General features: G+C 37.7%; 3 protein-coding genes across 3 annotated transcripts; 2 read left to right on the plus strand and 1 right to left on the minus strand.

Moving 5' to 3' along the window:
* Nucleotides 1-5338: 5338 nt before the first annotated feature.
* On the plus strand, nucleotides 5339-5875 carry LOC110931293 (polyadenylate-binding protein 4-like). Its single transcript, XM_022174692.1, has one exon. It carries the CDS (start codon nucleotides 5339-5341, stop codon nucleotides 5873-5875), a length of 537 nt encoding a protein of 178 aa, XP_022030384.1.
* Nucleotides 5876-7390: 1515 nt separating this feature from the next.
* LOC110931294 lies at nucleotides 7391-8833 on the plus strand. Its single transcript, XM_022174693.1, has one exon. It carries the CDS (start codon nucleotides 7391-7393, stop codon nucleotides 8831-8833), a length of 1443 nt encoding a protein of 480 aa, XP_022030385.1.
* A 20328-nt stretch (nucleotides 8834-29161) lies between these two features.
* Nucleotides 29162-33580, minus strand: LOC110931295. The gene is made up of 4 exons (XM_022174694.1): nucleotides 33232-33580; nucleotides 31902-32338; nucleotides 30971-31395; nucleotides 29162-29804 (listed from the first exon to the last, which is right to left on the minus strand). Exons 1-4 carry the CDS (start codon nucleotides 33578-33580, stop codon nucleotides 29162-29164), a joined length of 1854 nt encoding a protein of 617 aa, XP_022030386.1.
* Nucleotides 33581-72089: the final 38509 nt, after the last annotated feature.

Below are 72089 nucleotides of genomic sequence, written 5' to 3' on the forward strand. Positions count from 1 at the left end.
GCAGCTTTGATGGTTTGTACGTTTGGCATTCAATAGCTTGTACATTATTATACACAGTTTAGTTTTGATTAAACTTTATATTAAAACATAGATTAAAATAAGCACATCACAACCTTTAAAAAATGTGTGAAACACCTAATTGAAGGGGTTATATGCCAATCAAAAAATTTCAAAATACTTTTTTATGCCCAAAGTTTAAAGTATAAAAACTTTGTGCTCAATTTATATAAAAGAAGTTATACCCTTCATATTGTAAAATTAGAAGAAAAAAAATCTTAATAGCCAAACTTCAAATCGCAAAACTTTTCTAAAATAATAATAATAATTACAATATAATATCAAAATTAATATTCTGTATAATAATAATAATAAGTCGAATAACAAGTTATATGAAATAATTAAGGCTAGGTGGTATGGTATGGAGCCTCTAACGACTTCATTGTGCCACCTTAACACCACGTCAACTATGGGCTTTATTCCCCCATGGTATGAAATAAAGTCTTCTTAGAGTATGAACATTAGAGCCTTTATCTCCTTCGATATAAAAACACACATTTATCTAAATTTTGTTAATTCTTTTAAAAACATCTCACGTTTAACTCTTTTTCTGTATCTATTTCTTACTCAAAAACAATTATTTTATTATTTTTTTTCTCTTTTCTACACACTCACAATATAAACATAAAAGGGTTGAATATAAGTCTTTAAATATAAATGTGTACTTTACTTTCTATATATTTTTCTCTATGATTGAGATTCTAATGTAGTGGTGTTTTTGTTGTTTCCTCTATTATTTTCTCGATATTATATAGATTATAGGCTTCAATGTGAATGCTCATAATCATTACTTGATCATTTATTATTTTTTATATATATCAATAGGGTGGTGGTCTATTGGCAAAGACAAACCCTTTAAGCATTTGAGTTTGAAGAGGGGGTGGGGGGTGGGGTATTTGGTTCAAATCCCACATACGACAGAGATTAAAAGAAATTTGTCGTTCAAAAAAATTATTTATCTTATGTTATTTACATTTATAACATTTATATAAATAAATATGTAAAAAAAGACAACAGATTTAAAATAACCATAACATTTAAATTGAAAAAAAAACATTAAACTGAAAAATATCACATTTAAAAAAAATACATAACATTTTAAAACATAATGAACTTCTACTTGTTGAGATATTTTACTCGAATAGTTTCTCTCTTAGGTTTCATGATCATACGGTCCTCCTAGGATACATAAGAGGGGATGGGTTTTTGGAGGAAATTCACGTCAGCCGCTCTTTGTCTACTCATTTGCAATTGGATCTCTTGTTCCTTTAGCAAGACAATTCGAGCAAGTTTCTTGTTTAATTTGGAGAACCCACCTGATCTACCCGATCTACCCTCAGTATTTGTTTTCGTTAGGTAGTGAGGAGTGTTGTGTGTTAAAAATACGGGTGAGTTTTTTTTTTTTTGTGTGTGTGTGTGTGTATGTGGGATGGTTTAAATGAGAACGCTAAATATTGTGAGAACGAATGAAAAAACCGCGAGACCTTGATAAAAAACAATTCAAATTCAAAAGATCTTTTACACTTAACATTATTATTTGAATACAAGGTTAGAAATTTAATTTACAGGTTTATATTTACGTGAATTCGTAAACAAAGAAAATTTACACATGTATAAGTTTGCCATTTACACGTGTGTAAATTTATTATATTTACACATGTGTAAAAAATCTAATAAAAGTTATTTTGAGAGAAAAAATGAATTACTTGATGTAAATTCATTTTTTGATGTTGTTTGTTAATAATTACAATAAGATTTGTTTTAAAAAAATTGGTTTTGATTGGTTTTTTTTTTCATTTGTTCTAACCGTTCTTGCAATATTTAGCATTTTCAAGATAACTTTCCTATATATATATATATATATATATATATAGGGGAAGGTTCATTTAAGAAGAAATTTAATGTGAGAAGAAAAAGAAGAAAGGGCGTACTAGTAAAATGCTATTTCATTTATAACTTATATCATTAATTTTTCTCTCTTTAATTAATTAGTCAACTAATCATTAATTATCCTACATATAATCTACAAAACCTACACATGTCAAAATTTTCCTACATATACCCTACACATTATATAATTTTATCCTACACAGTTGAAATTTATCCTACACACCTCGAAATATATCTTACACAACTCGTAATTTATCCTACACGACTAATAATTTATTCTACACTTCAAATTAAGTTGTTTTTTTAATTTGCAAAAAGTATATATTTTGAAAAGGAGTTACAAATTTAATTTAGTAAGTTTACCAATATACCCTTATATTAAAATTAAATACAAATATTAAATGAAGTAAAATGAAGCATTCTTATTGGTTGAAACTTCTTCTTTTTTCTTCTTACAAAAAAATTCTTCTCATTTGAACCTTCCACTACATATATATATAGGGTTGAGTTCATTTCAGAACGCTAAATAAGTACAAAACTTTCAGAACTCCTAATAAACAATCATTTTATATATAAGTTTTTGTATTTAGCATCTTTTTATCATCTATTATATGTATTTCTTAGATTACATATATGTTAAAAGTAGTTTACATATGTTTAATTGCCAAAATTATATATATGTGTCATAACTAGTTACATATATGTAAAAAAACTAGTTTACATATGTGTAATTACAAAATTACATATAAGAAATGATAAAATTACTCTTAACATGTATGTAATCGTAAAAATACACATAATAAATGATAAAATTATCCTAAACATAAAAATATATAAATAAAAAATTGTGTATTAGGAGTTCTGCAAGTTCTTTATATATATATATATATATATATATATATGATGTTAAATTAATTTTTTTTAAATTAGTAATAAAAGAGTTGTCAAACGATCAAATCAAAGCATGGCCCATAAAATTGATTCGTTATCTTCCGCTATTGCAATATTGTGGCTTCAATAATGCTCGGGGGAGGGGGGTGGGCTATTGTACGAAAATGGCCGAGATGGCTTGGTGATAACACTCCATACCGAGCGGCCTAAGGGTGAACTTATCTATGTGATATTACGTTGTACGCAATATAATTAATGTCCCCAAAGGGATATCCTAGTGATTAAGTAGTTGCAGGTAGTGGTAGAGTGGTTGGGGAAAGACATGGTGTTCCTTGTGACCCAGGTTCGACTCTCACTCTCTCTATTATTTTCTGCGACATCCAGGTGAAGAGCGAATACGGGTGGCGCTGGTTCGTCTTTGATGGGAGACGAGGTTTTAACGATTATTCCACTGGCGTGCGTTCGGGCGGGCGGGTGGAGGTCGGGTTTCCGCGCATCTGGGAGAGCGAAGGGGCTGGCGATGGTCGAGTAGTCGACCTTGGCCACAACGCCCGGTGTCACAATGGTTGACACGTCGTTCCTTACCGTTAAAAAAAGTAGTTGCTCCATAACCAAAACGTTGGAAGTTCAAATGTTGCATGATGTAGATGTTGATGTATTTACTCTATAAAATCTACAAATTACTGTTAAAAAGTATATGATTAATTTTATTACGGAATTAAGTATATAATTGAGCGCAATAAGTACAGGGGAGATGGCATAACATGATAAATCATCGATCGTCAATGAAAGCAATATTTTGTTCGTTATCACAACCTGATCGATCAACGGAATCTCAGGCAAATCATTAGTCAATTTCTTCATTCATTAATTATTGTATGGTAGAACATAGCTTTTTTCGGAGCTTGATGGAGGTGTATGAACACTTAGGCCTAAAGGAGCCGGAGAAGTCTTTTGTTCGTGGTATCATTATCATATAGGTTGCTGGAGTATTTGGAGATCTAGAAATGAAGCCAGATTCTCAAACAAGTCGGTCAGAATGGACAAGATCATTAGTGAAGTGAAGTTGGTTGGGTTTCTTTGGGCTAGGAACAGATCTAAGTGTAAGGATTTATCTTGGGAAATTTGGTGTAAATTTGTAATTATGTAATGTCGTTGTTGTGTTTGGCCTCCCGGTTTTCGGGTTGGTAGCGTTTTTTATAGAAGTTTGCTTTTAAAAAAAAAGAACATAGCTTTTTTCATTGACAAAGTGTAATTAATTCGCCTCAGTTTTGATATGGGTTTGTAATTGCATTTTTTTTATTAAAACGGTAGAAAAATGTTTTTTCTTTTCAAAATTTTATGGCAAGTCTTTTTGGTTCTTTTTTCATAAAATTACGTCTTCTAGAATTCATAAAATTGCGTCTTCTAGAAAAAGTCATATAATATTATTTTTAAAATTTATAAGAAATATATAAAACAATTTTTCGAGAGTGCATATGACAAGTTTGATGTGGTTTTTCCATGGAGTTATATGACAAGTAAGAAAATAGTACATTTAGTGTAACCCTAATTTGTTTTGCCCTGTAAATAGTATCGGTTTCTCATGCTACAATGGTCAAAACACCAGAATTATCGCAGATAATCGACTTATCTGATTACACTTGTTTTCTTCTGTGAAACTCGGATATGTGGGGGACTGCATCGAATTAAGATAAACCAAAAGAAGATCACGTAATATCTGTGACGATTTCTTTTAGTACTTAAGTCTTGAGTTAATCTCTAGGAATCCAACAGTCAGTCGCCGGAGTGCTCGACGAATAGGATCCCAATCGGAATAGCGTGTAAGGGTTCTTTGGCTAGCTGCCGGAGGTTACCTTTTTCTCTATCCTGGTCCGGGTCCGATTCCATTCGCCTCTGGGGCGTGTTTGTAGGTATAGATCTTTTGCATCCAACGGTCGCCGGAGTGCTCGACGAGGAAGTTCCCATCAGAATAGTGAGCGAGGTATATCAACAGATTGTCTGATCTTACCTTTCTCCCTATCCAGATCCGGTTCCAACCCCATTCGCCTCAGGGACTCGTTTGTGATCTGTAATAGCGGTGGTGATCGATGTATAACGGTGGGGGTGTAGGTGATACTGGTGGGGATGAGCCCTGGTCTGAGGTACGATATCGGAAGAATCACAAGAGCAGGGGGGATGGCGTTGAATGGACGTTTTTGGTGCAGAACCTTCCTGATCGGGTAACAAGGATGTAAGGGTTCTTTGGCTAGCTGCCGGAGGTTACCTTTTTCTCTATCCTGGTCCGGGTCCGATTCCATTCGCCTCTGGGGCGTGTTTGTAGGTATAGATCTTTTGCATCCAACGGTCACCGGAGTGCTCGACGAGGAAGTTCCCATCAAAATAGTGAGCGAGGTATATCGACAGATTGTCTGATCTTACCTTTCTCCCTATCCAGATCCGGTTCCAACCCCATTCGCCTCAGGGACTCGTTTATGATCTGTAATAGCGGTGGTGATCGATGTATAACGGTGGGGGTGTAGGTGATACTGGTGGGGATGAGCCCTGGTCTGGGGTACGATATCGGAAGAATCACAAGAGCAGGGGGGATGGCATTGAATGGACGTTTTTGGTGCAGAACCTTCCTGATCGGGTAACAAGGAATATTTTGTTGCAGGCTTTTCAACGACATGGGTATGTGTCAGACGCTTATGTGGCTCGAAAAAGGGATACTAAAGGTAAGTGCTTCGGATTCGTTCGCTTCATGGGGGTGGAAAGTATGAAAGAAACACTAGCTGCTATGAACAAAGTCAGGATTCATGAAGTTAAGCTAGTGGTGTCGTTGGCAAACTACGATAAAAATCACAAAAAATTCAACTATTCGATGAGAGGTGGGGGCCAGAATGAATGGAGACCAAAGGAAGCAAATGCAAATGACCGAAACGTCTCAATGAATATCGGGAATCATGGCATGTCCTCGGGGACCTCTAAGCAGTCGGAATCTGGAATGGGGGGTCTTCGTTTGTCCGGCAAGGAGAGAGTTATGCAGATACGCTAAAAGGTAAGAAGGAGGTGAATAATCAAGGTACGAAGAGAATCAGTGTGGAAGGTAATGGTGCCCTGTACCCACTTCTTTGATTTGGCAGGTCCGTTATTGGACATGCCAAAGATCTAGGGTCGTTGTGTAACATAAGGAAAACATTGGAAAAGGCTGGCCTGAATGATTTTGGTTTGTCTTACGTTGGTGGTCTGAGTGTCATTATCACAATGAGTAGCAAGGAGATAGCCACTTCGGTAATGGAAAATAACTCAGAACTACTATCTTCGTTATTTTCTAATTTTAGCACATGGAACGGGGAGGATATCCCGTTTAGTCGGATAGTATTGTTGAAGATTATTGGGGTACCATTTCAAATCAGGGACAATAAATTGTTTGATCGAATTGGAGGTTTGTTCGGAGACATGGTCCAAGCTTCTAGCTTTTCCTGGCAAGAAGAGGATAATTCCTTTAGCTCGGTGAAGGTTGTAACGTCTCAGAAATCCAGCATTGATGAAGCAGTGTTGGTTGTTTGGAAGAATAAAAGCTGTGTGGCTTGAGTTTCTGAGGTGCAAGAAGGGTGGTCGCCGTTTTTCGTTTCTGAAAAATGGTGTCGTCGGACTCGGAATCAGACTCTGACGCGGATGATATGGAGGATGACACAGAAAATGGTGAGTCATCACCGGTTTCGGAGGCTGTTAAAAGCACTGATGATATCGGCGATAATGTAATTAAAGATGGTAAGGAAAATTCCACTCCGGATCTGGTTCATGAGTTACAGGAAGAATCCCGGCCGGATATGCCGGACTCCGGCGACGGTACTGGTCGACGTGGTGATAACCAAGCGTCATCGGAAGCTCAGAAGTCTCCGGTATGTCAAACGGCTTGTAATAATTGCATGGGAAACGTAGGGGTGCATGGAGATGTGGAGGGGGCGGCACAAGTTTCAAAGTCAAATGCTGAGATGGTTAACCCCATTGACTGTAATAAAGTTGGTGATAACAATGGGCCGCATGTTGATAATTTGGAATGCTCTTGGTAGGGGCCCAATCCGGACCAAGATTATTATGGCCCAACACCTGGGAACCCACTAGGTAAAAGGTCTAGAGAATTAAGAAGCCCACCTTCTCTTGGGTCCACTCAAGGTCCACCTCAAAAGCTTTTTGTACAAAACCAGGGGGATGTGCACACAGAATGGGATCTGAATTTACCTACTGGGAATAATTTGGAAGGTGATAATGATGTACAAGAGTGCAATGAAGAAGATCCTCCAGAAATGGAAGATGGCTCACGATGTGAACAAGCGAATGGAGTGGAAGGGGTCTCGGATAATGCTGATTATCAACAGGTACCGGAAAACATCTCGGATCTGAGGGAGGAAGTGGACGCAACGTTTCAGGTAGGCTCTTTACTGGGCTTTAATTTAAGCGGATATGAAGATGCCACTGAAAAATTGATCGTTGACGAAGGCGTAAACAACCATTATCAATGAATTGTCTTACAATAAATTTAAGGGGGGTTCGAAATCCACGGAAGATGGAGTGGATTCGTGGTCTGAAGACTGCCTATGGGGTTCATTTTTTAGCCATTCAAGAGACCAAGCTTCAAGATTCGGATAGTTTTATGTTTAATAATTTCTGGGGTCGGGCTATATTTAATTCTGCGGTTGTTAATTCACAAGGGAGATCTAGTGGATTGGCTTGTTTATGGTGGCCATCAATATTCAGATGTGATAATGTGATTCGTAATAGACATTTTATTGTAGTTTCGGGGTCTCTGGTTAATTCTAATTGCAGAATGAATTTTATGAATGTTTATGCTCCAAATGAGGCGACTAGGCGGCGTGAACTGTGGTTAGAGATTCTGGAAATTAAAAATTCATTACAAGGGCTGTGGATCCTGATGGGGGATTTTAATGAAGTGAGGAACGATTCTAAAAGAATGAATTCGGAGTTCAATGAAGCGAATGCTGATGCGTTTAATCATTTTATTTTAGCTGCTGGCTTAGAAGAATATAACATGGGAGGGGGAAGGTTCACCTATATATCAGACAATGGTAAAAAAAAATTAAGTAAACTCGACCGGTTTTTGGTGTGTCTTGGTTTGAAGGAGAATTGGCCGAGTGCAACGGTACTGGCTCTGGATAGAGATATGTCTGATCATCGGCCAATAATCCTGTCGACAGTTCAGTCGGATTATGGTCATATTCCATTCAGATTTTTTAATTCCTGGTTCAAGTATCCCGGATTTCTTAATTTTGTGTTGGAGCGATGTAAAGAGTTCACTTTCTCAGGGCCTGCTGATTCGGCTATAGCTATTAAATTAAGGTGGATTAAGAACAATATTAAAGAATGGTTGAAAACGGAAAAAATTAAGAGGGAACATGAGTATGGAGTTAAAAAGAATCGACTGGCGAATATAGAAAGACTTGCAGAAGAGATAATATTGCTAGTGGAGGAGTTAGAAGAAAGAGTGATATGCAGAAATTATGTAGCGGAATATGATAGAATTAAGCATATAGATATTCGACAGAAATCTAGGATGAGGTGGGCTTTGGATGGGGATGAAAATTCTACCTTTTTTCATAATATTATAAATTCGAATATCAGTTCTAATCGTCTCAATGGGCTTATGATAGATGGTATGTGGGTTACGAATCCTCTTTTAGTTAAGGAAGCTTTGTTCAACTTTTTTCACAAGCAGTTCACGGAACCAATGGTTAATAGACCAAAGGTGGTTTGCCTAAACCTGGTTGCAATTTCTGATTCTGAGGCAGACTCATTAATAGCGCCGTTCTCATTAAATGAAGTCAAGGATGCCGTATGGGGATGTGAAGGAGATCGAGCTCCGGGACCGGATGGGTTCAATTTCCAGTTTATAAAGAGATGTTGGTCGGATTTGCAGGAAGACTTCATGAAGTTGTTCAATCAATTCCATGCGGATGGCTCGATAAACAAACGTGTACATCATCATTTATAGCACTGATTCCTAAGATCAAAGATCCTGTCGGGCCATCGGACTTTCGTCCAATCAGTTTAATTGGTATGGTGAATAAAGTTATCTCAAAAGTGCTCGTGAATCGGCTGAAAAGTGTGATGGGTAAGTTGATATCGGAACATCAATCGGCTTTTTTGATTGGAAGAAGCATTATGGATGGTCCACTTATTTTAAACGAAATTTGGAGTTGGTTGAAAAAGTCGAAAAGGAAAGGAATGTTTTTTAAAGTGGATATTAGTAAAGCTTATGACTCGGTCAATTGGGGGTTTCTTGATTCCATTATGGCACAGATGAATTTTCCGCCTCGATGGAGATTGTCGGTTATGGCAACGTTACAGTCGGCAAGAGCATCGGTCCTTGTGAATGGGTCCCCAACTAGGGAGTTCGATTGTTCTCGTGGACTTCGTCAAGGTGACCCCTTATCCCCGTTTCTTTTTGTAATAGTTATGGAAGCTCTATCTGGTTTAATGGTGAAAGCGGTTTCTATGGGCTTGTTTGAAGGCATAAAACTCTCGTATAATGGCCCATCTATATCACATTTGATTTACGCAGATGATGTAATGTTCTTGGGAGAATGGAATTTCTCTAATATCATGAATCTTCGCCGGATTCTCAGATGTTTTTATTTAGCGTCTGGGCTGAGAGTGAATATTCAGAAGTGTAGTGTTTATGGTATTGGCGTGTGTAACCAAGAAGTTGGGAATATGGCTAATGTCCTAAGATGCAAACAAGGTTCGTTTCCGTTCAAACACCATGGATTGATAGTTGGTGCAAACATGAATCTCGCTAGGAACTGGAAATCGGTGGTGGAAGTTTTTAGAAACAGACTCTCATTATGGAAAGCAAAAACGCTATCATACGGGGGAAGGATAACGCTTATTAAATCGGTCCTTAATTCTCTCCCTACGTATTATTTTTCATTATATAAAGCCCCAGTTAAAGTATTGGAGTTGCTGGATAAAATTAGGAGGGTTTTCTTTTGGGGAGGCTCGGAAGAGAAGGCAAAGATGAATTGGGTGGCTTGGGAGAAAACCATCGCATCAGTTGAGTATGGGGGACTGGGATTTGGTTCACTTAGAGATGCAAATTTGGCAATGCTAGCAAAATGGTGGTGGAGGTTCAAGACGGAAAAAAAAGGTCTTTGGAGGAGGATCGTTTGGGCGATACATCACAACTCAAAAGCATGGAGTGACGTTCCTGCAAAAATTAACGTTTCTGGGCCGTGGAAAAATATTGTCAATATCCGGCTCAAATTGGATAATGTGGGTGTGGACCTTAGTCGAGCTGTATCAACGGAAGTCGCTAATGGATCCACAACTGAATTCTGGTTAGATAATTGGATAGGTTCTGGTCCACTTTACAAATACTTTCCGAATTTGTTCAAAATTGAATCAGAAAAGGAGTGTTCGGTGGCGGATCGGTTGTCGATTGACGGCCTTGGTTCAGCCTTTAATTGGAAGTGGTCGAAGCCGGCTCTGAACCTGTCGGAACAAGCGGATCTGCAGCAGCTACAGATAAGTCTCGGGGCGACTTGTATTGTGCCGGACAACGATAAACAAAGGTGGGAATATGACGATTCAGGTCTGTTCAATGTATCCTCTTTAAAAAAAATCATTAGTACATATAATAGGACTCCGCCTAGTAGGGTCTTTGATTGGAATAGTTGGGTACCAAAAAAGGTGGCAATAGTGGCGTGGAGAGCGGGGATGGAGCGACTACCAACTATGTGTGCACTATCAAACCGAAACATCATGATTCACAGCCGAATATGTGCGTTATGTGGTAATTATGAAGAAACGAGTGAACATTTATTCGTTGCTTATCATTTTGCACAAGTCGTTTGGCAATACATAGCAGATTGGTGCAAAATTCCTCCAATAATTGCTTTTTATATTAAAGATCTTCTGGTTCTACACGGATTTAGTCCGGGCTCGAGGAAAAAGAAGAAAGCTCTTTATGCGATTGTTTTGGTAGCTATTTGGTGCATATGGAGGATGAGAAATGAGGTCATTTTTTGAACAAGCTATTCCAAACATGACTAAAGTAATGGATGAATTAAGAGCTATGTGGTATCTGTGGATTAAAAGTCGTTCGAAGGAGGCGGAATTTACTTGGGATAACTGGTGTAGGTGTAGAGTTTTTGGCTGAATTTATTATGTAAATTTGTATGAATTGGTGTACGTTGTAATTTTGGTGTATAGCACCTTGCTATAATGAATAAAATTTTTGTCGGCCGTTCAAAAAAAATGGTGCTGGAATATTTTTTTCTCTTGTGCATTTTGTATATTTTACGTGGATCCTAAAAGTAAGAGACTCTCGCTTTAAATTTGTCATTAGTCAGCACTAAAGTTTGTAATTTACAATTATATATACAGGGTGAGGATTAAATAGTAAGTTTATTTTTGTTAGAAAACAATAGGATTATGACATGTGACAAAATTTAAAATAAAGAGGAAGGGTATTTTAGTCAATCACATCCTTTCTTCTTCCTTCTTCTCCCCAATAACTTCAAAACCCACCATTTTCAAATCCACCATCTTCAACCATTTCTTTACTTTCTATCTTAATAATCACTACATTATAGTGCGATTTTTATCACCAATCAATGATTCAAACACCCGATCAACGTGTTCTTCAGCTTTTTTGAAGAAATCCAATTTAATTTCATACAATATCTCATTTTTTTCATGTGATTTTGAAGCGAATCACTCGATTCGTTCGATTCGATCGCTGATAAATGTTTCTAACATTCAAATTTCGTCAATCGGTGAAGAAATCTGAAGAAATCGGCTTCGATCTATGTAAGATTTTTTTGAATTGCATTTTTACGATCTGGGTTTTTGAATTGAGTCATTGCGTTTTACGATCTTGGCGGAGGTCCGGGGGCAGCGCCCCTGGGAGCAGGGTCCAAGGGGCGGCAGCCCCTGGCGTTTTATGTGTCGATTAAATTGCTTTAATAAAAATGCATCAGAAAATTTAATTTTTCAGAAATTGCCTAATTTCAAAGACAGTAATTCGTAGACAGTTTTTGATTTGCTACTCTCTGGTTCAACAATCCACGGACAGTTTTATGTGTCCATTGCGTTTTAGAAATAAGAGAGTTTTATGTGTTTTCTGGCCGTTGCGTTTTAGAAAAAAAACACATTTTTGAAGTGTTTTTAGTTCATTGCGTTTTAGGTAAACACATTTTTTTGTGTTTTCAGTCCATTGCTTTTTAGAAAATACATTTTCTTTTGTGTTTTTAGGCTATTGCGTTTTAGAAATAAGACATTTTTATGTGTTTTTTGGCTATTGCGTTTTAGATAAACACATTTTTGAAGTGTTTTTAGTCATTGCGTTTTAGGTAAAACACATTTCTATGCTTTTTCAGTCGATTGCGTTTTAGAAAAAAAAGACATTTTTAAGTGTTTTCGGGCCATTGCGTTTTAGAAATAAGACATTTCTTTGTGTTTTTTGTGCATTACGTTTTAGGTAAAACACATTTTTATGTGTTTTCAGTCCATTGCGTTCTAGAAAGTACACCTTCTTTTGTGTTTTTTGACCATTGCGTTTTAGAAGTAAGACATTTCTTTGTGTTTTTTGACCATTGCGTTTTACAAATAAGACATTTCTTTGTGTTTTTTGTGCATTGCGTTTTATAAAATGCCATTTTTTAGGTTTTTTTTCATCGCGTTTTACGCAACTGGGTTTTCGAAAAAAAATCGAAAATATAGCAATAGTATACTCGTTTTAAAGATAAAAAACGCTCGTTTTTTTTGTGCAATTTTTGTAAAAATAAAATAATGTCGTATGAAAAAGTTATTAACGTTTAAAAAATGGGGGGGGGAATTGGAGGATAGAGAAACTTTTGCTTTGGATTGACTATAATGCCCCTAGATAAACCTATGCGCCTCCTTTTTTTCCTTCAATTTCACTCATTTAATCTTAGCCGTTGATTAATTAAATAGATGGTCAAGATTACTTTCTAGGTTTCCTACCCAAATAAACTTCCTATTATATGCTAACCCTATATATATATATATATATATCAGAGGGGGTATATGGTAATTTTTTAAGATTTATTTATAAACAGAAATATATTAACAGAAATATATTAAATTTATAAACAGAAATATAAACAAAAATATATTCAGTAATTTTTTAAGATTTATTTATAAACAGAAATATATTAACAGAAAAATAAACAGAAATATATTAAATTTATAAACAGAAATATATATAAACAGAAATATAATAACAGTTAAATTTTTTTTATCGGAAAAAAGTAAAAATATTACAGTAAAAAGTAAATAAAGAGGGTAATAAAAAATTTCTTACAGTGGGTTTCAAGAAAATGGCTCCTGATTATGAAGGCAAAAGCTTGAGCAAACCTTGAGATTTATGCACAGCGGATTGAACAAGGGGTAACAAAAGGTAAAAAAAAAAGACTCTTCTTTTTAACAGAAATATATTAAATTTATGAACAGAAATATATTAACAGAAATATAAACAGAAATATATTAAATTTATAAACAGAAATATATTAACAGAAATATAAACAGAAATATAAACAGAAATATATTTAGTAATTTTTTAAGATTTATTTATAAACAGAAATATATTAACAGAAATATAAACAGAAATATATTAAATTTATAAACAGAAATATAATAACAGTTAAATTTTCTTTATCAGAAAAAAGTAAAAATATTACAGTAAAAAGTAAATAAAGAGGGTAATAAAAAATTTCTTACAGCGGGTTTCAAGAAAATGGCTCCTGATTATGAAGGCAAAAGCTTGAGCAAACCTTGAGATTTATGCACAGCGGATTGAACAAGGGGTAACAAAAGGTAAAAAAGACTCTATTTTTTTTAGAATATAATATGAAGAACAATGAACGAAACTAAGGAGCTAGGAGGTTAGGCTAAGGAGTGACGGAGAGGATTTTAGTGTGCCATAAGGAGGAATGAGAATGCAAGAAATTTCTATTGAATTCTGGGATGATTTTTACAAGTGCATTCTATGCCTTATATAGGCAAAAAGAAAAGCTATCTACAAACAAAATATTGTACATATTGCTCTAATGTCAGAAAAATAAACGGATACAAATAAAAGAAAGAAGAAGACGATAGGCACTATCTTCAATAATGGATTCTTTTTCAGATGCATGTGTTGTGCAGCAATTTGTCTAGAAATGTTGTGTACACCTGTCTCTTCAGGTCCATGCTTTAATCATTTCTTTTTAGAAATCTCTGTGTGTTGAGTCTATGGACTGTGGGCTTCCAGGGTCTGAGTCTGGTTCCTGGTCATCTTCAATATTGATTATGTGATCAATTTTAAGAGATTCTCCTTCTCCCACAAATGGTAGTAACATACTCCATTTGGATGATGTGTAAATCTGAACATAATGCCCTTCACCTGATAATTTAAAGTCTAACCATTTCAAACTCTTGGGAATTTCTGGGGTTTTTTGATGTGTTTTGATAAAATTGTTTAAGGCTTCTGTATTTTCTTTACTCCCATCCTTTAACCATGGTAACTTACCAAAGTCTATATTGTAGTTTACAAATTTGTCTCTTAAGGAGCATTTATAATCCTCAGTATCTCTGATAAAAATCCTTTTTCTAGCTGGCCTATATGTATAAGCATCTGTATATGGGAGAGAAGAGAATATCTTCCAGGAGATTGTAGGACATAATGCTCTGATAGCAATATTGCCTGCTACGATTACCATCTTTTCACCCATTTTGTTTAAAAGATTTGTTGTTCTAACATCTGTCTTTATCTCTATGTAATCAATCATATCATTATGGTAAAATTGAAGGATTTGATCATCTGTTAATTTTGTAGGTGAGTGGATTTGGATTAACAGCAATCCAGTCCCTCTGCCTTCTTGATCTGTTCTTTCAACAATTTTAAAGCCTTGTTTTTCACCATCTTTTGTAAATGCCAAATCTACTAGCTGTTTTTGTGATTCATACAGAATTATTGGGAACTTTGAGCAAACTTTTTGTGAAACCAACGTTCTGAATTCTGGAAACTTGTCTGTAACTTGTTGAACGCATGCCCACCATGGTGTATCAATCATTCTTGCTTTGAATGAATCATAGCTTCTGTTTAAGACTGTGTTTGTTTCTTTTTCTTGAAGTTTTTGTAACACCTGTTTATATTTTGTTTCGAGAATACTAACTTTTTGTTTTAACAGACTATTTTCAATCTTTTCTTGTATAGAGTGTGTATTTTTTCCTTGTTGTACAAGTTGATCTTGTAACTCAGTGATCAGCTCTTCTTGATTTTTAATTATTTGTTCTGGCTTAATTTTAGCCATGTCTGCAAATGTTTGAACCTCTTCAGGTTCTATGTAAAAGCCACTTACCCCAAAATGTTTTGTTGCTGTTTCTATAGCTTTTTGAAAATCTGTAAAGCCTTTGTAAATTGGATTGGGGCATTGGATGTGTTTAGCCACAGTCTCCCATTTATTAAAAATACCAATTTTAGTGCCTCGAAATATGACATAATGGGTAAACTTATGCCTCTGTGGTTTCTCAGGTGTTTTACTGCTTTGTTCATAAAAATAAATGCTTAATGCATTTAACACCTGGACTTTAAAGGTTGAGGCCTGAGGCATAGTTTGAATATGCCACAGGTTATCTAGTAAACACTGTTGTTTTTCTGTTAACTGCATCCCAATAATTGGACGAAACTTTGTATTGGGATCATCACATCTTTGCAATGCATAATTACCAAAGGTGATAACCGCATTTTGTGTATTCTGTGATTGAGAGCTTGCCCTTTGTGTAAAATGCCTATTTTTTGGAGGACGAACATTTGTAGCCTTTGATTGACTCGGGTTGTAAAACTGTGTAATATTGTTGAGATCTGTTAGTGTTGCAGGCAGTTGTCTAAAATTCTGTGTTCTTGCTGCTTGTATTGACTGGCTCATGAGTTTCTCTGTTTTCTCTTCTTCGGATGATGTATTCATTGGAGAGGATTTTGTAGGCTGTGTAGGATGTACAAGTATTGCCTTTCCTTTATCTTTTTTCCTGTCCATCTAAAAGCAACAATCTGTTAATATTACGAGATAACATATCGGCTATCCCATTATTTTTCCCTTTAATATGTTTAAAATTTATTTGATATCCACTTCCTTGGATAATATTTTGTAAATTAACCCATCGGGTCCTGTTTATCTTTTTACTTTGATCATTCTTTATAAATTTTACAATAGCCTCACAATCAATCAGTTCTTACTGTAAATTCTTTGTGAAGAAAGAGTTTGAATTTTTCTAATGCATATATCAATGCCTGTATTTCAAAATCGTTACTGGTCCAACTTGTTTTGTTTTGGAAATTACAGCTTGCATAAGCACAAATTTTCTCTTTTTGCTTAGGACTATATTTATATATATGTATATATATATATATATATATATATATATATATATATATATATATAAGGTGGGGGATGGCTACAAAGTCATATTTTTCTAAAAAGTGTAGGAAGTGATATGGTTATAACATGTGTCATCTAGAGAATTTTAATGAAAGGGTACAATAGTAATTCACTAAATAAGTTATTTTTGAAAAAGATAAATCTAAAACAACAAAATGAGACTTTTAAGGAAACCTTATATCTTATTTATGGAATTGTATCAGTTACGCAGAATCAAACATGCATCATTCTCTTATCCTTCAGATGATTTTTTTTTACATATTGCGGATCAAAAATGTTGGTGTCTAATGCAATGATTGATTGTGATAATGATAAATGCATCCTGATTTAGTTGTTCGACATGCCAGTATTATTAAGTTGTTTTTTTTTTTTTGCATGTGCATGTATTATTGACGTTGTGTTTTATTTGTTTTATAGTTTCTTCACACGTAACACACCAGTTTATCATTCTTGAACAATTTCTTGACGTTGTGTTTTACCAGTAATAGGATGCATCTTTGTATGTATTGACGTTGTGTTTTACAGGTTATTGGTTTCTTCGCAATGTGTTTTATCAGTATGTTTTTTATTGACTGTTTCTTTAGTGTGTTTTTCTTCACAATGTGTTTTTCTTCACAGATTCGTCGCAGTGTGTTTTATCAGTGTGTTTTTCTTCATACTTTCATCGCAGTGTGTTTTTCTTCACATGTTTCTTGTTTTTATTCGCATGTTTCTTCTTAGTGTGTTTTATCAGTTTCTGGTCCTATTCGATTTTTTTTTTCGCAGTTTCTTCAGAATGTGTTTTATCACTAATATAAAACACAATACTTGATAAATAAACAAAACTGAACTCTGATTCTCGTCCCTAAATAAAAACAAATCAAACTCCAATTTAGTAGATTTCAGATTTTAAACACAATCAAATCTTTTATATTTAACTTCATCCATGATTTTAGGAGATTTTGTTTAATGAGGAGAGAGAATGTGGTGCAAGAAAGAAGGAATGATCGTTGTTTCTTTTTTTTTAAACATACTCAATTACCAAAATGCCCTCAATCAATTAAATCAATCATTAAATAAAATTCTTATATTATAAAAATGCCACTCATCTAATCTCAACCATTAAAACTACTCATCCAATGGCCCAAAATACTCCCTACACTTTGTAGGAAAAACACACTTTGTATAGTAACCCCACTATATATATATATATACACACACACATACACCCTATATAGGCTATATATATATAGGGAGCCACTAAAATAGAAACCACCCCCAGTTGTAAGAACCGCGAGAACTACTTTCAACCAATCAGATTATGCCAACATGAAGGTAATTTTGGTCATTTAAGCCAAATGTCAAATCTCTTCTCTCTCACCATTTATTGCCACCAGAAAATTTAAATTCTCTCACTTTTCTCTCTCTTCAAAATATAACCACTCACCTTCACCTTGACTCTTCTCTTTTCAGCCATTCATACCCTCTTTCCTCCCAAAATCCCTAAAATCTCATCTCATCAAAAATCCCACTGCCTCTTATCTCCCTCTCTCTCGATTAGATAATCAACATCACACACAAACTTGTTTCACCTTCTCCAATAAAATCTCAAACCTCCTGGTCCTCTCTTCTTCGATCTCTCTAGTCATCGGCGGCAGGATCCGAGCTCCAGCGACTCCTCCTGCCGACGTCGCTCGCCCACACAATCAATCATCACCCCCTACACCTCTGCTACTCCAGCGACAAAGATCAGAAAACGAGAGAGAGAGAGAGAGAGAGAGAGAGCGCAGCCGCCGGCGGAGTTCGTGGCGGTAACAGAGCCGCAGCGGCGGTGGTGCTTGTGTCCTTCCGACAAACTTCCGGTGATACTCTCACCCGCCTCCTTCTTCCTTCCCAGACGACAACAAACTCCCCCTGAAACCCTTGATTTTTCCGGCACTGGTGGCGGCGACGATGTTGATGATGACACGAGCACAAGAGTTTTGAAGACGATGATGTTTTGAAGATGTTTTGGAGGTGGCCGACGGCGGCACTGGTTCGTTTGAAGACCATGATGATGTTTTGAAGACGATGATGTTTTGAAGATGATGTTTTGAAGATGAAGGTGGAGGTGGCCGACGATATTGATGATGACCCGAGGGTGGAGATGATGAGGATCTGTTCAATCGTTTCCCCCAATTTGGATCCTAGGGTTTCGGCCAATCCCAATCTGGTTCGTTTCTTGCTGCCGTTTCTAATCTAATTTCTGTTATGATACAATCGTTTCCCCCTTTGTGTTCTGATGCAAAGATTTTCGTAAAAGATCTTAGTCTAATTTCTAGAGAGAGAGAATTAGGTGTTTGTGTGTGTTTCTATTCGAAAGAGGCGTTCTTATTATTATTTTTATTAATCAAGGTGTTGGTTTTTTTAGATCTGTTTGATTGTTCGATCGTTAGGTTGTTGATTTCCACCAAATTTCTTTGTTAGGGTTTCGATAAATCGGAGATCTGAGTTGTTTCGTGTGGCCGAGATTCACGTGAATTCGATGGAAGATTTCAAGCCGATCAAATCAACCGTTGAGGGTTCTATGGAAAGCGGAGTTACTATTGAAGCTCGGTTTAAAGACTTTTGCAAGGTTTTATTTATTTTTATTTATAAAGTTTCATTAAAATTGTTTGTATTATTTTTTGGCTTAGTGAATCTTGCTATTGGGTTAATAATTTGTGTGGTTTAACTTGATTTGTAGTGTTTTTATTGCTAAAGTTTGATGTTTTTTCCGTCTGGTTTGTCACCGGGGGTAAATTAACAATGGATGATGGTGAATGAGATGAGGGGTGGGTAAAAAGTTTTTGCAAAACAAAAAAGTGAAAACCATAAACTTTTTAACGTAAAATGTAAATTTTTTAACGTAAAGCGTAAACCTTTTTACGTAAAAGGTAAACTTTTTCAAGTAAAACTTAAAATGTAAACTTTTTCACGTAAAAACGTAAAACGTAAATTTTTTCACGTAAAAACGTAAGTTTTGTACGCGGGACGTAAAACGTAAACCTTTTTAACGTAAAACGTAAAAAGTTTAAACCGTAAACTTTTTAACGTAAAACATAAAGTGTAAAAAGTTTAACATAAAACGTAAAACGTAAAATGTAAAACGTAAAAAGTTTTACGTAAAACATAAAAAGTTTAACGTAAAACGTATAAAGTTTTAGGTAAAACGTAAAAATTTTAACGTAAAACGTAAAACTTAAAAAAGTTTTACGTAAAACGTAAACAGTTTAACGTAAAACGTAAAAATTTTAACGTAAAACGTAAAAAGTTTTACGTAAAACGTAAAAAATTTAAAAAGTTTAACGTAAAACGTTAAAACGTAAACTTTTTAACGTAAAACTTTTTCTACGTAAGTTGTAAAATGTAAAAAACCGTGTGATAAAACGGCGCCTAAACAAGGGCCGTGAATATGGCGCATAAAAACGCCGTGGAAAAACGGGACGTAAAAAACGCCACGTTAAAACGGGACGTAAAAAATGGCGCGTTAAAAAAACGATGCTTGAAAAAGCCGAGCGTAAAAAACGGCGTGCAAAATCGACCCCGTTAAAAAGTGATGCGTGAAAAACCCGGGCGCAAAAACGGCGTGCAAAAACCGACGGGCAAAAAAATTGTCTTGTTAAAAAAATCTGAAATTAAAAATGCTTTTAATAAAAAAATTCTTTTTAAAAAATAAAAAGTTATATAATAAAACAAAAAAATAATAAAAAAATAAAGACTAAAAGACAAAAAGAATAATTTTACTAAACTACCCTTTTGAATTAAAATATTAAAGATATAATAAGACAAAATTTATTTAATATTAATATTAGTTACTTTTAATCTCATCCATCCATCTTGTTGATCTAATGGTTAGGAACTTGATCTCACGGTTCTTACAACTAGAGGTGGTTTTCATTTTAGCGGTCCCATATATATATATATTTATATATTGATTTTGAGGGATGATAAATAGTAATTTTATTTTTATGATAATATATAGTTTTTTATTATTTTATTATTTAATATAATATAATAGTTTATTATTATATTTACTTTTAGTAACATACTTTTTTTTAACATATATTTCCTTTCCTTTTTTTAATAATTTTTTTTTCTTTTTATAAAAATATATTAATTTATCGATTAATTTGATACTTCTTTAATAAGTTACGTTTATAACTTTTTTTCTAAAAACTTGAGTACGTAGTTGTGCTTGATTTCTTTCCCTGACATTCCGTTACAAGTTTTGTTAAAAGGAGGTTGTACTCAAAATAAAGTATTTATTTGGTATCATAAAACGGTACGATGATAAACTAAATCGTTCTAATGGTTTGACTTTCTAAACAACATGCTTTATTTTCAAATCACATTTGTTTTAAATTATCATTTGCTCGTTTTCGCCGTAACGTGCGATATAAAAAAACTAGTTACAGTTTAATATGTTAGGTTGCTTGTTGTGGGTTAACTAAGGCTCCGTTATTGGTGCCACGTAGGCCATTCACGCCCGCTACACCGCACCCTTTGTTAACCGTGGTAGTGAATGGAGATTTTGTTAATGAGTTACAGGGCCGTCTTCGAAAATGCTCCAAAATGTTTGGACCCTGAGCGAGTATAAAAAATGGGCCCCTATAATATAAAGTCAATAACTCAATTTTGTAAAGAAAATATAAATATATTTGAATTAGTACATATTTACACACACACTGTGGGATCAAACTCGCACGTTGCATCAAACAAGAACTTTGTTTATTTTGATGCACTCGTTATAGCGAATGAAAGTTAAAGTCCAAAAAATACAGTTGTAACATACCCAAAACGTGTTCATTTCATCACTTTTTGTATAAAAAAACATTTCAAATATTGTTTGTTAAATTTAAGTTTTGAAAAAAAAAAAGTAAATTAAGTTTTAAACTAGAAAAGAAAACATAAAATTGAGATAGAAAAAAAAAACAGAAAAAATAAGAAAATAAGAAAACTGGAAAACACAAAAGGGAATTAAAGAAGCTTATAGGGAATCGAACTTGAGACATGTAACTAAACAATTTCCATGCGCATTAAAGGCCGGCAAGCCAAGCTACACTTTGTTAAACAATTTAGAAACTAAAGGTTTATATATACACTTTAATATATATATTTATAAAAAAACCTTTCGGGCCCCGGGAAAGTTTGGGCCTTGTGTCGTCGTCCACCCTGCACACCCTTCCGGCCAGCCATGATGAGTCAACTATGTTAATAGGAAGAAAAGGTAATGATGGTGAGGCCCACCCCTATCTAAATCAATAACATGGCTTGTTTTATTTATTATTTTTTGTTTTTATTTTATTGTTATTAGGTGTTTAGTTAATCCACACTACATTGTTAACAAGTATTTTAGTTAATGGTCAAGGTTCTTAGACTATAGGGTGTGGGGGTCATGGTTGAGACATGATTTGCCACCTAGGAACATGAATAGAAGGCTATACAATCCCCTTGATTGATCCACCATGGTTTGCATGGATTAAACCATGAGAACCATGGTCCTCCTTTCTATTTTTCAACAAATCATTTCCTTTTTCTTTAGGCAAAAGATACATTGAAATAAATAAGGGGCTAGTGGTTTGGGTCATGACCACACCCTTAAGGTAGTGGTTTTGGATGATGGATTTGAGATGGGTTAGATGACACTAACATGGAGGGTCATGGTAGTCATGAGAATCATGACCACACCCTATAGGCTTATGTGATACTAACGTGACGGTGATGTGGAAATGAGTTTAGTTAACCCACAAGATATAGTCTTATTGAGTTTTTTAATATATACAACTAAAAATGGTCAAGATATCCCCTTTGTTTATGGTGTTGTAGTTACCAAATGAGAAACCTTGGTCGAAAATTGCGGTCACGACACGCACAAGTTTTAAATATTTCATAATCAATTCATTTACAATGAAAGCACATGTTCATAATATTTTTAAGTGGATAATGGTCAATCATTTGTGTGTTTGTGTATTAGTGTTTATGGTATGAATTTCCTGTACATTAAACCGAAAAACTAAGTCAAAAAGAAGGTTTTAGCTCATGATGAGTGATTCACATCAAAAGATGATGTAGTGGTAATGTAAAAACAAAGAAAAATGGGATATTTGGACGCTCTTTAGTTGTCATTTTCATTACTTTTTGGCTGATTTTTGGTGCAAAATTAGGGATAGAAATTGCTCATTTATGTCACTAACTAATTTAGCAAAAGCTATATATTTGCCTTTTATAAACTCAGCTCTACGTAAAATAAATATTCATATATAAATCTAAAAGTTACTTCCATTTGCTTATAAGATGATGACCTTACATGTAGACATGTAAGCTAAGTAATTAGTAATTCTGAACTTTTTTAAATTTACAAAAACCTATAACTCAAAATGAGAAAACAGAAAGTATATTAGTGTTTAACACACTCAAGAAAGGTAAATGTAAAAGAGATGCACTAAAAGGGTGAATACTGATACATTTTAAAACTTTAGGAATAAATATTCCTAATACACATAGCGGATCTAGAAATTTTTTCATAGGGGTACGAAATATTTTTAAAGATTTTAGTCCCTTAGCTATATAACAAAATCGGTTCATACTTGGTCAGATCAGATTGGATCATATAAAACAAAAGAACATCAAACTAAAATTTATGTAATTATCAAAAAACACGTCGAACGTCATTACAAACGTATTTAAAATTGTACCCTACAAGTTTTCATCTTTTGAAATACATCCAAAACACCATCTAGAGATGCTAAACACTCCATCAGTTCATTACATTCTTACTCATGGTTCTTATCACATATAAATTGCTCCATAAGTTCATAAAACAACACTAAATACTTAAACAAAATAAACAATCATGTTCAACCATAGTCAATAGTTTTCAATTTTATTTTCAAGCATTTAAGCCCTAGTATTAAATGTTAATTACTTGTAACTAATCATTTAAACAAACAAAGTAATAAATAAAACAACAAAATCATTTAACTACAAGTTTAAAACAACCAAAAATATAAAAAGATTAAACCCTTATACATCTATATTTTCTCCTAATCATCACATAAAACAACAACACAAAATCAATAAAGAAACCATACTAGTTCTATATTGGAATTTTTGCATAATATGGGTTGGTCTTGCCGAAATTTGTTTTTTTCCGGCCAAAAAAGTCGTTCTGTCATGAGCAGTGGCGTCAACTCGCAGGGAGTTTGTTTGTTTGTTTTTTTTTTTTTTTTTTTTGGGGGGGGGGGGGGTGGTTGGAATTGGAATGTGTACATGGGTTTGGGTTACTTTATTTATTTTAAATTTCTTTGGGTTAGGTTTGGGCTTGGGTTAATAAAAATAGATTGTAGATTGGGCTTTGATTGGGTTAAGTAATTAAGTGAATGTGTGGTTAAAGAATAATTATATAAATTGTATTATATACTTATATATTAAATAATAATCAGGATTTATTTTTTTTTAATAAATTCATAATAATTTTTTCTAAGTAGGGCGGTTAAAAATTTTCAAGGGTTGCGGGTGGAAATTTCCAATGGACGCGGTCAGGATTTTCGACAACAAATAACACTAAAAATTATTTTTTGAAGCGGTGCGCCCGCCCACCCATAACTTGGGGTGGGTACGCCCGTGCTAATACATTTGTTATTTTGTTTACATTTATTTCAAGTAAAAGGTAAAACTACAAGAAGTCAAGAGCATTAGTTACCCTATTTACAGAAAAAGGGTTATTGGATTTTATCACCCCTAACTATTGGCTATTTGCCGCTGCCACCCCCAACTATCACTTTGACGCCCGTCACCCCCAACTTAACACTTAGTGTTTTCTGTCACCGTGTCGTTAACTGATCACTAGCTTTTGATCTTGGTACTATCCTTTTGGGGGTGTCATAGGGATCTTAGGAAGGTTTTAGGAATCTTAGGACACCCCAAAAGTATAGTAAATAGATCAAAAGTTAGTGATTAGTTAACGACGTGGTGACAGAACACACTAAATGTTAAGTTGGGTGTGACGAGCGTCAAAGTGATAGTTGAAGGTGGTAGCGACCAATAGCCAATAGTTGAGGGTGATAAAATCCAATAACCCACAGAAAAATTAGCAAACCACAGTGTTAACAATCCCTCCTTTGTCCCCCATTGTCCCGCGTATTACCCGGTATTAAACATAAAAATAAATACTAGGTCGATATTTTGAAAAGAAAAAGAATAGTTTAAGCATGATCATTTGTTCAATAGATAAATTGTTAATATAACTTTTTTTTCGCATTTAGATCAAGTTGCTATTATATACACCCTCTAATTACTAATACACCTTTGCTCTTAGATAAATTGTTAATATAACTTTTTTTTCTTATTTTGCATTTAGATCAAGTTGCTATTATATACACCCTCTAATTCACATACTTACAGGTAGGAGCCGTGTGGAAGCGGTACTTTTCCTCTCACAAAAGGGATATAATTAATAATTAGAGGGTTGCATTTAGATCAACTCTTTTGTTTTTGTTTTTATTTTCAAAACAGGTGGGGTCGTGTGAAACCGGTACTTTCCTTTCACAAAAGGGGGTATAATTAGGGGTCGTATTATTGGCACACCTTGGGGATTAAATCGACATCCTCAATATGCATCGTATAGGCTTACACGATACGATGCGTATTGAGGTGGGTTCAAACTTCTATGTCAGTCAAAGGTTGATAATGTCCCCTTATCAAAAAGTAATACGCATCGTATACGCCTATATGATGCGTATTGAAGGTGTCGATTTAATTTTTTTAATTTTGCAAGGTAGCTTCCTGTCACGTGGTAGCTTTCTGTCACGCGAACGAAGAAGCAGCACTTTGGACATTTGTTGGTCTTCAAACATCTAGGAAACATTATTTGAGAATACCCCTGAATTTATCGAAGCTGTAGAATGAGATCCTCCACTGTTGGGTTATCATCTTTCAACCCCATTTCCCTAAATTTATCGATTCTATTTTTCAACAGGGATGTAATGCAATGATTCCTCTCAATTGAATAGACAGACAATTGCTTCATAGGACTCACTTGAATCGTCTCAAATGTAATAACAGTACGTTTAGCATCCGCTCCTGCTTGAATTGAAGAAAGCAAAGGATAACGAAGATGAACATTGTATTTATCAAGAAAGTATTGAACAACCGAGATAACAGCTCCAGTTTCATCAGCTGCATTTGGAACAAGAAGTCCAACAATTCGTTCATTATCTGTTGTTGTCTCAACAATATGAATGCACGCAACGAATATCTATAATCCAATCAACGCACATTATGTGTTTCAAATCAAGGGTCCCATCATTACAACCACTTGTTTGAAAATGTTCAGGAGAGTTGAAAAAACTGCAATTGGAATTGATCTTGGAACAGCATACTCTTGTTAGCATATGACACATGATAAAAGCGCTTATCTAGACAATCTGGGATTATGTTCCGCAAATTGGGAACAACATATTTGCTTCAAGATTTACGTCTGATGTCCAAGTTTGATCACATTTGACTCCATCTGCGGCAATCCAATGACTTTCTTCCCACGTGTCTGCACCGTGATCTTCATATTCTTGGTTCAATACCAACTCATCTTTAGTAGTGTTTGTTTGAGAACCTAATTCAGATACACAACGAATCTCCAATTCCAAATCAGTAAGCAAATACACAACGGTTCTCCAATTCCAGATCAGTAATGTAAGGAGAAGCGTTGAGATAACGGACATCCATCAAGCTCAAAAAGAAAACTTGTGTTTCCTATAGTCACAAACGATTGCGGTTTGTATTTCCCATAGCCACCGTTTCCATAGTAAAAAACGGTTGTGGTTTGCACATTCAATCTTCATTGCTTCATTAAAATTAACAAGGCGGTCTCTTTGCACCGTGATCTTCATATTCTTGACTCAATACCAACTCATCTTTAGTAGTGTTTGTTTGAGAACCTGATTCAGATACATAAATCTTGAAGCAAATATGTGGTTCCCAATTGGTTACAGAAACCACTAGCAGAAGAACCCGACACATCTTCATGTTACGGAGAATGTTCTAGAAATTGAAGGAAAACGAAAAATGGTTCCTGAAATTTCGTCTTCTATGATAATTCGAAACATTCCGAATAACTACACAAAGATTTGTTGCATACTGATTATTGAAAATATTTGTTGAAATCGAAGAAAAGAGTAAAAAAGATTAATTGAGGCGTGCATTGTTTAAATCTGAATCAGTTGGTATGTGTTCATATCAGCGTTGTTTATCACCCTGTCACATAGGAAGCCCGACAAACAGTCTTGCAATTATATCGTGTCAACATGTTTCAGTTTGCACACATTCTCACTCAACGAATGTTAGGGTTTCGTTTCTTCATGCTTCAACTCCGTAGTAAAAAAAGGTTGTGGTTTTCACATTCAATCTTCATTGCTTCATTAAAATTAACAATGCGGTCTCGATTGATAGCTTCCGTTTAATTACATTCATACGACACATGATAAAAGCGCGTCTTTAGACAATCTAGGATTATTTTCTAACTAAACCCTTGAATCTCAATCTGTCACACCCCAACCGATGGAGGAAACATCGGGGCGTGGCACTGAGCGAAACAGATTGTCCAGAAGTTTCCATAACAACTACAATTACCAATTATTTAAAACATCACGTCCCATACCATGACATAAAAAGTAACATAATTATTACAGGCAAAATCAAGACAAATTGTTCTGTTTCGACAACTCAAAATTTAGATAAAGACAATTCATTTATTTGTTTCTAGACCTTTCCTAGCCTCGATTTCACAGCAAGCCAAGCATTTAAACATCTTAAGCACCTGCCACATAGGTTAAAGTAAAATTCAATACACATAGTGTAACACTTGTTGTATATTCTTATTATTTCATCATGGAAATACACATATTTTATACAAAAAAAAAACATATTTTTGGTTTTTACAAAGTTAAGTTAATAGTAACATAAAATACTAACTTGTTTAAAAACATGACATTTAACAAAGTTTCAACAACAACATCTACGTCTAGCTTGATTAGATAATCGCGGAAGCATTCAAAATATATGTTCGGTTCTTGAATTCCATTGCTTGATCAACATCCATGACCACGAGCCGTACCTAAGGTCAAAACCATCCAAAATATTAGTTTTGACAACATTAGAATGTATGAAATCAAGTTCCAACATGAAAATATATAAAAAAATATAATAATTTTCCTGCTTTGATTCTGCCGCGTGTCGCGGGGGAATTCCTGGAACCTTTCGCGTGTCGCGACGGCTCCCGCGTATCGCGGGGGTCTAAAAGGATTCTTCCGCATGGCGCGGGGGAACCCTTTTTCCAGCAGGTGCAGGTTTAAAACCTGCATTTTTACCCAGCTCCGGAAATTCACTATTTTCCAGCTTTAAAAGGTCATAACTTATTGCTCGGTAGTCCGTTTTTACCGATTCTTTTTCCTATGAGTCCGTAGTAAAATCACGGATCTAACCATGTAAATTTCACATCACGGAAACCGAGATGCCAATGACTTGTCCCTAATTTCCTTGTTTCGTTTACCCAACCCATTAACAAAGGTTGCATTATACCACCCCCAAAGCTTAGGACTATTACCATGCTTCTACAATTATCGAGTATGAGCATTTGCTTCCCTCCCGAGGGTCGTTTGTGCTATAATCTTCATGCTTATTTTCACGACTTTAACCATGCTTTCCGAAATCATTCAACAAGTGAATGTTTCGAACTATTATCCCTCTATAAGGGCTCATGTTTTTGACATGTTTTACTTGTCTAATTCACTTTGTCACTTCTGTGACATAGTGAGTTTTTCCTTGTTTACAAATTTCGATATAACAACATGAAGCTTACCATAAATGAAATTTAGCGAGACTATAGATTACGTACCTTCAAAGCGCACCCTTTAAGCGTGTATCACCCCCGGCTTGTCCACTTGATGACCCGGATTCTTTACCTAAAGAGTTCCATTCGCAACCAAATTTAGAACTCTTTCATACTCATTAACGGACAATATATTACTGAAATCAAATCTGCGTTTTGTCCGATTATTAACACTTTGATCTTCACTTAGGCGTTTCTACAAACACCTAGTGATCAGATTTCTACATAATCATTACTAGGTTCTTGACATGTTATTTACATCTAAATTCACTTCAATTTAACCAATTTACACTCTTTTATCATTCAAATTGCTGAATTTCATCATACAAATTCAGTTTTCCACTAGAATAGAAATCATAATCCTAGTGTTTGTCTAGTCTCTACAATTTCATAAATCACCTACAATGGTGACTATAAATTCTTCAAGTATCTTGCAATGATTTTCACAAGAAATCATCTAGGGATTAACCCTAGACATCATATTACTTCAGATTCATTCATGTATCACATATTTAGGCTCAATTTCAGTTTCTTCCATTTAACCTAGAATTCAAGATGAAAAAAAATACCAAAATTTTACATACCTCTTGATCTCTACGACGAGGTGATCACTAATTTATGTTCAAGACTTGATTTAGAGTAGATTTGAGGCTTCAATTTAGAGATTTTATGTGAAAACTAGGGTTTGAAGAAACCTCTGGTCGCCCCTGCCTTCTGTTCGATCCAAGCACACACACCAGTGTGTGTTTGGGTGTAATTATTCACTATTTTAGTAATTAGGTTTCAAGTTTGGCAAGATTGGTCCCTAAACCTTATTTGATTTACAATCTAAGTGATTTAACTTTGTTATATGCCACCTCAAGTCTTGTATTTAACTAGGTTATAAATTCCTAGTTAATTGATTATATAATTTACAATTCTAATACAAGGTTTTATATTTTCGGGTTGTTACAAGTCCACCCCCCTTAAAGAGGGTTTCGTCCTCGAAACCGGGTTACGTACCAAATAATGTGGGGTAGAGTCGTTGCATCTCCTCCTCGGATTCCCATGTGGTATCCGAGCCCTTTCTATGTTCCCACTTGACTTTTACTTGGTTGATCTCCTTGTTTCTTAAGGTTTTCACCTTACGATCCAAAATCGCAATAGGCTTTACCACGTAGTTTAGTTTATCATCCACCTCAATGTCGTCGTAGTGGATATAAGTTGTCTCATCCGCTAGACATTTCCGAAGATGTGACACATGAAATGTGCTATGTATTCCGCTTAGCTCCTCCGGCAGTTCAAGGCGGTAAGCTACCTTTCCTACCCGTTCAACAATCGAAAACGGCCCGATGAATCTTGGGCTCAACTTTCCTCTCTTTCTGAACCGAATAACCCCCTTCCATGGGGATACTTTAAGCATGACTTTGTCTCCAACCCGGAACTCAATCGGTCTCCTCCTCTTATCTGCATACGATTTTTGTCTATCTTGTGCCACTTTCAAGTGTGCCCGAACCACATCAATCTTTTCATTAGTGGCTCGAATTATATCTTGGCGGGCGAGTTCACGTGGACCCACTTCACCCCAACATACCGGGGTCCGGCATTTCCTACCGTAGAGCATTTCAAACGGTGTCATTCCAATACTTGCATGGTAGCTGTTATTATACGAAAACTCGACTAATGGTAGATAGGCGTCCCAATTGCCCCCAAAGTCGATTATACATCCCGAAGCATGTCTTCCAACGTTTGTATTGTTCTTTCACTTTGTCCATCTGTCTGTGGATGGTATGCAGTGCTGATGAACAATTTGGTCCCCATCTGCTCTTGGAAATCTCGCCAGAAGTTTGAAGTGAACCGGGCATCTCTATCAGACACGATGGATACCGGTACTCCATGGCGCGCTACGATCTCATTGGTGTAAACTTCATACATCTTTTCGGACGCATACGTTTCACGTATCGGAATAAAATGAGCACTCTTAGTTAATCGGTCAACAAATACACATATAGTATCAAATCTGCGGCTCGTCCTTGGTAGTTTGGTTAGTAGGTCCGTCGTAATGTGTTCCCATTTCCAAACCGGGATTTCTAATGGTTGAAGTTTGTCGTATGGTTTTTGGTGCTCCGCCTTGACTTGTAGACATGTCAAGCATTTCTCCACGTATTTAGCAACATCTCTTTTCATTCCGGGCCACCAATAGTTTTGTTTTAGGTCGTTATACATCTTGGTCGCTCCTGGATGAATGGAATAACGGGACTTGTGAGCTTCATCGAGCAGAAGCTTTTTAACTCCACAGGTGTTAGGGACCCAAATTCTATTGAAGCGTGTTTTTAAACCATGATTACCTTCTTCGAGATCCTTAACTTGGCCAACAATCCTTTCCTTTCTCCAGTTTTCCGTCTTTACTGCTTCATTTTGTGCTCCTCGAATTTGTTCAAGTAAACCCGAGGTCACAATAAGCTGCAATGATTGCACTCGTATCGGAGCACAATCCGCCTTTCGGCTCAACGCATCCACCACCACATTAGCTTTTCCGGGGTGGTAGTGTATCTCACAGTCATAATCCTTGACCGTTTCCAACCACCTCCTTTGTCTCATGTTTAATTCCTTCTGGTCGAAGAAATATTTCAAACTTTTATGGTCGGTAAAGATTTTACATTTTACTCCATATAAGTAATGCCTCCAGATTTTTAAAGCAAATACCACTGCCGCCAACTCCAAGTCGTGGGCCGGGTATTTCTTTTCATGGATCTTCAATTGCCTCGAGGCATAGGCGATTACCTTGCCTCGTTGCATCAAAACACATCCGAGCCCTGAATACGACGCATCCGAATAAACCACCATATCGTCAACTCCTTCCGGTAATGTTAGCACCGGAGCTTGAGTTGACTTTTCTTTGAGCGTTTGGAAAGCCTCCTCCTGTTCGACACCCCATACGAACTTTTCCTCCTTACGAGTCAATTTAGTCAAAGGTAAAGCAATTTTGGAGAAATCTTGTATGAATCTCCAATAATATCCCGCGAGCCCTAAAAAGCTTCGGATTTCTGAAGGATTCCTTGGAGTGTTCCATTTCGACACAGCTTCTACTTTTGACGGATCCACTAATACTCCATCCGCACTAATGATATGCCCAAGAAACTGCACCTCTCGTAGCCAGAAGGTGCACTTTGTGAATTTTGCATAGAGCTTTTCTCGTCTGAGTGTCTCTAACACTTCTTGCAAATGATGCACATGCTCAGCTTCATTCTTTGAATATACTAAAATGTCATCGATAAATACAATTACCGACTTATCCAGCATGGGTCTGCAAACCCGGTTCATGAGGTCCATGAAAGCCGCGGGTGCATTTGTCAACCCAAAGGGCATTACAAGGAACTCATAACGCCCGTACCGCGTCCGGAAGGCTGTTTTTGGTACATCTTCTTCCCTGACTTTCAGTTGGTGATAACCAGATCTGAGATCAATCTTTGAGAACCAACTTGCTCCTTGTAGTTGGTCAAACAAGTCATCAATTCTTGGAAGTGGGTATCGATTCTTCACCGTGAGTTTGTTTAACTTTCGGTAATCGATAACATACGCATACTGCCATCCTTCTTTTTCACGAATAGAACTGGTGCGCCCCACGGGGATACACTTGGTCGGATGAACCATTTATCGAGTAATTCTTGGATTTGTGACATCAATTCTTGTAGCTCGGACGGAGCGAGTCGATACGGTGCCTTGGCCACGGGTTTTGCGCCCGGAATCAATACGATTCCGAACTCTACATCCCGTTCTGGTGGTATTCCCGGGAGTTCTTCCGGGAACACATCTTCATAATCACGTACCACCGGCACATCTCCAATTTTGAGGGGCTCTTTTTCTGATTCGCTTGCGTATACCATATAAGCCTTGCATCCGTGTTTCATAAGTTTATGGGCTTCTAGCATTGAGCATAGCACCGGGTTACTTCCTTTTTCACCGTATATCGTAACTTGCTTTCCGCTAGGAGTCGTCAGTTTAATTTCCTTTCGGAAACAAACCACCTTCGCATGGTATCGGGATAACCAATCCATCCCCACGATCACTTGGAATTCCCCCATCGACATCGGAATCAAGTCTATTGTGTATTCTTCGTCATCAATGCTCATTTTACAGTTTTCACATACGTCATAAACAATAAAGCTCTTGTTATTACCTAGCTCTACTTCTAAAGGCATAGGTAATTTTGTTAGAACAAATGAAGGATGCCGAATAAATCCATATGAAATAAAGGATTTATTCGCACCCGTATCAAATAACACACGTGCGGGAATCGAGTTTATAGTAAATATACCTGAGACCACGTCAGGTTCGACTTTTGCTTCTGCAGCGGTCAATTGGAAAGATCTTGCTTTTGCTTTCGGGGCTTCACTTTTCGAGTCTTGCCCATCTTTCTTTCCAACCAGTTCTGGGCATTCCGATCTTTTGTGACCCGGTCGGTAGCAATTGTAACAGACAGTCACTTTCTCCGGGCATGATATAGCCATATGTCCCGTTTTTCGGCATATGGGACAAGGCTTATCCTTGAACCGGCATTCGCCTTTGTGACCTTTCCCGCTAATTTTACAACTTGGCGACCCACCTTTCGTATCTGATTTCTTCGCGGTTTCATTTGTTCATGCTTTCTTGGTAGGGCTTGGATTTACCTCTTGCGCCCTCCGTTCACCCCGTTCAATGCTCTTTTTCAATTCGATCTCCCTTTCCCGAGCTGCATTAATGATCTCGGTAAGGGTCTCATATTTGAAGGGGTTATGAACTCTCTATATTCTGTACTCAACATGTTGTGGTAGTAATATATCTTCTGTTCTTCATTCGTCACCAAATCATCACAGATCTTCATCTTATCCATAAACATCCCCGTGATCTTGTCTATGGACTCACCCTTGTGCCTGAGTTGCATGAATTCTTCCTTGATTCTATTAATGACCGCTTTGGGACTATGATGTTTAAGAAACAGTGTCTTAAACTCCTCCCATGTCATGGCCTTAGCCGCTTCGCTTCCAATCTCTTTCTTTTTGTTATCCCACCAATCTTTCGCTTGGCCCCTTAATTGACCCGTACCATAGGCTACGTAGTCATTTTCATCACAATGAGTTCTCTCGAATACTCCCTCGATATCACTGAGCCACCGTTGGCATACTATTGGGTCCACTTCCCCATTATATACTGGCGGTTTGCATGCCATGAATTCCTTGTATGAACAAGGCTTTCGTCCTCCAGACTTTTCTTTTGTTAAATTAGCGTCGTCTTCCAATTTCTTGATTCTCTCGTCCACTATTGATAGAACCGTGTTTTGAATCTTATCAATAAAACCAGACAAACTATTTTCGATTTCCTTTCCAACCTCCTCGGCAATCACTTCTCTTATTTGTTCGGTGACTCTAGGCACCGCATTACCTCCGTCCGCCATCTTTAATACTGAAATGTTTACATCAACCGTTAAACATTTCATTTATAACATATGTTTTACATGTTTTGGTTTAATCAAGTTCATGACTTGATTCAACCATTCTTGTTTCATGCATTTCTCTTGTTTGAGTGAGCTCACACACTCTTTTCGTGCATATTTGTTCGTGTTTCATTTCTATATTCTCTAAATCTTCTTAAAACAACTAACTCTTACCGGATGTTTGATCAAGCTTGAACCGAACACATCTTGTTAGTAACCTGAAGCTCTGATTACCAAACTGTAACACTTGTTGTATATTCTTATTATTTCATCATGGAAATACACATATTTTATACAAAAAAAAAACATATTTTTGGTTTTTACAAAGTTAAGTTAATAAGTAACATAACATACTAACTTGTTTAAAAACATGACATTTAACAAAGTTTCAACAACAACATCTACGTCTAGCTTGATTAGATAATCGCGGAAGCATTCAAAATATGTGTTCGGTTCTTGAATTCCATTGCTTGATCAACATCCATGACCACGAGCCGTACCTAAGGTCAAAACCATCCAAAATATTAGTTTTGACAACATTAGAATGTATGAAATCAAGTTCCAACATGAAAATATATAAAAAATATAATAATTTTCCTGCTTTGATTCTGCCGCGTGTCGCGGGGGAATTCCTGGAACCTTTCGCGTGTCGCGACGGCTCCCGCGTATCGCGGGGGTCTAAAAGGATTCTTCCGCGTGGCGCGGGGGAACCCTTTTTCTAGCAGGTGCAGGTTTAAAACCTGCATTTTTACCCAGCTCTGGAAATTCACTATTTTCAAGCTTTAAAAGGTCATAACTTATTGCTCGGTAGTCCGTTTTTACCGATTCTTTTTCCTATGAGTCCGTAGTAAAATCACGGATCTAACCATGTAAATTTCACATCACGGAAACCGAGATGCCAATGAATTGTCCCTGATTTCCTTGTTTCGTTTACCCAACCCATTAACAAAGGTTGCATTATACCACCCCCAAAGCTTAGGGCTATTACCATGCTTCTACAATTATCGAGTATGAGCATTTGCTTCCCTCCCGAGGGTCGCTTGTGCTATAATTATCATGCTTATTTTCACGACTTTAACCATGCTTTCCGGAATCATTCAACAAGTGAATGTTCCAAACTATTGTCCCTCTATAAGGGCTCATGTTTTTGACCTGTTTTACTTGTCTAATTCACTTTGTCACTTCTGTGACATAGTGAGTTTTTCCTTGTTTACAAATTTCGATATAACAACATGAATCTTACCATAAATAAAATTTAACGAGACTATAGATTACGTACCTTCAAAGCGCACCCTTTAAGCGTGTATCACCCCCGGCTTGTCCACTTGACGACCCGGATTCTTTACCTAAAGAGTTCCATTCGCAACCAAATTTAGAACTCTTTCATACTCATTAACGGACAATATATTACTGAAATCAAATCTGCGTTTTGTCCGATTATTAACATTTTGATCTTCACTTAGGCGTTTCTACAAACACCTAGTGATCAGATTTCTACATAATCATTACTAGGTTCTTGACATGTTATTTACATCTAAATTCACTTCATTTTAAGCAATTTACACTCTTTTATCATTCAAATTGCTGAATTTCATCATACAAATTCAGTTTTCCAATAGAATAGAAATCATAATCCTAGTGTTTGTCTAGTCTCTACAATTTCATAAATCACCTACAATGGTGACTATAAATTCTTCAAGTATCATGCAATGATTTTCACAAGAAATCATCTAGGGTTTAACCCTAGACATCATATTACTTCAAATTCATTCATGTATCACATATTTAGGCTCAACTTCAGTTTCTTCCATTTAACCTAGAATTCAAGATGAAACAAAATACCAAAATTTTACATACCTCTTGATCTCTACGACGAGGTGATCACTAATTTATGTTCAAGACTTGATTTAGAGTAGATTTGAGGCTTCAATTCAGAGATTTTATGTGAAAACTAGGGTTTGAAGAAACCTCTGGTCGCCCCTGCCTTCTGTTCGATCCAAGCACACACCAGTGTGTGTTTGGGTGTAATTATTCACTATTTTAGTAATTAGGTTTCAAGTTTGGCAAGATTGGTCCCTAAACCTTATTTAATTTATAATCTAATTGATTTAACTTTGTTATATGCCACCTCAAGTCTTGTATTTAACTAGGTTATAAATTCCTAGTTAATTGATTATATAATTTACAATTCTAATACAAGGTTTTATATTTTTGGGTTGTTACACATAGTGTAAAGGTGAGCATACAAGTTTGATAGATATAATAGAGTTTGAAATCGATTACGCATAACCAGCACGTACACAGTGTGAAATGAAGCACGTAAGTTATCGACATGATCCTATCAATACCAATGACTGCGGGTTGACTGCGCAAGGCAGTTTGTAATACATATTCACCACTATGAACCATGCAATTAATTGTCGTTAACAACCCCTGAGTGAACAGGTGCTGAGTCCAAACTATAGAACTATCGTTGCTAAGGCAGGTAGACAGCAATCCATGTGTAAACATAACAAACAAGCATTCATTAAGTCACGTATAACATGCGGTAACGGTTAGCGTTAAACTATTGCGTAGTGTGTTCGATGTGATATAGAGTAAGTAACGTATGTAACACCCAAAAGTGCGTAAAGCAAAAAGGGTTCGAGTATACTCACAGCGATGATGGATTGAAGGGAGCGCTAGATTGAGTTTAGCCTGATCAGAACGATAGCATAAATGATAAGCGGCGCGTAAAAAGGTGTAAAGTGTCAATGGATCGGACGGTAATCCGATCGGATGGCAATCCGATCGGATGGCCAGTCGATCGGGTGATAATCTGTTTGGATGGTCATCCGATCGGGTGACCATGCGATTGGATTGTTACCTCGTTTGGGATGGATGTGTTTGTGTATGATGGCTTGTCTTTTGAAGTTTTCGTTGTAGCATTTTAAAAATAGAGAAGTATCTCTACCTTTTAGGTCAGTCGATTGAACGGCCGTTCGATCGGACGACGATCCGATTGGCGAGGCTTCTCAGTTTGAGAACAAGTTCACCGCAGGACGGTCACTCGATCGGATGGCTATCTGATCGGGTGGCAATCCGTACGCATTGAACATGTTGAGAATTGTTTAAGTGTTGAAGTCAAAACATCACATGGTCGAGTGGTAATCCGATCGAACGGCAATCCGATCGGAAGACAATCCGTTCGATGTTCAAACCTCAAAAGTTGAAATAACAGTTAAGTGCGGAACCCAAGGTGCAAGCCGATCGGGTGGCAATCCGATCGGACGGCAATCCGATCGGATGGCAATCCGTCGCAGTTGACCTGATCGTCATTATACTTGGTTGTTTTGATAGTTTGCGGTTTTCTCGAGACTGTTCGACAACGTGTCAAACAATAGAAACCTCGTCAAGACTTAGTGACCCGATCGGATATGAACCACCCTAGTCCGACCAGTTAACTGCTCGAGATGGTGTTTCATATTTAACCCAAAATCAGTAATCTCTCGGATAGAATCCGGATCTTGAACCAACACATCAACAAGAAGGAGTAAAAGATTAGAACAAGCTCCGATTCTATCGGTTTTGAGTGCATTGAGTGTAAAAGAGTTGAAAGAAAGTTAGAAAACCATCTTTCAATCTTTTTCACCTTGAATATGTTCAGATCTATGCAAGATCTTTGTTTATTCATGTGGAAATCGTTCATATCTAAGTTCTTCTTGGTGGATTAAAGCCAAAACATGAAGTTCTTATGAACACCATGATGACATCATCCTAGAACACCTCAAATCTAGTGATTTCACGGTTAAAAGTTAAGATTCAAAAGAAAGAAAGGTGTAGGAGTGCGTGTAGATCAAGAAAGTACAAGATTTAGGTTGAAAACTTACAAGAATCGCGAGAAATCGAAAGAAAAGTGGGCTGGAGCGAGCTGGTCAAGTGAGAGTTGTCAACATCAAGTGATGTTGACATATAAGGGGTATTTATAGGGTTTACATAAAAGGAAAGTGGGGAAAATGGCTGGTCGATCGGGTGGCAACTCGATCGGGTGGCAGCCCGATCGGGTGACAACTCGATCGGTTGGCCACTCGATTCGAGTGATTGGCGCGTCGAGTCTTGCGGTTTCGATTCACGTGTTGAGCGTTGCGAGGCGATAGAGTTTCCCATTAAATTACTTTTAATCCCAACTACTATATCTAACATACAATCATCATAATCATCTTGCGTTTAGCGTTTGCGATTCGATTGCGATTGAGTTGCGATTGCGTTTTGATTGATCACCACAATATAAACATAAATAAACATGCAAAAGTAACACATAAGTAACACACACATAAAACAATATCCAGAACGCATAATTTGAGTTGCGAGTGTGATTAAGATGCGATAAGCGATAAAACATGCGATAGACATTGATTAAACCTCGATTATTAACAAGCACTCCACATAATACAACTAACATAAAAGCATAAAAAGACTATCTACAAGTCAAGAAGTCAAAATAGGAATTGAGCAGGGAGCGACAGATCACAATTAACAATCTTTTCTTCCTTTGACTTCAATCTTTGACTTTGACTTTGACTTTCGAAACACGGGGTGTTACAGCCTCCCCTACTTAAGGGAATTTCGTCCCGAAATTAGGCCGAAGCCGTAACAAACAACTGCGGGTACTTTGCCTTCATGTCGCTTTCGAGTTCCCAAGTGAACTCGGTGCCTCGTTTGCCTTCCCATCGAACCTTCACAATGGGAATGCGCGAGCGTCTGAGCTGCTTGGTTTGGTGATCCATGATCTCGACATGCTTCTCTACGAAGTGTAGTGTTTCGTTTACTTGAAGATCTTCAAGAGGTACATACAGATCATGCTCAGCCAGACACTTTCTGAGGTTTGACACATGGAAAGTCAGGTGGACGTTGCTAAGTTCCTCCGGTAGTTCGAGTCTGTAGGCCACTTTTCCGATTCTTTCCAGAATCTTAAAGGGTCCAACATATCGAGGCGCGAGTTTCCCTTTCTTGCCGAATCTGACCACACCCTTCCAAGGTGATACCTTTAGGAGTAGATGGTCGCCAACGTCAAAATCAAGGGGCTTGCGTCGTCTATCGGCGTAACTTTTCTGACGACTCCGAGCTTTCAGCAGATTGTCTCGAATTTGGAGGATTTTGTCAATCGTTTCTTGCAATAGCTCAGGACCGGTTAATTGCGAGTGCCCGATCTTGTGCCACCCAATAGGCGATCGACATTTTCTTCCGTATGATGCCTCAAATGGTGCCATTTGAATGCTGGAATGATAACTGTTATTGTACGAGAATTCGACTAAAGGTAAGTATGCGTCCCAACTACCACCGAAATCTATGACACACGAACGGAGCATGTCTTCAAGGGTACAGATCGTTCTTTCAGTATGACGGTCGGTTTGGGGATGAAAAGCGATACTTAGATTAAGCGTAGTACCGAGAGCCGTTTGAAATGTTTCCCAAAGACGCGAGGTAAACCGAGCATCACGGTCAGAGATAATGTCGCGAGGCGTCCCATGTCGACAAATGATCTCATCGGTGTAGATTCAGGCTAATCTTTCTACCTTATAATCTTCTCGTATTGGCAGAAAATGAGCAGATTTGGTCAAACGGTCAACGACAACCCAGATGCTGTCGTGACTTGATGGCGTGCGCGGAAGTTTCGTTATGAAGTCCATAGCTATGCTTTCCCACTTCCACATAGGGATCGCGGGTTGTTCAAGCAAGCCAGAGGGCCTTTGGTGCTCAGCCTTGACTTTCGAGCAAGTCAGGCTCTTCGAAACATAGAGAGCGATATCTCTCGTCTTGCCCGGCCACCAGTACTTGTAGTGAAGGTCCTGGTACATTTTATCGGCACCGGGATGAATAGAATATCAGGATTTGTGGGCTCCGTCCATCCAAATCTGTCATAAATCGGTCCGCTTAGGGATCCAAATTCGGTCCAGATAGTGGAATATCCCATTTGACTTATTCACAAGATGGGCTCCATCGTGATAGATCCTTTCCTTCTTCAAAGTGTGTTCGGTAAAACAAGCATGTTGGGCTTCGCGAATGAGGGTTTCGAGATGATGCTGGGCTTGAACATTACGAGCGCTATGCAAATAGCTTCGTCGGCTTAGAGCATCGGCAATGACATTTGCCTTGCCTGGATGATAATGAATCTCACAGTCGTAATCATTGAGAAGTTCTACCCATCGGCGTTGACGCATATTAAGTTCTTTCTGGCTGAAGATGTGTTGTAGGCTCCTATGATCTGTGAAGATCGTACACTTGGTACCATACAGGTAGTGTCGCCAAATCTTCAACGCAAAAACAACTGCGCCGAGCTCGAGGTCGTGGGTTGTATAGTTCTTCTCGTGGATCTTGAGCTGACGAGATGCGTAGGCGATAACCTTGTCTCGTTGCATGAGAACACAACCAAGGCCAAGGTTCGAGGCTTCACAATAGACGATTAAGTCGTCGTTTCTATCAGGTAAAGCAAGGACGGGAGCATGGCAAAGCATATTCTTGAGGGTTTGGAAAGCAGACTCTTGTTCAGTTCCCCAAACAAAGGATCTCTCTTTATGCGTGAGAGAGGTAAGCGACATGGCGATTTTAGAGAACCATTCGATAAATCGATGATAATAGCCCGCTAGTCCGAGAAAAGAACGGACTTCAGACAGGTTCTTCGGTGTAACCGAACTCTTAACAACTTCAATCTCCGCGGGGTTGACATGAATACCTTGACTATTGACAATATGACCAAGGAATTGAACCTCCTCCAGCCAAAATTCGCACTTGGAGAACTTGGCATAGAGTCGATTCCCTTGGAGCAGTTCGAGAACCAAACGTAGATGTTGCGCGTGTTCGGTTTTCGAGTTGTAATAGATCAGGATATCATTGATGAACACGATGACGAAGCGGTCAAGAAATGGTTTACACACGCAATTCATCAGATCCATGAAAACCGCGGATGCGTTGGTTAAACCAAAAGGCATAACAATAAACTCATAATGGTCGTAACAAGTGCGAAAAGCGGTTTTGGGTATATCCTCCTCTTGGATGCCTAACTGGTGATAGCCTGAGCGTAGATCGATCTTCGAGAAACACGTAGCACTTTGTAGCTGGTCAAATAAATCATCAATTCGAGGCAGGGGATAGCGATTCTTGATAGTCAACTAATTCAATTCCCGATAGTCGATGCACATCCGAAACAACCCATCCTTCTTTTTGACGAAAAGGACTGGTGCGCCCCATGGAGAGGTGCTCGGGCGAATGAAACCTTTATCAAGTAATTCCTGGAGCTGACTCGAGAGTTCACGCATTTTGGACGGAGCGGGTCGATAAGGAGCTTTAGCAATAGGGTTGGCTCCAGGAATGAGGTCGATACGAAACTCGATATCACGACTTGGCGGAAGGCCGGGAAGATCCTCAGGAAAAACGTTAGGAAATTCTCGAACCACTGGAACATCATTCACACCAGATCTTCCTTTCTTTTCCTTCTCTGCTACTACAATATTAGCCAAGAAAGCTTTGTATTCCTTGTGGAGATACTTGCTAGCTTGGACACATGACATAAGCTTGAGACCTTTCGAAGCTGTTTCACCATAAACACATAGTTGGTCACCATTAGCAAGCGAGAATCGAATCATCTTATCAAAGCACACAACTTCAACATGGTTTTCACGAAGAAAGTCCATGCCTACTATGAGGTCAAAACTTCCGAGCTGCATCGGAATGAGATCAATCGGAAAGACGTGATTGTTCAGCTCGAGAGTACAATCACGAACAACAGAAATGACGGCGACAGTTCTTCCGGTGGCAACTTCAACAGCGAACGTCGAAGGGAGATGGGAGCGCTTACGATTAAGGAGCTTTTCGAACTCAAACGATACATAACAGTTATCGGCACCAGTATTAAACAAACACGAAGCATAAATACCATTCACGAGAAACGTACCATTAACCACATTGTTGTCAGCCTGGGCCTGGCGCACATTGATGTTGAAAGTTCTGGCACGGGCGGCTTGTTGTTGTTGCTGCTGAGGCTGTTGCTGCTGCTGAGGCTCTTGTTTCACAACTCGGTTTGGGCACATGTTCGCGAAGTGGTTGGGACCACCACACGCGAAGCAGACTCTAGCATTGATCGCGGGTTCCTGAGCCGCTTGCTGGCCTTGAGGAGCGGGAAGTAGAACTTGATGAGCAGTAGCTTGAGCTGGTGCTTGTCGAGGACCTGTATGGCAGTTGGTGGTGAAGTGGTCGTACATGTTGCAATGCACACAAAATCGGCAGGCGATTCCCACTGGATGATGATAGGTACATTTCGGGTAAGCATGGTGAGGACCAGTGTAAGCATGCTTTACGGGCGGTGCTTGGGTAACTGGTGCTTGAGCTGATCGGTGTTGAGGTTGCTGCGGAGCTGGTACGGTTTGGAGCGGGGCAGCAGTAGTGACAACATAGTTCTTGTTGCTGGAGTTGCTGTTGTTGTTCTTCCTCTTGCGACGAGAGGACTTTGAAGACTTGGGAGCGGCGGCTGTTTCAGCGGTTGGTGCGGCGGTAGCTTGATGCAGGTTCTTGGAAGCTTTATCCCAGAAGCCAGACTTGACTCGCTTGTCGTTGATCTCAGCGGCAAGAAGGTAAGTTTCCTCGATTGTTGCTGGCTTTGAAGCATGCACAAAATCTGCAACACAATCCGGCAGAGCTCGGATGTACTTCTTGATTGTCATATCAGCAGTCTTGACTTGATCAGGACAGATAATACTGAGCTGCTTGAAGCGAGCGGTTAAAGCAACGTTGTCACCATCCTTCTCCTTTATGTGCCAGAATTCATCTTCCAGCTTTTGGCGCTCATGGGGAGGGCAAAACTCTTCAAACATGGACGTTCTTCAACTCGTCCTATGACAGACCATAAGTTGCGTCGTTTTCGTGTTTGTTTCTCTCGGCCGTCCACCAGTCTAAAGCGCGGGACTGGAAGAAGCTGGTAGCATTCAGAGTGCGAAGATTGTCAGGACAACCGCTCTGGCGCAGGGTGCCCTCAATTGAATCGAACCATTGAAACAAAGTCGTAGGGCCATCTTCGCCAGTGAATTCTTTCGGTCCGCAAGCTTTAAACTGCTTGAAGCTGAAAGCAGCTTTTAGGGTTTCAGTCCTGGACTCCTCAGACGATTTGCTCACATTCTTGTATAGTTCACTCACGATCTGAGGAACAACCTTCGCCATTTGCTTAGCGACGAGAGCAGCAAGGAGTTTGTCTTTCTGGCTCTGGTGAGCAGCGCGCGAGTGACGGGATCCAGATGACGACATTGTGTGCAACAGACATCGCCATAGGACTAAGACACAAAATAATCGAATCTCACCTCACACGCCTAATACTACTAAAGCTCAGGAACATAGTCACGTAACTCATAAACACATAGACACATAATCACAGATCCACATAAGCACAGAAGCACATAAGCACGGAAAGCACAGAAGCATAGAAACACAGAAGCACAAGAGGCAGTCAGAATACAGAAACCTATCATTCAAAGTCCGCGAGCTTCGAGAATAGCGATTGCGATTAGCGAGCAACATAGCGTATAGTGATTCCCAAGCAATTTCTTAGCGTATTGAGATAGATGTGTAGTGCGGGTCGTGTGTGTTGATCAAAGCGAGAGCGAAAAGCGAACAAATCACCAAAAATCGAAAACACATAAACAGATAAAGTCACATAAAACACATAAAATCTACATAAAAAGCGTTGAAATATCAGAGTCGGCAGTTGCGAGCTCAGAATCGAAAACACATAAAATCGAGAATGGATTGTCTGCGACTTGTTAGACGTTGACTATCCAAAGTGGTTCGACTATTCACAAGGACTTTCAGTACACACTTTGTCCTTCGGGACTGTGCTCTCGCCTCGAATTTGGGCGATCGGCACGCATCCTTAAAGCTATAGTGCAACTGCAAGTCGTCGGAGTTCGTCGAGACTTTGGTGAGAGTTTTGTAAAACCAAAAATAGAGATCGGAACAAGTCGTCAAGGTTCGGGTTTCACCCCTGACTTAACAACTTCGTTCTTGTTTTAATAAAAAAGGAAGAATTGTGCGTCAAAGTAAGGATTTCACTCCTGATTCAACGCGAATTCTCCCGTTTATAGATAGAAATGCCGGTCAAACAAGGAATTTAGTCGAGAGTTTGCGGTTTTCACACCTAATCTCGACCTAATCGCTCGTTCATTTTTGAAATAGTAAGTAAGCTCGTACATAACCCCTACAGGGCATGCACAAGTTGGTCTGTTGGCACCTAAATATATACTAGGTCGTTTCTAAGACATCGACCCAGACTAGGTCGAGTCTTGCCTAATTCCTTATAGTTATGGCTCTGATACCAATCTGTCACACCCCAACCGATGGCGGAAACATCGGGTCGTGGCACTGAGCGAAACAGATTGTCCAGAAGTTTCCATAACAACTACAATTACCAATTACTTAAAACATCACGTCCCATACCATGAGATAAAAAGTAACATAATTATTACAGGCAAAATCAAGACAAATTGTTCTGTTTCGACAACTCAAAATTTAGATAAAGACAATTCATTTATTTGTTTCTAGACCTTTCCTAGCCTCGATTTCACAGCAAGCCAAGCATTTAAACATCTTAAGCACCTGCCACATAGGTTAATGTAAAATTCAATACACATAGTGTAAAGGTGAGCATACAAGTTTGATAGATATAATAGAGTTTGAAATCGATTACGCATAACCAGCACGTACACAGTGTGAAATGAAGCACGTAAGTTATCGACATGATCCTATCAATACCAATGACTGCGGGTTGACTGCACAAGGCAGTTTGTAATACATATTCACCGCTATGAACCATGTAATCAATTGTCCTTAACAACCCCTGAGTGAACAGGTGCTGAGTCCAAACTATAGAACTATCGTTGCTAAGGCAGGTAGACAGCAATTCATGTGTAAACATAACAAACAAGCATTCATTAAGTCACATATAACATGCGGTAACGGTTAGCGTTAAAGTATTGCGTAGTGTGTTCGATGTGATTTAGAATAAGTAACGTATGTAACACCCAAAAGTGCGTAAAGCAAAAAGGGTTCGAGTATACTCACAGCGATGATGGATTGAAGGGAGCGCTAGAGTGAGTTTAGCCTGATCAGAACGAAAACATAAACGATAAGCGGCGCGTAAAAAGGTGTAAAGTGTCAATGGATCGGACGGTAATTCGATCGGAAGGCAATCCGATCGGATGGCCAGTCGATCGGGTGACAATCCGTTCGGATGGTCATCCGATCGGGTGACCACGCGATTGGATTGTTACCTCGTTTGGGATGGATGTGTTTGTGTATGATGGCTTGTCTTTTGAAGTTTTCGTTGTAGCATTTTAAAAATAGAGAAGTATCTCTACCTTTCAGGTCGGTCGATCAAACGGCTGTTCGATCGGACGACGATCCGATTGGCGAGGCTTCTCAGTTTGAGAACAAGTTCACTGCAGGACGGTCACTCGATCGGATGGCTATCCGATCGGGTGGCAATCCGTACGCATTGAACATGTTGAAAATTGTTTAAGTGTTGAAGCCAAAACATCACATGGTCGGGTGGTAATCCGATCGGACGACATTCCGTTCGATGTTCAAACCTCAAAAGTTGAAATAACCGTTAAGTGCGGGACCCAAGGTGCAAGCCGATCGGGTGGCTATCCGGGCGGGTGGCAATCAGATCGGACCGTAATCCGATCGGACCGCAATCCGATCGGACGGCAATCCGTCCCAGTTGACCTGATCGTCTTTATACTTGTTTGTTTTGATAGTTTGCGGTTTTCTCGAGACTATTCGACAACGTGTCAAACAACAGAAACCTCGTCAAGACTTAGTGACCCGATCGGATAGGAACCACCCTAGTCCGACCAGTTAACTTCTCGAGACGGTGTTTCATGTTTAACCCGGAATCAATAATCTCTTGGATAGAATCCGGATCTTGAACCAACACATCAATAAGAAGGAGTAGAAGATTAGAACAAGTTCCGATTCTATCGGTTTTGAGTGCATTGAGTGTAAAAGAGTTGAAAGAAAGTTAGAAAACCATCTTTCAATCCTTTTCACCTTGAATATGTTCAGATCTATGCAAGATCTTTGTTTATTCAAGTGGAAATTGTTCAGATCTAAGTTGCTCTTGGTGGATTGAAGCTAAAACATGAAGTTCTTATAAACACCATGATGACATCATCCTAGAACACCTCAAATCTAGTGATTTCACGGTTAAAAGTTAAGATTCAAAAGATAGAAAGGTGTAGGAGTGCGTGTAGATCAAGAAAGTACAAGATTTAGGTTGAAAACTTACAAGAATCGCGAGAAATCGGAAGAAAAGTGGGCTGCAGTGAGCTGGTCGAGTGAGAGCTGTCAACATCAAGTGATGTTGACATATAAGGGGTATTTATAGGGTTTCCATAAAAGGAAAGTGGGGAAAATGGCGGGTCAATCGGGTGGCAACTCGATCGGGTGGCAGCCCGATCAGGTGGCAACTCGATCGGTTGGCCACTCGATTCGAGTGATTGGCGCGATGAGTCTTGCGGCTTCGATTCACGTGTTGAGCGTTGCGATGTGATAGAGTTTCCCATTAAATTACTTTTAATCCCAACTACTATATCTAACATACAATCATCATAATCAACTTGCGTTTAGCATTTGCGATTCGATTGCGATTGAGTTGCGATTGCGTTTCGATTGATCACCACAATATAAACATAAATAAACATGCACAAGTAACACATAAGTAACACGCACACGTAAAACAATATCCAGAACGCATAATTCGAGTTTCGAGTGCGATTGCGATGCGATAAGCGATAAAACATGCGATAGATATTGATTAAACCTCGATTATTAACAAGTACTCCACATAATACAACTAACGTAAAAGCATAAAAAGATTATCTACAAGTCAAGAAGTCAAAACAGGAATTGAGCAAGGAGTGACAGATCACAATTAGCAATCTTTTCTTCCTTTGACTTCAATCTTTGACTTTGACTTTGACTTTCGAAACACGGGGTGTGACACAATGCTTCTCTAAAAATATTTGTTTCTTTTGCTAGTGTTTCCCATTGTCACAAACGATTGCGGTTTGTATTTCGCATAGCCACCGTTTCCGTAGTAAAAAAACGGTTGCAGTTTGCACATTCAATTTTCATTGCTTCATTAAAATTAACAAGGTTGTCTCGGTTGCATATTTTAGAGAGACCTTTAAGTACGGATCCTACAGCTGCATTTGGAACAAGAAGTCCAACAATCTGTTCATTATCTGTTGTTGTCTAAACAATAAGAATGCACGCAACGAATTCGACAACTGTGACAGCTCATTAAAAGTATAAATCACCTTCAATCCTGTCCTAGTCAAATCACACACTATAAAGTTTAAAATTATCGTGTGTTGTAGTTTGGAAAGATGACCGAATAGAGATCTGAATAACAAACTGTGGAGAACTTGTTGGTGTTATCCTTTAACATATGCTAAAATACTCTAAAATACGAAAAAAAAACTCTAAAATACAAAACAAAACTCCAAAATACGCAAAAATACCCTAAAATACGCTAAAATACGATAAAATACGCTAAAATACGATAAAATACACAAAAATATGCTAAAATACGCTGCAATATGTTAATATACGTCATATTACAAAAAAAATACATGGAAATACATTAAAATACGCCGAAATACGTAAAAATACCCTAAAATAGGTTAAAATAAGCTAAAATACGTTAGAATACGTTCAAATACGTCAAAATACTATAAAATACGCAACAATATGTTAGAATACGTCAAGATAGGCAAAAATACGTCAAAATACGCGACTAATGATATTTCCACATGCGTATACATATAACACGACATTATGCAGTACAAGTGGATTTCAAACAAAACTGTACGTAATCATAGAATATGGTATTCGCACGCAACCGAACGTCACCGAAATGACGTATGTTGAAGGTATACGTCATAAAACGACAAAATATGTGAAAGTTCGGCAAAAAACAACAAGTATACGCGTCGAACCGAGGGAAACAAGATAAAACTAAATTTGAAATTATGCCATATACGATCTTATAGGCCTATGTTGTATCGTATATCGGCTTAATACGCATCGTATAGACCTATACGATGCGTATTAAACTTCGAATTTTCTCAAAAATACCCCTGAATTTATCAGAAAACAGGGGTATTTCAGTAATTTCATCGATTAATACGCATCATATAGGCCTATACGATGCGTATTAAACTATAAATTTCTCAACAATGCGTTTCAAATCAAGTGTCCCATCATTACAACCACTTGTTTTCAACGGGGATGTAATGCAATGATTCCTCTCAATTGAATAGACAGACACTTGCTTCATAGGACTCACTTGAATCGTCTCGGATGTACTGAACAACCGAAATAACAGCTTCGGTTTCATCAGCTGCATCGTTTACCGTGGAATGCATCCTTATTTCTATAAACCGCACAAACAAGCATGCCTTGAACGAGTCTAGAACCTCGTAATCCTCAACCGGTTTTGAAACCAGACGGAATCTATGAAGAAATTGTTCGATTTCACGGTGAGTGGAGAAATTAGCGACGGAGAAACTGTTCGACACAGACATGCATCAGGAAAGAAGCATATAAAGAACCTTCAAAAGTTAGAGAATATACAAACTTCAAAAGTTAAATAGATTTTATTAGCTATTATACCTCTTTAATAGCAAGATAAGAAGGATGAGATATCGGTAGTTAGCTCGAAGAAGTTTCTCTTGATCATTCAACACGTGTGATCCAGAGGTCGGTCTCGAGTGGGCATAAGGTATGCAGATAGATAATCAGGTGTTCCAATAGAATTCCCCTGTTAACAATGTCCTGTTAATTGTTTTATTTTTTCTACTTTTAGAAAGGTTTGACCACCTCACCACTGTAATAAAACGGAACATAATCCCAGATTGCCTAGAGAAGCGCTTTTGTCATGTGTCATATGTTGGACGGAATATATGGATGGAAAGCCCACATAGTTTGTTTTTTTATAATTTTACAGACGATTTAGAAAAACAGAGAATACGTTACGAGATTCTTTGAGAATTAGAAAAGGAGAAAATATGGATCGACAAGGGTGCTGGTCTTTTCTCCCACGCGTAATCCAGTGGTCGGTCTCGGGTGGGCATGTCACACCCCAACCGATGGCGGAAACATCGGGTCGTGGCACTGAGCGAAATAGATTGTCCAGAAGTTTCCATAACAACTACAATTACCAATTATTTAAAACATCACGTCCCATACCATGAGATAAAAAGTAACATAATTATTACAGGCAAAATCAAGACAAATTGTTATGTTTCAACAACTCAAAATTTAGATAAAGACAATTCATTTATTTGTTTCTAGACCTTTCCTAGTCTCGATTTCACAGCAAGCCAAGCATTTAAACATCTTAAGCACCTGCCACATAGGTTAATGTAAAATTCAATACACATAGTGTAAAGTTGAGCATACAAGTTTGATAGATATAATAGAGTTTGAAATCGATTACGCATAGCCAGCACGTACACAGTGTGAAATGAAGCACGTAAGTTATCGACATGATCCTATCAATACCAATGACTGCGGGTTGACTGCACAAGGCAGTTTGTAATACATATTCACCACTATGAACCATGTAATCAATTGTCCTTAACAACCCCTGAGTGAACAGGTGCTGAGTCCAAACTATAGAACTATCGTTGCTAAGGCAGGTAGACAGCAATCCATGTGTAAACATAACAAACAAGCATTCATTAAGTCACACATGCGGTAATGGTTAGCGTTAAAGTATTGCATAGTGTGTTCGATGTGATTTAGAATAAGTAATGTATGTAACACCCAAAAGTGCATAAAGCAAAAAGGGTTCGAGTATACTCACAGCGATGACGGATTGAAGGGAGCGCTAGAGTGAGATTAGCCTGATCATAACTATAGCATAAACGATACGCGGCGCGTAAAATACAAGTGATAAAGGATCGGACGGTAATCCGATCGGATGGCAATCCGATCAGGTGGCCAGTCGATCGGGTGACAATCCGTTCGGATGGTCATGCGATCGGGTGACCATGCGATTGGATTGTTACCTCGTTTAGGATGGATGTGTTTGTGTATGATGGCTTGTCTTTTGAAGTTTTCGTTGTAGCATTTTGAAAATAGAGAAGTATCTCTACCTTTCAGGTCGGTCGATCGAACGGCGGCTCGATTGGACGGTGATCCGATTGGCGAGGCTTCTCAGTTTGAGAACAAGTTCACAGCCGGATGGTCACTCGATCTGATGGCTATCTGATCGGGTGGCAATCCGCTTGTATTGAACATGTTGAAAATTGGTTAAGTGTTGAAGTTCAAACATCACATGGTCGGGTGGTAATCCGATCGGATGTCAATCCGATCGGACGACAATTCGTTCAATGTTCAAAACTTCTTAAGTTGAAATAAAAGTTAAGTGTGGGAACCAAGGTGCAAGCCGATCGGGTGGCTGTCCGGTCGGGTGGCAATCCGATCGGACGGCAATCCATCCCAGTCGACCTGATCGTCTTTGTACTTGGTTGTTTTGATAGTTTGTCTTTTCTCGATACTATATGACAACGTGTCAAACAACAGAAACCTCGTCAAGAATTAGTGACCCGATCGGATAAGAACCACCCTAGCCCCGACGAGTTAAGTGTTCGAGACGGTGTTCCATGTTTAACCCGAAATCAGTAATCTATTGGATAGAATTCAGATCTAAAACTAACAAACCACTAAGAATGAGTAGGAGGTCAGAACAAGCTCCGATTCTATCGGTTTTGAGTGCATTGAGTGTAACAGAGTTGAATGAAAGTTAGAAACCATCTCTCAATCCTTTTCACCTTGAATATGTTCAGATCTATGCAAGATCTTTGTTTATTCATGTGGAAATCGTTCTGGTCTAAGTTGTTCTTGGTGGATTGAAGCCAAAACATGAAGTTCTTATGAACACCATGATGATATCATCCTAGAACACCTCAAATCTAGTGATTTCACGGTTAGAAGTTAAGATTCAAAAGATAGAAAGGTGTAGGAGTGCGTGTAGATCAAGAAAGTACAAGATTTAGGTTGAAAACTTACAAGATTCGCGAGAAATCAGAAAAAAAGTGGGCTGGAGTGAGCTGGGTCAAGTGAGAGCTGTCAACATCAAGTGATGTGACATATGAGGGGTATTTATAGGGTTTCCATAAAAGGAAGGTGGGGGAAAGTGGTTGGTCGATCGGGTGGCAGCCCGATCGGGTGGCAACTCGATAGGGTGGGAGCTCGATCGGGTGGCAGCCCGATCGGGTGGCAACTCGATCGGTTGGCCACTCGATTGGTGTGTTCAGCGCGATGAGTTTTGCTGTTTCGATTCGCGTGTTGAGCGTTGCGATGCGATAGAGTTTCCCCTTTTAATTACTTTTAATCACAACTACTATATCTAACATACAATCATCATAATTAACTGGCGTTAAGTGTTTGCGACACGATTGCGATTGAGTTGCGATTGCGTTTCGATTAATCACCACAATAAAAATATAAATAAACATGCACAAGTAACACACACGTAAAACAATATCCATAACGCATAATTTGAGTTGCGAGTGCGATTGCGATAAGCGATAAAACATGCAATAAACATCGATTAAACCTCGATTATTAACAAGTACTCCACATAATATAACTAACGTAAAAGCATAAAAAGACTATCTACAAGTCAAAGAAGTCAAAACAGGAATTGAGCAAGGAGTGACAGATCGCAATTAGCAATCTTTTCTTCCTTTGATTTCAATCTTGACTTTGACTTTGACTTTCGAAACACGGGGTGTGACAGCCTGATCGGAGTGTCGCGCTCCGGTCAAAGATAATATTTATAAGCCCAAATTACCCTTAACAGTGTGTTAGTGGTAGTAAGGGGTCGATCCACGAAGAGTATGTGGTTTGTGTATGGATTTGACTGAATTATAAAAACTTGTCACAATTATGAAGCTTGCTAAAGTGTTTTTGTATTTTTGTTTAATAAAAAGATGTGAATTTGTACTACTGGAAGTGGATTAATTAATTAACAACTACTAATTAACGATTGCAAGAATTTTGGATACTAGAACAATAATAATAAAAAGGAATCACACCCGGTTTCGGTAATTATTAACCTAGGATTTCTACAAGTTCTAGTTTCAACTCAAATGCATTTGATTAACGGATTTAGTGTACCGTGACTTAGGTGCTACTAACTATCAACACCCCGAAGAACGGACAAAAAGACACTTTGTAATCAACACAAGTAAATCCTAACAATGACAATGTACAATTACATATCACCGTTTCGCAAAGTCATAACTTTTAACATCGCTCGACAATTCACGAATTCGTAACAAATGTAATACTATTGTCAAGAGTTTCAAAAACCAAATACAAATTGTCACTAAATTAAAACAAGAATAATTCGAAACCCTAGAATTAACAACTACCTACACCGGGGTGAAACCGAGATGATTAGCCGCTCATGGTTGAAGAAGCTTGATCACCGGATGTTTGGAATGCGGATGGAGTCATCTTGAAGCTTGATTGGATGAAGGAATGATGGAGAATTAGGGTTTATGGGATGGTGATGATGAGAAGGATGATGGATTGGTGAACTAGGGTTTGATGATGATTGTTGTTGGATGAGGATGATTCTTGATGATCGATGCAAGGATATGAGCATCAAGCGATAAAAATCAGGTGCATGTGTTTCTTTTTACTTTGATTGGTAGCTTAGAATAAGTGGATTGTAATGTGTATTTTAATTTCCGGGGTGAAAAGTTGAGAAGGATGATGGATTGGTGAACTAGGGTTTGATGATGATTGTTGTTGGATGAGGATGATTCTTGATGATCGATGCAATGGTAGGTGGAATGGTAGGTGATTGTGGTGAGATTAGGCTCCAAGATGATGTTCAAAAAAAACAAAAAGAAGGTGTAACTCCAGAATTGAATAGTCAAAAACCAATAAGAATCGATCCAACACTTCAAAACCCAAAATTTCGCGTCTCTGATTTTGACGAGCCGTCGCCGACAGCCTGAAGCCTCGTCGGCGACGGTGCCTGCTTTTTCGTTTTCAGCCGACGGCCTATTTTGCTGTCTACGGTGAAATTCAGGCGACGGTCGTTTACACCAGCCGTCGGCGACGGCCCATATGGGCGTCGGCGACGGTGCCCAGAAACCACTCTTTCTGTTTTTCGCACTCCTTGCTCCCGGTTGACCCGTTTCGCTTCCCGGTGGTCCCGTTTTCGCTCCGGAGACTCGTAAAGCTCCCGAAAAGCTCCTTAAACTCCAATAGACCTGCAAAACACATATCTAATCAAGAGTAGGCAATTCGAAACTAAAAATTGTGTAAAAACATCAAATTAAACAATTACAAACACCGGTTTTCGACCACGTATCATAGCCTCCCCTACTTAAGGGAATTTCGTCTCGGAATTAGGCCGAAGCCGTAACAAACAACTGCGGGTACTTCGCCTTCATGTCGCTTTCGAGTTCCCAAGTGAACTCGGCGCCTCGTTTGCCTTCCCATCGAACCTTCACAATGGGAATGCGCGAGCGTCTGAGCTGCTTGGTTTGGCAATTCATGATCTCGACAGGCTTCTCCACGAAGTGTAGTGTTTCGTTTACTTGAAGATCTTCAAGAGGTACATACAGATCATGCTCAGCCAGACAGTTTCTGAGGTTTGACACATGGAAAGTCTGGTGGACGTTGCTAAGTTCCTCCGGTAGTTTCGAGTCTGTAGGCCACTTTTCCGATTCTTTCCAGAATCTTAAAGGGTTTAATATATCGAGGCGTGAGTTTCCCTTTCTTGCCGAATCTGACCACACCCTTTCAAGGTGATACCTTTAGGAGTACATGGTCGCCAACGTCAAATTCAAGGGGCTTGTGTCGTCTATCGGCGTAACTTTTCTGACGACTCCAAGCTTTTAGCAGATTGTCTCGAATTTGGAGGATTTTGTCAGTCGTTTCTTGCAATAGCTCAGGACCGGTTAATTGCGAGTGCCCGATCTCGTGCCACACAATAGGCGATCGACATTTTCTTCCGTATAATGCCTTAAATGGTGCCATTTGAATGCTGGAATGATAACTGTTATTGTACGAGAATTTGACTAAAGGTAAGTATGCGTCCCAATTACCACCGAAATCTATGACACACGAACGGATCATGTCTTCAAGGGTACGATTGTTCTTTCAGTCTGACCGTCGGTTTGGGGATGGAATGCGGTACTTAGATTAAGCGTAGTACCGAGAGCCGTTTGAAACGTTTTCCATAGACGCGAGGTAAACCGAGCATCACGGTCAGAGATGATGTTGCGAGGAATCCCATGTCGATAAATGATCTCATTGGTGCAGATTCGGGCTAATCTTTCTACCTTGTAGTCTTCTCGTATCGGCAGAAAATGAGCAGATTTGGTCAAACGGTCAACGACAACCCAGATGCTGTCGTGACTTGATGGCGTGCGCGGAAGTTTCATTATGAAGTCCATAGCTATGCTTTCCCACATCCACATAGGGATCGCGGGTTGTTCAATCAAGCCAGAGGGCCTTTGGTGCTCAGCCTTAACTTTCGAGCAAGTCAGGCACTTCGAAACATAGAGAGCGACATCGCTCTTCATGCCCGGCCACCAGTACTTGTAGCGAAGGTCCTGGTACATCTTATCAGCACCAGGATGAATAGAATATCGGGATTTGTGGGCCTCGTCCATCAAAATCTGTCGTAAATCGGTCCACTTAGGGATCCAAATTCGGTCCAGATAATGGAATATCCCATTCGACTTATTCACGAGATGGGCTCCATCGTGATAGATCCTTTCCTTCTTCAATGTGCATTCTGTAAAACAAGCATGTTGGGCTTCGCGGATGAGGGTTTCGAGATGATGCTGGGCTTGAACATTACGAGCGCTATGCAAATAGCTTCGTCGGCTTAGAGTGTCGGCAACGACATTTGCCTTGCCTGGATGATAACGAATCTCACAGTCGTAATCATTGAGAAGTTCTACCCATCGGCGTTGACGATATTAAGTTCTTTCTGGTTGAAGATGTGTTGTACGCTCCTATGATCTGTGAAGATCGTACACTTGGTACCATACAGGTAGTGTCGCCAAATCTTCAACGCAAAAACAACTGCGCCGAGCTCGAGGTCGTGGGTTGTATGGTTCTTCTCGTGGATCTTGAGCTGATGAGATGCATGGGCGATAACCTTGTCTCGTTGCATGAGAACACAACCAAGACCAAGGTTTGAGGCATCATAATAGACGATAAAGTCGTTGTTTCCGTCGGGTAAAGTGAGGACGGGAGCATTGCAAAGAATATGCTTGAGGGTTTGGAAAGCAGACTCTTGTTCAGTTCCCCAAACAAAGGATCTGTCTTTATGCGGGAGAGAAGTAAGCGGCACGGCGATCTTGGAGAATCCTTCGATCAATCGACGATAATAGCCCGCTAGTCCGAGAAAAGAACGGACTTCAGACGGGTTCTTCGGCGTAACCCAATTCTTAACAGCTATGATCTTCACGGGATCGACGTGAATACCTTGACTATTGACAATGTGACCGAGGAATTGAACCTCCTCCAGCCAAAATTCGCACTTGGAGAACTTGGCATAGAGTCGATTCCCTTGGAGCAGTTCGAGAACCAAACGTAGATGTTGCGCGTGTTCGGTTTTCGTCTTGGAATAGATCAGGATATCATCGATGAACACCATGACGAAGCGGTCAAGAAATTGTTTACACACGCGTTTCATCAGATCCATGAAAACCGCGGGTGCGTTGGTTAAACCAAAAGGCATAACAACGAACTCATAATGGTCGTAACGAATGCAAAAAGCGGTTTTGGGTATATCCTCCTCTTGAATGCGCAATTGGTGGTAGCCTGAGCGTAGATCGATCTTCGAGAAACACGTAGCACCTTGTAACTGGTCAAACAAATCAACAATTCGAGGCAGGGGATAACGATTCTTGATTGTCAACTTATTCAATTCCCGATAGTCGATGCACATCCAGAATGACCCAGCCTTCTTTTTGACGAAAAGGACTGGTGCGCCCCATGGAGAGGTGCTTGGGTGAATAAAGCCTTTATCAAGCAATTCCTGGAGCTGACTTGAGAGTTCACGCATTTCGGACGGAGCGAGTCGATAAGGAGCTTTAGCAACAGGGTTTGCTCCAGGAATGAGGTCGATACGAAAGTCGATATCATGACTCGGTGGAAGGCCGGGAAGATCATCAGGGAATACATTTGGAAATTCACACACAACGAGGACATCATTTACTCCCGGATTACCTTTCTTTTCCTTCTCCGCTACTATAATGTTAGCCAAGAAAGCTCTGTATTTCTTGCGAGGATACTTGCTACCTTGGACACATGACATGAGCTTGAGACCTTTTGAGTAAGTTTCACCATAAACACACAATTGATCACCATTAGCAAGCGAGAATCGGATCATCTTATCAAAGCACACAACTTCAGCATGGTTTTCACGAAGAAAGTCCATGCCTACTATGATGTCAAAACTTCTGAGTTGCATCGGAATAAGATCAATCGGAAATACGTGATTGTTGAGCTCGAGAGTACAATCACGAAGAACAGAATTGACAGCGACGATTCTTCCGGTGGTAACTTCGACATCGAACGTCGAGGGGAGATGGGAGCGCTTACGATTAAGGAGCTTTTCAAACTCAAACGATACAAAACAGTTATCGGCTCCAGTATCAAACAAACACGAAGCATAGATACCATTCACGAGAAACGTACCATTAACCACATTATTGTCAGCATGGGCCTGGCGCACATTGATCTTGAAAGTTCTGGCACGGGTGGCTTGTTGTTGTTGCCGCTGAGGCTGTTGCTGCTGCGGAGGCTCTTATTTCACAACTCGGTTTGGGCACATATTCGCGAAGTGGTTGGGATCACCACACGCGAAGCAGACTCTAGCATTGATCGCGGGAGCCTGAGCGAGCGGGAAGTAGAGCTTGATGAGCAGTAGCTTGAGCTGGTGCTTGTCGAGGACCTGTACGGCAGTTGGCGGTGAAGTGGCCGTACATGTTGCAATGCACACAAAATCGGCAGGCGATACCCACTGGATGATGGTAGGTACATGTCAGGCAAGCAGGGTGAGGACCAGTGTAAACACGCTTTGTGGGCGGTGCTTGAATAACTTGTGCTGGAACTGATCGGTGCTGAGGTTGCTGCGGAGCCGGTACAGCTTGGAGTGGGGCAGCCGTAGTGACAACATAGTTCTTGTTGCTGGAGTTGTTGTTGTTGTTCTTCCTCTTGCGATGAGAGGACTTTCAAGACTGGGGAGCGGCGGCTGTTTCAGCGGTTGGTGCGGCGGTAGCTTGATGCAGGTTCTTGGTAGCTTTATCCCAGAAGCCAGACTTGACTCGCTTGTCGTTGATCTCAGCGGCAAGCAGGTAAGTTTCCTCGATTGTTGCTGACTTTGAAGCATGCACAAAATCTGCAACACAATCCGGCAGAGCTCGGATGTACTTCTTGATTGTCATATCAGCAGTCTTGACTTATCAGGAAAGATAATACTGAGTTGCTTGAAGCGAGCAGTTAGAGCAGCATTGTCACCATAGACACATAATCACAGATCCACATAAGCACAGAAGCACATAAGCACGGAAAGCACAGAAGCATAGAAACACAGAAGCACAAGAGGCAGTCAGAATACAGAAACCTATCATTCAAAGTCCGCGAACGTTCGAGAATAGCGATTGCGATTAGCGAGCACACAGCGAGCAACATAGTGTATAGTGATTCCCAAGCGATTTGTTAGCGTATTGAGATAGATGTGCAGTGCGGGTCATGTGTGTTGATCAAAGCGAGAGCGAAAAGCGAACAAATCACCAAAAATCGAAAACACATAAACAGATAAAGTCACATAAAATCTACATAAAAATGTCGAAATATCATAGTCGGCAGTTGCGAGCTCAGAATCGAAAATACATAAAATCGAGAATGGATTGTATGCGGCTTGTTAGACGTCGACTATCCAAAGTGGTTCGACTATTCACAAGGACTTTCAGTACACACTTTGACCTTCGGGACTGTGCTCTCGCCTCGAATTTGGGCGATCGACACGCATCCTTACAGCTATAGTGCAAATGCAAGTCGTTGGAGTCCGTCGAGAATTTGGTGAGAGTTTTGTAAAACCAAAAATAGAGATCGGAACAAGTCATCAAGGTTCGGGTTTCACCCCTGACTTAACAACTTCGTTCTTGTTTTAATAAAATAAGGAAGAATTGTGCGTCAAAGTATGGATTTCCCTCCTTATTAAACGCGAATTCTCCCGTTTATAGATAGAAATGCGGGTCGAACAAGCAATTTAGTCAAGATTTTGCGGTTTTCACACCTAATCTCGACCTAATCGCTCGTTCATTTTCGAAAATTAGAGTGCAGTGATAGTGTAGCGTAGGCGAGAACAGCGAGAAATAGTAAGTAAGCTCGTACATAACCCCCACAGGGCATGCACAAGTCGGTCTGTTGGCACCTAACTGTAGACTAGGTTGTTTCTAAGACATCGACCCGGACTAGGTCGAGTCTTGCCTAATTCCCTATAGTTATGGCTCTGATTCCAATCTGTCACACCCCCACCGATGTCGGAAACATCGGGGCGTGGCACTGAGCGAAACAGATTGTCCAAAAGTTTCCATAACAACTACAATTACCAATTATTTAAAACATCACGTCCCATACCATGACATAAAAAGTAACATAATTATTACAGGCAAAATCAAGACAAATTGTTCTGTTTCGACAACTCAGAATTTAGATACAGACAATTCATTTATTTGTTTCTAGACCTTTCCTAGCCTCGATTTCACAGCAAGCCAAGCATTTAAACATCTTAAGCACCTGCCACATACGTTAAAGTAAAAGTCAATACACATAGTGTAAAAGTGAGCATACAAGTTTAATAGATATAATAGAGTTCGAAATCGATTACGCATAACTAGCACGTACACAGTGTGAAATGAAGCACGTAAGTTATCGACATGATCCTATCAATATCAATGACTGCGGGTTGACTGCGCAAGGCAGTTCGTAATACATATTCACCGCTGTGAACCATGTAATTAATTGTCCTTAACAACCCCTGAGTGAATAGGTGCTGAGTCCAAACTATAGTACTATCGTTGCTAAGGCAGGTAGACAGATAACATGCGGTAACGGTTAGCGTTAAAGTATTACGTAGTGTGTTCGATGTGATTTAGAATAAGTAACATATGTAAAACCCAAAAGTGCGTAAAGCAAAAAGGGTTCGAGTATACTCACAGCGATGATGGATTGAAGGGAGCCCTCGAGTGAGATTAGCCTGATCAGAACGATAGCATAAACGATAAGCGGCGCGTAAAACGATGCAAGTGTCAAAGGATCGGACGGTAATCCGATCGGATGGCAATCTGATCGGGTGGCCAGTCGATCGGGTGACAATCCGTTCGGATGGTCATCCGATCGGGTGACCATGCGATTGGATTGTTAACTCGTTTAGGATGATGTGTTTGTGTATGATGGCTTGTCTTTTGAAGTTTTCGTTGTAGCATTTTGAAAATAGAGAAGTATCTCTACCTTTCAGGTCGGTCGGTCGAACGGCGCACGATCGGACGGTGATCCGATTGGCGAGGCTTCTCAGTTTGAGAACAAGTTCATAGCTGAACGGTCACTCGATCAGATGGCTATCCGATCGGGTAGCAATCCGCTTGTATTGAACATGCTGAAAATTGTTTAAGTGTTGAAGTTCAAACATCACATGGTCGGGTGGTAATCCGATCGGATGGCAATCCGATCGGACGGCAATCCGTTCAATGTTTAAAACTTCTTAAGTTGAAATAAAAGTTAAGTGTGGGAACCAAGGTGCAAGACGATCGGGTGGCTGTCCGGTCGGACAGCAATCCGTCCCAGTCGATCTGATCGTCTTTGTACTTGGTTGTTTTGATAGTTTGCGTTTTCTCGAGACTGTATGACAACGTGTCAAACAACATAAACCTCGTCAAGACTTAGTGACCCGGTCGGATAGGAACCACCCTAGCCCGACCAGTTAACTGTTCGAGACGGTGTTCCATGTTTAACCCGAAATCAATAATCTTTTGGATAGAATTCAGATCTAGAACTAACACACCACTAAGAAAGAGTAGGAGGTCAGAACAAGCTCCTATTCTATCGGTTTTGAGTGCATTGAGTGTAAAAGAGTTGAAAGAAAGTTAGAAACCATCTCTCAATCCTTTTCACCTTGAATATGTTCAGATCTATGCAAGATTTTTGTTTATTCATGTGGAAATCGTTCAGATCTAAGTTGTTCTTGGTGGATTGAAGCCAAAACATGAAGTTCTTATGAACACTATGATGACATCATCCTAGAACACCTTAAATCTTGTGATTTCACGGTTAGAAGTTAAGATCCAAAAGATAGAAAGGTGTAGGAGTGCGTGTAGATCAAGAAAGTACAAGATTTAGGTTGAAAACTTAAAAGATTCGCGAGAAATCGGAAGAAAAGTGGGCTGGAGTGAGCTGGGTCGAGTGAGAGCTGTCAACATCAAGTGATGTGACGTATGAGGGGTATTTATAGGGTTTCCATAAAAGAAAGGTGGGGGAAAGCGGCTGGTCGATCGGGTGGCAGCCCGATCGGGTGGCAACTCGATCGGTTGGCCACTCGATTGGTGTGTTCGTCTCGACGAGTTTTGTTGTTTCAATTCGCATGTTGAGCATTGTGATGCGATAGAGTTTCCCCCTTTAAATTACTTTTAATCCCAACTACTATATCTAACATACAATCATCATAATTAACTGGCGTTAAGTGTTTGTGATTCGATTGCGATTGAGTTGTGATTGCGGTTCAATTAATCACCACAATATAAACACAAATAAACATGCACAAGTAACACATAAGTAACACACACACACGTAAAACAATATCCAGAACGCATAATTTGAGTTGCGAGTGCGATTGCGATAAGCGATAAAGCGGTAAACATGCGATAAACATCGATTAAACCTCGATTATTAACAAGTATTCCACATAATACAACTAACGTAAAAGCATAAAAAGACTATCTACAAGTCAAAGAAGTCAAAACAGGAATTGAACAAGGAGTGACAGATCGCAATTAGCAATCTTTTCTTCCTTTGACTTCAATCTTAACTTTGACTTTGACTTTCGAAAAACGGGGTGTTACAGGGCATAAGATCTGTGGGCCCTATTGTCGGATCTGTGACTCCATGGAAAATGTGATTAAGGTAAGCGTGCCGTAAAGTTGCACCTGTTGTCTAGAGAATCGCTTTTATCATGTGTCATAAAACGGAACATAATCTCAGATTGTCTAGAGAAGCGCTTTTATCATGTGTCATATTAGAGAAACATAATTTTACAGACGATTTAGAGAAACAGAGAATACGTTACGAGATTCTTCGAGAATCAGAAAAGGAGAAAATACGAAACGACAAGGGTGCTAGTCTTTTTTCCCACGCTTGATTCAGAGGTCGGTCTCGGGTGGGCATAAGATCTGTGGGCCCTATTGTCGGATCTGTGACTCCATGGAAAATATGATTAAGGTAAGCGTGCCGTAAAGTTGCACCTGTTGTCTAGAGAAGCGCTTTTATCATGTGTCATAAAACGGAACATAATCTCAGATTGTCTAGAGATGCGCTTTATCATGTGTCATATTAGAGAAATATAATTTTACAGACGATTTAGAGAAACAGAGAATACGTTACGAGATTCTTCGAGAATTAGAAAAGGAGAAAATACGGAACGACAAGGATGCTGGTCTTTTCTCCCACTGTGAAGAATCTCACCATAACACATTGTAGACTGGTGGGCTTAGAGATCTGTGGGCCCTATTGTCGGATCTGTGACTCCATGGAAGATGTGATTAAGGTAAACGTGCCGTAAAGTTGCATCTGATTTTTAAAACATCCCCACTGACATAATATTTTAAAAATTGAGAACCACATATTCGTGTGTAAAAGCTCGGAAAGATGACCGAATAGAGATCTGAATATCCCCTTGGTAGTTGTTACCATATGACACATGATAAAAGCGCTTCTTTAGACAATCTGGGATTATGTTCCGTTTTAACATGCCGCTTAAATCTCACATTTTAGACTGGTGGGCTTGAATGGTTTTAATATATTCATCTTGGACTATCTAGTCTAATACTTGAAATGGATATGATCATGTCAAGATCTTTATCTATCATGTCATCGACCAACTACTCGAAATCCCTTTCGTTTCTCGGATTCGCATTCGACACAACACAACAAAAAATAAACTTCAAAAAATCAGTGCCATGATACGCATCGTATAGGCCTATACGATGCGTATCAAGCTCGCCGCCAGACAACCTACACCTGTCAGTCTGCCATGTTTTTTACTTTATTTCAATACGCATCGTGTATAGGCCTATATGATGCGTATTGAATTGGAAAAGTGTGCGAACAGACAGGGAGTGTGCCATTAGAAAACCCCATAATTAGTAATTAGAGGGTTTCATTTAGATCAACCCTTTTGTTTTTGCTTTTTTTTTCAAATGATGTGAAATCCGTTTTGTTTTTATTGAGCAGGTAACCTGTACGATCGGTATATAGTCTTGCCAACCAAATATGTGTGCTTTGCATTATTGGTATATTGATGTATTTTTTGAAGAATGAAAAAAAGGTGATTTGACGATCATCTGTTTTTTAGGTTGGCACTTTGCATGTGCTTATCTTTTTCCTTTCATCCCCTAATCATATGAAATTTTTAAGTGACTTCATATCAACATGCGTTCGATCAAATCCATATTAAAGATTAAAGAACTAAATAAGATGACATAGAAATAGGAGAAGTGACGCCCCAAAAGGTGTCCAATCTCCAATTCTCCTTTCTCCATTCAATACTAGTTGTACCTAGATAATCATTGCTATACAAAATTGCTCGTGACTGTATAAATTATATAAATAATAATTTTTTAACGGTTTTAACTATTAATGATAATTTATATTATGGTTTCTCTTTTACTTGTCGTTTCTCCTTTTATCACCTATCATGATCTAATGGTTGTATGACTCTGTAACAAGACTACACGAGATGCGATGGAAAACATATGTAACACGTAATTTTTTTTAACTAAAAAGATCTAGAGTGATACCTTATGCAAATTAAAACGAATAAAATATTAAAATACTCATTTTTATTGTGTAATTTTTTTAAATAAATATTAATATATGAAAAAATTAAGACCGTATATAATTCGTGATAGAAAGTTAGTTTAAAAGTTACCAATATGTTTTAAAAGTGTCATATGTTTTAAAACATGTAATTAGTTAAATACTATATTATAATACATATAAGGAGAGTAAAAATGAAATTTTACATAATCATAAAAATCGTAATAGAAAGTTAGTTTAAAAGTCAACGGTAAGTTTTAAAAGTTATAATTAACTTAAATCATAAAATTGCGTAAAATTATATTTTTATTCTCTTTATATGTATTATAATATAATTTTATGCTCTGTATATGTATTATGATAATATAGTGTAAGTATACCGTCAGTAAATTGGGGTTTTTTTATAAGTTAAATAAAACCAACATTTAGTACGAATTGGTATTGTTAGTTTAACTCATAAATACCTTTCCTTTCATTATTACTTTTAAACTAGTTTTTTATATCGCGCGTTGTGACGAAACCGAGCAAATGATAGTGTAAAACAAACGTGATTTGAAAATAAAGCATGTTGTTTAGAAAGTCAAACCATTAGAACGATTTAGTTTATCATTGTACCGTTTTATGATACCAAATAAATACTTTATTTTAAGTATAACCTCGTTTTAACAAAACTTATAACGGATGTCAAGGAAAGAAATCAAGCACAACTACGTACTGAAGTTTTTAGAAAAAAGTTATAAACGTAACTTATTAAAGAAGTATCAAATTAATCGATAAATTAATATATGTTAAAAAAAGGAAAAAAACAATTATTAAAAAAAGGTAAAGGAAATAGAATTTAAAAAAAATATGTTATTAAAACTAAATATAAAAATAAACTATTATAATATATTAAATAATAAAATAATAAAAAAACTATATATTATTATAAAAATAAAGTTACTATTTATCGTCACTCATAATCAATATATATAATTGTGATGTAAATGAATCTGAACTGTCCCTGAATCTAGAGGGCCGACCCAAGCATAGGTAAAGACAAGCAAAGGCTTTTGTAACATTTATAAAATTTCAACCATTGTACACTTTCCATTGTTTACGTGTTTAATAAAATTTTATATTTTATTTATGAAATATGTAATCATAAGATCAAGCAAAACGATATTCACGACATTTTCGGAACAAAATCTAAGTTACATATGCCTTTATACCCTTTCATAACCTAAACAATGTGTTAGAAGAGTTAAAAATGACAAACAAGTGATAATACAAGTCCAGGGGCCAAAACCGTTAAAAAAAAAGCAAAAAAAATTGCATCAAATTGCCTTACGGACCGTAAGGCTTTACGGTCCATAAGGGGTGCCCAGATGCATAAAATTGCCTTAATCACCAAATATGGCCACATGTGCTCAATTTCTACCACCTAGCTTCGCAATTTCCACTCTTGCTCCTCCTTGTGACACCTTAGGTGACACTAATCAGCTTCTAATGATCCTTGGCAACACTTGTCATGATTTGGGAGCATTTTGATTAGTATAAATAGGTGATCAAGGTACTCTTTGAACTCACACCTTCACATTCACTCTAAAATCTATTCTTGGGAGCTTTCCTGGAGTTTGACAGCAGCCTTCAATCCTTCTTAGGAGTCCTTAAGTTCAGTAAGTCTTCCTCTTTTGCTCAATTTCAATTATTTAGTTAGTTTCCAACTGAAAGTCAAACAGTTTGACTTTTTGTTTGACTTTCAGTTCTGACCACTATGGTCAAGTCAAAGCTCAATCCGAACTTTCCTACGTGATCGTAAAAATGTTGGTATGATCCCCCTATGATCATACCCTCCGACAATCACATTTAATAGGCGAAATGATGAGTCGAACATATTATATCTAAAACGTCAAAACTAGTAAATATGCATTTTTACGCTAATTGAACTTTAAACTATCGAAACTCAATGTTTTGACATCATATCAGTTTTATAACATTATTAGACATGTTTTAAAATGTCTAGCTCGTCATTTCTAGTTTAGGGCTTATTTCTTAGTCGAAATGTCGAGCTATTTGACTTCCGCTTTGACTTTCGAATCTAACCCGTTTGGTCAACCTTAGGATCTGACCAAGCCCATTTATATGACTATAGTAATATAGAGAATAACCCTCTGATGTTATACCTTATGGTCACTCGTTTGATGGGTTCATGACGAGTCAACTTTAGATACTTTTAAAATGTCAAAATTACCCTTTTTGAGTAAAATGGTTTTAAACTTATATGGGCAATGTTTTTGACATATAAACTGACCATACAACATTAGCAAACATGTTTTGACATATCGGACTCGTCATAGGACTCATTTGACCATCTGGACCCGTAATTACACATACGATCCGTTAAAGTGGCGTAAACCATTTTAACAAGTCATAACTGGTCAAAACACCTATAGACATTTTTCAATCAGAGTGTAAGGTATTATGAACCACGTTATACGAGATCCTTCACTCGTTTGGTTAATAAACCTCATTTTACCCGTTCTTCCGTTTAAGCCACGATACACACTAATTATATAACTATCGAAAATATTAGGAAGCACTTGAGCTTTGCATACACGATTGAACAAGACATCTACGCAACAGTGAGTACATAGTCCCCTCTTTTACGTTTTCTAAATGTTTTGGGGTGATTCATGTGTGCCTAATCTTTTTCTGAGTTTTCAAAAACTACATATATGGTTTATATATACAATATGCTTTCAGTTTATGTGAAACTTGGTGGTGCGTCATTCATTAACTTTAGCCAAGCCGACCAGTAGTATGTTATGGTACCATAGGAATGACAATCCCGTTTCCAAATTTCCTGGGGTTTGTGGGGAAGTTTGGGGAATGATAGAAACTGTGCATTTGACAAACCCTTTAGTGGTTTGTCCGACGAGTCAACATAGGCTTGAATGTATTCACCATACGACCACACTTGTTTACATAAAACGAAACTATTGGTTTACAAAACATGACGATTGGTTTCAAACATGACGATTGGTTTAAACATGACGATTGGTTTACACAAACATGACGATTGGTTCAAACATGACGATTGGTTTATTCAAAACATGACGATGGGTTTTCAAGTATATATCTATATATATAAACCATACAAGTTACAAGAAAACATTTTGGTTACTTACACAATTTCACAAAGACACATTTTTGTCGAGTTTCATGGCTACAAGGTTTTCTTTAAAAATACCAACTTGCATAGATTGGTAAAATATATTGCAACACCAAACACATTTGATACAAGTTTGGTTACAAAGTTTTCACGCATCGACTCTCGTAGTCGGACGATGTATTGCAATTCAAATTATAGCCATGAACTTGACCACAAAACCTATGTTACTCACCAGGATTCATTGTTGACAAAACTTTTCACAGATGTTTCAGGTACAAATGTTTGATGATTTACAAGTATGCTACACGTAGGATTCGGAATCGGGCCTTAGCTTGCTTAAAAATAAAATAGTTATTGTGTTTTGTTTCGAATTCCCAATGACAATGTAAATTATTAATTCAATAAAACAAAACTTTAAATACCGTGTGTTTGAAACAATTTGTAATGTGGCCCCCTGACGTTTCCGCCGTTGTAACACCCCGAAAATATTAAACTATATATGTGTGTATACATATATAATTAGTTATATCGATAATAAATTAGCGAAAATAAAACTAGGGGTATTTAACCTAGTTAATTTTATGATATAAAAGGATAAAGAATCAAGAGATTCTAACACATTTTATAAACCTTAAAGCTAGAGGGACCAAAAATGGACATACTTGAAATTAATTTTTAAAAACAAGAGATAAATACAAAACATACACTTGTGTGTGTTCTGTATTCGATCAAAACCACAAGGCAAAACAAATTTCTTCATACAAACCCTAAATTCACTAAATACCACTCAAAATCAAAGAGAGAAACTGATTTGAACTCGATTCTAAGCTAAATTCGTGATCACTATAGTTAGAGGATCACAAGGTATGTTTAATTTTGATTTTTGGTGATGTTTTGATCCTTCATGAATTCTCATAAATGAAATTATTGAAAGATTGATTGATGTTATGGCAAAATTAGGATGATTACATGTCTAGGAACAAACCCTAGATGAGAAATTCATGATTTTGTGACATAAACTAGTGAATTAAAGATTTATCATACATGTGTTGTATGGGTTTTGTGATAAATACTTGAACTATTGTGATGATTGATGTTATTTGATTATTATGATGCAAGTTTTTGTGTCATTTAGTACATACTAGACATATGAGTATGAAAATGATGAATTAACATGGTTAAGTTAACAACCATGAACTTGATTATGTTGGTATAATGATCTTGCCCTTAAGATGTTCGACAAAATGTCTAAGTGACCTTGAATTATTGAGAAATATGAAAGATTCACTTAGTTGATTAGTTAAACGCATTGTGTGTCGAATATTGAAACGTGTGTATTAACCGAACGGAATAACTAGAGTATAGCGATGAGTAAAAAAGTGTAAAAGTGGTGGATTCCACTATAATGTTCAAACGGGTCAAAATAACTTGAATTATACATGTTTGGTTGTATGAAAGCGATGGATTTCGCTAACAAACCAAACAGGTCAAAATAACCAAAGTAATGAAACTTTGGTGATATAAAGCGATGGATATCCTAAGAAAACTAAACGGGTCAAATCGATGTCTTGATGTAAACCGGGAAGGTTACACGATTAGAGATCTCGAGATGATGACCGGATAATGAATTAATATTCGTTATAGGCGTTAGCCGAGAATCGGATACGCGTAATACAAGTCAAAACTCAGGTATTGAGTATGACTAAAATAAGCACAATTCCGTATAAGGAATTCGTGTCAATAATGTTCGACTAAGTTGTAGTCGAATGAATCGACGAAATATAACGGGCGCATGAACCTCATGGTTAAAGCCCCTAATATTAGTAAACATCAGAGTTTGTGATGTTAGTGTAGAACGGATAGTTATTTTGACTAAATTAATGCAAAGTTGAAATCATTATAATGCCGATAGCTTAAAGTTAAGAAAATTATTAATCCGGATATCGGATTTTTGTTTCATGAGATGGAGGAACGAATTACGATTACGTAGGAAGAAACGGAACGCAATTCGGATCAAAATTCATAAAGTTATGATTATTTATGTGAACTATAGATTGGCTAGAAATATGCAAGTCATTCTTATAAACATTCTGTCAAATTAGCCCCTCGCGCCACGTGACAGGTTCGACCTGTCTCAGTCGCGCCCCGCAACAAGCCTCGCGGCACGTAAAAGCTTTTGGGGATGCTGTCGCGACACGCGACGGCCTTAATGGCTAGAAAATTTTCGTTGTTCGCTTATTTTGAGCTTAAGGACTTGTTTAAACATGTATTTAACACTCTTAACTAATAATTATGATTATTTTGATTATAGGTAACCAATATGAATATGTGGATGATGATAAAGCTATTGAGAGAACCGAACACGCACACGAATGAAGCTTCCGCAACTCAATTACGCTTTTTGTTACTAAACACTTTGGTGTTGTTTGAAAAACTTATGTAGCACTTTATAAACATCTTTTGAATGTTTAAACTTTTGTAAATATAGTTGGAACTCTATCTTTAGTCGTTAACTGATTTTTTTTTTTTTTTGAAATTAGGCATTTTTATAAAGAAATGCATAAGATATTATATAAAATATTCAATGTTTTTGTAAGGGTCTTACAGCCGTAGGTTGTATTATACGCGATCGGGGTGTTACAGCTTTAGGCCTCCAAAATTTAGGGCCTCATTTAAAAAAAAAAGGGTAGGTAAATGCCTTTCTTATACTTGTTTTGATTAGTATGATAAGTAAGACTTAAGATCACATACAAATCTTGTCTTATTAAAAAACAGTAAGAACAAATCTTGAACGTTGATTAATTAAATTAAGGGCTAACATTGATTACACATCATTACTAACAATAAATATACTATTTAATGAGATTCAAGGGTATTTTAATCATTTCCATTAACTATTAATTCCACCTGGTTTTTAAAACTAAAATAACTTTTATATATTTCAGTATTTTATTAAATAACAATACCATAAAATTAAGAATATTTTTATCTTTAATATGAGTATAATATTACTATACTTTTTTTAAATGACATTATTTAGAAAAAAAGTTACAAAATAGCAGGGGCGAAGTATAGAGGAGGGGGGTCAGTAGTGTTATATATGTAGTTTTCGTATAGAAATTTTTGGGTACATACGTTTTCGACCCCCCCCCCCGGTTCTGTAGAATTTTTTGGGTATATACGTATTCGACCCCCCGTCATTCGGGTCAAACTTCGCCACTGCAAAATAGTGTTTTATAATTGTACTAATAAGTATAACTAGCACATATATAAGCAACACATGAAATTCTATAATCAGCACATACCTTTATAATTATAACCAGCACCACATACGTACACAATTATAACCAACACATTATTTATATAAGCAACACATGAATTTTATAACCAGCAAATACGTATATAATCATAACCAACACATAATTTATATATAAGCAACAGATAAATTTTATAACCAACATATACGTATATAATCGCAACCAACAACACATGAATTTGTATAATCAACACATGAATTTGAAACTACTTCCACTCATTTTAGGAATTTTTAGATACCAACTTTAAAATAAAATACAAAAACACCCTTTATACATGAATTAGAGGATAACACGTGGCATATTGTGAATGGTTCTTACTGTTTTTACACAAAATGAAGTTTATATATGATCTACTACTAATAAATAATATGATTCTATTCTGACGGTAAAACTAGGTGATCTTTAAAATAGGTATGGGTTCGAATCCCATCATTCACAAGATTTATCATATTTTGTAATTTTTTAGTCATTAGCATGTAAGGCGACCTCAATTTCTTAAAAACCCTTTTCTTCAAATCCTAGCCAGTGCACGTATAATATAAAAGTATTCTTTTATTGGTTGTCTACTCAAAATTTAATTAATTATAAGTTTAAAAGTTATAAATTCATTGATTTGGGCCTCTAAAATGGTAGAGTCGGCCCTGCGTGAATCGTTCAACGGGAAGTTCGTTTACATTCGTTCGTTTCATAAATGAACGAAGTTGATCAAGGAATTTTATTCGATTAATTAAATGAATGAACATGAATAAAGGTCGTGTACAATTATGTTACGGAACGTTTGGTAATATGTTCGTTAATATTTGTTCATAGTCGTTTGTATTTGTTTAGACTATGTTCAATCATTGAAGTTTTTCTTATTTTTAGAGTATAGTTTAAACTAGAAACCCAAGTGATTTGACTCTTGTATGGTGATGAAAACTTAAACATTTGAAAGTTAGATATTTTAAAGATGATTTTTGATTTTCTTTACAAAAAAAAAAGATGATTTTGATTTATTTATATTTATGTTTATTATGTCTTGTGTCTTTGTTTTGGGATGATTAATCATATCTATGATTATTATGTCAAATGATTAAATATGTGTAATGTTCGGGATTAAGAATATTATTTTATTTTCTAAAATGATATGTGTGCGTTTGTGTTTGTGTTTTTTAACTATTCATGAATACGTTCAATTCCTTAATTCCTTAATGAGCGAACGTGAACAAGAATCTTCATCGTTTAGGTGTTCATGAATCGTTCGTGAGCATGTTCAATGCTTAACGAACAAACATGAACAAGACTTCGTGCGGTTCCTTTACAACCCTAACTTTAAAAGAACAATACTAGGATTCCCCATGCGTTGTGTCTATTGGTCGGTATTAATACGGTATAAGCACTTGTTATAAATTTGAAACCCCATTTTCAATAAAAATTATATCGCAATACAGTGCATATTCAATTTTTTTAAGTTGACGAACGCAAGTTATTAGAGAAAACTCAAATTAAATGAAAATTATATACCTTAAAAAGGTATATTATTTACAGTATAAGGGCTGAAATTGACATTTAAGAAAGGGAAAATCACGAGAATGAAAATTGACCATCTACTTTTACGAAAGTCAACATCGATCACGTCTATGGTAGACGCGATCACTGAAAACCATGGTACTTTTGTGTATACCATAGACTCATGAATACTAGCAAATAAAAATTTGGCACATGGATCTAAAAATGAGTTTGCGTTTAAGGTAGAGAATGTGTCTAAGATGTAGAGGATGCGTCGACTAAGATGCAAAGTTTGCGTCTAATATGTAGAGAATGAGTCTAAGATTGTACCATGGGTTTCAACGCCTATTTTCTTCTTTTCCACCACGATTTTTAAACGAGTGTAACTTTTTTCATACGATTATATTTTTTTATAAAAAATACATCAAATTAAAGATAATAAAATTCTCTTTAATTTGGTGTAAACTTTTTTTTAAATATTAACATATGGAAAAAGCTATGCTTGTTTAAAAAACGTGGTGGAAAAGTATAAAAAGCATAAGGATGATTGCACGTGCCAACTTCTTATTCATTAGGATTAATGAGTCTATGATAGACGTAAAAGTACCATGGTTTTCAATGATCGCGTCTACCATAGACACAATCGATGTTCATTTTCGTAAAAGTGAATAGTCAATGTTCATTCTCGTGATTTTCCCTTAAAAAAGCCATTGTTTACACTGACTTACGAGGCAAGAGTTTAATCGGTATTGATTCAGTTCAATACAATACGGTACTCATACAGTAACAACACCATGTCTAGCAACTAAAAGAGGATAATAAATACAAGAAGGATATGCCTTAAAGGATATCATTATGTGTTCCACATTGATCGAAACCATAAAAATGAATAACAGTTTCGATAATACCGATTAAAGTACCAATGCCAATATTAGTTCGTCCTTGTTCAGGTACCGGGAGGCGTCACGATACAAAAAATATCTACTTAAAATACAACTCTGTTATCAACAAAACATATATGGAAATATCAATAAAACATATAAAGACCTTGAGTGTTTAGGTTTTTAACAAGTTAACATATAAAATTTATCAAGACCTTGAGTGTTTAGGTTTTCAACAAGTTAACATATAAAATTTATTAAAGAAAAATCAAATCAAATTTGATTAAAACTATATTTTATTTAAGTATAAGTATGAAATAAAAATAACTCTTCATAGGGGATATCTGTGGAATAGCCGACCATCAAAATTAGTGTATTATAATAGTGTACATAAATAATGCATTAAATATGATTGTGATGAATATAATAAAAGTTTAGATAACTATTTAGAAGTCTAC

This window comes from Helianthus annuus, chromosome 4, assembly GCF_002127325.2.
Source record: "Helianthus annuus cultivar XRQ/B chromosome 4, HanXRQr2.0-SUNRISE, whole genome shotgun sequence".
In the NCBI taxonomy this organism is placed as follows: Eukaryota; Viridiplantae; Streptophyta; class Magnoliopsida; order Asterales; family Asteraceae; genus Helianthus; species Helianthus annuus.

Bases quoted from the DNA above. Each gene is read 5' to 3' on its own strand.
- LOC110931294 (XM_022174693.1), top strand. From the start codon at position 7,391: ATGGAGTGGATTCGTGGTCTGAAGACTGCCTATGGGGTTCATTTTTTA.
- LOC110931293 (XM_022174692.1), top strand. From the start codon at position 5,339: ATGTATAACGGTGGGGGTGTAGGTGATACTGGTGGGGATGAGCCCTGG.
- LOC110931295 (XM_022174694.1), bottom strand. From the start codon at position 33,580: ATGGCGGACGGAGGTAATGCGGTGCCTAGAGTCACCGAACAAATAAGA. The intron at 32,339-33,231 runs GTACGGGTCAAT...CTATGCCTTTAG, and splicing joins AAATGACTACGTAGCCTATG to AAGTAGAGCTAGGTAATAAC. The intron at 29,805-30,970 runs GTATTCAGGGCT...GTATAATAACAG, and splicing joins GTGGTTTATTCGGATGCGTC to CTACCATGCAAGTATTGGAA.